Below are 67806 nucleotides of genomic sequence, written 5' to 3'. Positions count from 1 at the left end.
AATGCGATCTGTATCATATTTAGGAAAAAAAAAATCCTAATTATTTCAACCATTGTTTTGCGATTTTAACCTTGAGTAGGATAAGATGTGCGTGTGCGTGTGGTGTGTGTGTGTGTGTGTGTGTGTGTGTGTGTGTAATTCACCGGGTCGGTCAGGATCACTTGATGGTCGTGATCGTCAGCTTTTACCCTCCTGGAAGGGAGCTGAGAGCTCATATAGTCCGATCTAAGGGCAAGGCTGTGACCTTCACACACGCACACACTCGTCCCCTTGCTCCAAGGGGACAGTAACCACCCACTTCGTCAGTGAAACTTTTCGCAACCTGAGCGAGGCGCGAACTCCCATCCACCAGTTGGCAAACGAGAACGTTACCACTGCACCAGCGAGCGGTGTTGCACCAGCGAGCGGTGTGTGTGTGTGTGTGTGTGTGTGTGTGAAGGTGACAATGATCTTTCTGAAGCAACAGTTTCATAAGTGCATTTTAACGGTACCCTTTACTACTCCTACAAACCTTCTTATTGAATCTATACTCTTATATTGACTTTCATAGCTTTAACGATGCTGAAAATGTTTAGCATAATAATATTTCATAGTTTTATAACTCTGGTTCTGCGTGACACTTACTTCTGGCATAATAACACTGTACAATTGGAAATTTTTCCTTTGTCGCACCCCAATCCGTCAGTTATTTCAATGTGTTCTATGGCATTATATCCCTGAATAAGTGGGTTTTCTCTACGGCATTTACGTCCCAACTGAGTCTTTATGGGGGTTTCTATACCGTCCCGTAAGTAATTTCTCCAATCAAGACACACGACCTTAAGCCCTGTGATATTTCCAATCGCAATGGTGTCAAGGCAGCAGAAGATGCCTAAACTACACCTTCTTCCTAAGGTAAGCTGCTTTTAGTTGAATTTTTCTTATTTTCAATTTTTATTTTTAAAATAAAGATTTTTTAACTTAATTTCATTAATTATGAAAATTAATCTTGTTGCAAATGACTCTTACCCCCACATGAAGTTAGATACGGAATAAAATCCAAGTTGATCAAAGTATACTAAAATCCCACTCGATTCTAACTTAACCTTCCATAAACAAGCTAAACCTAACCTTGTTTTAATTGGGGGGCAAAGTCCCCCCAGACACACCGAGAATCATTATTCATTCCAAACTTAACCCAAAAAGCCACTGAAATCTTGAAAAGCAGGTTACCTTAGGGAGAAGGTGTGGTTTAGGCCTCCTTAGCTGCCTTGGCACCACTGGGAATGGGAGCTATCCCAGGCTGAAGATTGCTCGTCACGATTGGAGAAATTACTTACGGGACAATATTGAAACCCCACATAAGACACACTTACGGAGTAAATTTTTAGGGAAGACCTCCCTTATCTGGGGATGTAATGTCATACAGTAGGGCACACTGAAATAACGGACGGAGGTGGGTGCAACCAAGGAAAGCTAAACTTCACAGTCTCATATCTCTGGCTTTGCATGGCATTTACCGCGGACATAAACAATTATTATTTCACAGTCTTTTAACTCTGGCTATACGTGACACTTACCCCAGGCAAAATAACATTTATTGTTTTTTGCTTGTGACTCTGCATGGCACTCACCTCAGGCATTGTTGTGGCACAATCTTCAATGAATGAGATGCAGTTTTCCTCGCAGGTCTGGGAGGCGTCAAGCATACAGTCTGCAAAGTAGAAGAGAGATAGACTTTGTTTTAACATTCAGGTTCTTCTGAGTCTCAATAAAAGCGTCTGATGCTAGGTGCAGAATAATACTAGAGTTGTCCCGACCATGAGAGGGTTAGTGGTAATAGTGATAATATTCTCAGTGTTGTCTGATTTATTAACGGCTGAATAAAAGGATCTGGTGTTAAGTAAAACACCAGAGCTATCCCGGCCTTGGGAGTTAATGGCATCAGCACTGCTCCAACACCCATATGACTCACCTTCGGCTGAATAAAATGGTCTGGCTTTAGCTGGAATATAATACTAGAGTTGTCCGAACCGTGAGAAGATATGTTGTCCAATATTTATGTTATCTCTCTTAATCCCTCATTTTTCTTTGTTGCAAAACTTCACCAGACAAGCCAGAAGGATCAAAAAGACACATTATGGTATTTCTAGGATGATAATCGCAAGCAGCTACGGTTAGTGTGAAACATCATGGTTGCAGAGGAATGGGTGACAATATTTGGAAGGTGGTGTGAAGTTCGTTACAGGTTGTGTATCGTCTGCACCTGTTCATATAATCCTTATGAATTCAGCTTCTTTCAAGCTGAGGCGGTGGCTGAATCGGTAGAGAGGCGGCCTGCAGTCCTAATGGACCCAGGATCGAATCCCGGCTGGGGCAGGGAACAGTTTAAGGATTTGAATTTCATAAAAAGCAGACTTTCCTGATCTGGCAGATGACCCGCCGACATGTAAAAATACCCCCGCTAATACCAATACACCAGTCCTGTATGAGACAGCCCTAGCATGTATTCAGTATGGATGGTGGGTGTTAGCGCCGAAATGGTGGCATGTGGAGATGTAGGACTACTGGGCCTTGGGATAGGCCACTGCCCCCGAGAAACAGGCCCTGAAGCCTTTGCCCAGAGTCGGACACATAAAAAAAAAAAAGCTATGTATCACTTAGCTACTTGTGCCTCTTGTGCCCCATGCGTCTAATAAACTGAGTGTGAGCAGGCTGGAGTGACCTCCCTCCTCCCCCCCCCCCCCGTTTTTTTTTTTTTTTGGTTATCGACCTTTAGGCCAGAGGCTCAGGTCATTAAGGCAATTATATATATATATATATATATATATATATATATATATATATATATATATATACACACACACACGCATTCATACAGATAAATGAACACACATTTTTAAATTAATATTTATAGTTTTTTGAATCAATGATTTTGAGAGAAAAATACACCTAATTCATGAACCTATAATTAATAAACCTCCCACACAAATCAATACCCTACACCTTAGCCTAAAAATACAAGTAGGTAAGCGTACCTAAAACATTAATACTAATAGGGAGGGTACTGTACCTCTACCAAGAGAATACCACGGACTGCAAATAGGTAATGCCTTGCTACATTACACATAAGCACCACCACCTGCTGACTGTCAGTCCAAGCACATAAACTAATATTGCTGACATAAATATACGAGATCGAGATCGAGAGAGAGAGAGAGAGAGAGAGAGTAGATTGAGCTACGATGAATGCTACGTCACCTGCTAAGGCCTGCAACCTGTTGAGGGGGGCAAACAGCAGACCACAGTCGCTGGCAGCCCTGACGAATCAGGGGGACTGTGGTTGGTGTAATGTGGGGGGGGGGGGGACGGCTTCATCAAGCGCCAGGATACTGGTGTTGATGTTTTCATGCACAACCAGGCCGTCATTAATCCTAATCCATGGCACCTCCAATGCTCCCTTGGGGATGGTGGAGTTTAGTCTTTTCGGGACTCCTAAGGGTCCTGAGGCTAGGGACATTACTGTGTCGGGAGGTGTTGGCATGCAGGATTCTGCCCATTCACAGTGATGACTTGCAGCCCGTGGCCGCCAGGCCAGGGGTCATGGAACTCCTCTTGAGATAAGCACCATCGCAGAAATGTGCATTGCGATGGAGGAGGCTTTTTGTGGGGGTGATAAGGGGGCTTTGCATGTTCTCCTCCCCAGGATCTTTTAGGAGAGTGGGCTGCCTCATCTTGTCATCCCTGAGTGCTTCCCCCACGATGTACGTTCTGCCCCTCGTCGCCGAGAACATTGGGCCCAGTAGCTGCAACCTCCCGACCACCGCACAACACAGAAGAGGATACGGCTCGAGGTTTCCCTCAATAGGACGACTTCCCAATCGATCACTGGCCCAGCTCTGGACATGGCCACAATCAAGATTGCTGCCGATGTGCACCAACCGCCATCAGTGACCAAGGAGGGGTGGGACTATTCTGATTCCGCCTCCAAGGCTGAGGATTCGTTGACCGGCTCCTAGGCTGTGGAGGGGGTTGATGAGTCCTCCCCTCCTCAGGCAGAGAAGGGCAGCCTATCTCCCCCTCCTACCATGAAAACTACAGATCGGCTAGATGTGACCATCTACTGTCACCTCCTGACACTCAACCCCCACACCTGGTCATACCAACTTCTAGCTACGACTTACTCCACCTTCTACGATCTGCCCTGGGCAGCCAACCTGAGTGAGGGGATTCCACACATTCTGATTGTCAGGGGGGAGGGGTTCTATCTAGCCAATCTACGAGCATTTAATATTATGCTACCTCCACGCCTGGTCCCCAAGCTGACTGTCTTGTGCCCAACGAGTGAGTTGCTGCTGTGTTTAGCTTTTAGTAATCTTTGTCCAAATACCCCTCATTGTGGGCGATTTCCACAAAGCCATAATATATATATATATATATATATATATATATATATATATATATCATCATCATCATTATCCGGACCTCCTTTCCAACCCAAGGGCAGGGTGAGGAGTAGCAATGTCCAGACAGCACAAACTTACATAATCCAAATAGGCCACGCTTCCATTCACTCATCATTCAACCCCCTGGAATCCTGGCTCTACTGGATATGCCAAAAAACATTCACCACATTCTGCAGCTTCACACAAACGTATCCGATTGAGTCAATCCGGATGCTGCCATGCTCACAAGGGGTGCCAAAATCCCTGATCATGTACTTCTCCTCACAACATTCATCCAACCAGCTCGATCTCTTGTCAGTTCCCTAGCCTCACTGACTTCCAAACCTCTCATCCTCAAACTCTCATCCACCATATCTCTCCACCTTTTCCTTGGCCTACCTCACCTCCTTCCTCCATCAAATTTGCTTAGGTATACCTTTTTCACGACTCTTTTGTTATCCATTCTTTCCACATGACCATACAATCACAGGACACTCTTCGATTCTGGTGTCCACCGACTTCCCCACTCCACACCTTTCGCGAATCACACTATTTAGTATCCTATCCACCCTCTGTACTCCATATATATACCTCAACAGTCCCATCTACACTGCTCTTACTCATGACTTTTCATTTTCATGCTACACCAGTCTCACATCCATATGTTAGAGTTGGCACTAACACTCCCTCATGTAAGCCTCGTGCAGCTGTAACACTCAAGCCTCTGTTTCTTATCAAGGCCTTCATTGCACCAGCTACTTTTCTTCCTTGTGTCACTCTACGTTCAACTTCTGCACATTTTCCTTTCTTTTCTATCACTGTACCCAAGTATTTGAACTCTCACACCAATTCCAGCCTCTTTCCATTCACTGTGACATCACACTGGGAGTCACCGTCTCTCTCAATAACCATCACTTTACTCCTGTCTACATTTACTCTCAAGGCACGATGCAAACAGACATCAGCAAAACTCTTCACTAGTCTACCAAGTTCCTGTCCGGTACTTGCAAGCAGTACTGTATCATCAGCATACAACAAATTTGAGATATTCCATCCATCACCATTCATTACCAACGCCATCCCTCTCTCCATTACTCGTGTTTTCACTTCTCTCATCACCCCATCCATATACTGTATACATTGAACAACCATGGGGACATTACACTACCTTGTCGCACACCCACACCAATCGTGAACCATTCATTTAGATGCCCATTAACCCTTACACAAGTTTCACTACCATGATAAAAACTCTTGACAGCACCTAGCAGCTTGCCATCTACACCACACATGCTCAAAACTTTCCACAATCCCTCTCTGTCTACTTTGTTGTATGCTTTTTTCAGATCCATGAATGCCATAAACACCTTATGGTCCTTCTCACAAGCCTTCTCTGCTATCTGTCTCACTGCAAATACTTGATCCACACATCCTCTGCTACTTCTAAAGCCACCCTGTTCACCAGTCACTAGGACTTCTGATATCTCTCTTACTTTATAGTAATTCTTCCATATACCTTCCCTACCACACTCAATAAACTTAAGCCATGATAATTCTTGCACTCACTTCGCTCACCTACATTTTTGTAGAGGGGTACAATCACAACCTTTTTCCACTATGTAGGCATAGTTTCACTCATCCATGCCTTCTTACATGTCTCCAACATGCACTTCATTCCACTCTGTCCACTACATTTAAGCATCTCTGCATACACCACATCAACCCCAGCTGCTTTCCCATTTTCAGCCGTTTCACAGCGCTCTTCACCTGTGCGAGTGTCACGTCTCTTGGCACTGCATTCCTTCTCTGCACACCCCCAAAATCAATCATGTTTACAGCCGCTCTGCTATCTCTATTCCCATTCATCAAGCTTTCAAAATATTCTTTCCATCTGGTCCTTACTTCGTCTCCATGGGTTGGTAACTTACCACCTGCTTCCTTCACAGTATCACATTTCTTTCCGCTTTCACTTCTACAGTTCCGCACGTCTTTCCAGAATAACTTCCTATTTTCAGAGTAGGTCACATTCATTTTTCTTCCCAGATCATCATTTACCTCCTTCTTTTTCCTGTTCACTAGTCTCTTTACGTGCTTCTTGCTCTAAATATACTCAGTTCTTATTTCAACTGAACCCCTATCCTATAACCACTTTAGCCACTTCTTCCTCTTTTCCTCCACAGCTCTCTTGACTTCCTCATCCCACCATGCTGTACCCTTCTTTTTTGTTGATTCTCTTGCCACACCACACACATCTGTAGCATTCCTAACGAAGCAATCCCTATATGCATTCCACAAGCTTTCCACATCCAATTCTTCTTCTCACCTACCTTTCAGACTCCTGGTCATCCTCCTTTCGGGACTTTGGCGAAAGCTTTGCCATTGCACTTGACATCTCAAAGGCTTTCGATCGAATCTGGCACAAATCTTTAATTTCCAAACTGCCCTCTTACGGTTTCTATCCTTCTATCTGTGCCTTCATCTCTAGCTTCCTTTCTGGTCGTTCTATAGCCGCTGTTGTAGACGGCTATCGTTCTTCTCCTAGATCTATTAACAGTGGCGTTCCTCAGGGCTCTGTCCTATCACCAACTCTCTTCCTTTTATTCATCAATGACCTTCTAAGCTGTACATCTAACCCTATCCACTCATACGCTGATGACTCCACCCTTCACCTTTCCATTCGATTCCCACAACGTCCATCTCAGCAGTTACTTCAACAGGCAAGGGATGAGGCTATGGCACACCTAATGTCTGACTTGGCTCGTATCTCTGACTGGGGTAAAAATAATCTGGTTGTTTTTAATGCATCAAAGACTCAGTGTTTGCACTTATCAACCCGACAAAATCTTCCACAGGTATACCCACTAATGTTTAATAATATTCAGCTTAATCCTGCATCATCCTTGAACATGCTTGGGGTTTCATTTACTTGGGACTTATCTTGGAAAGATCATATTATATCTCTTGTAAAATCTGCTCCCAAACGATTGGGTGTGCTAAGCCGACTCCGCTCTTTCTTTACCCTTGCACAATTGTTGACTCTATACAGGGGTTTTATCTGCCCCTGTGTGGAGTACAACTCTCATGTACGGGGGGGCTCCCCACATACAGCTCTTCTCAATAGGGTGGAGTCAAAGGCTTTTCGTCTCATTTACTCTCCCCCTCTTACTGACTCCCTTCAACCTCTGTCTCTTCGCCGGAGTGTTGCATCTTTATCTCTTTTCTATCGCTACTTCAATGGTCACTGTTCCTCTGAACTGTCTGCATGCATTCCTCCACTTCTATGACGGGCGCGTAGCATCCGTCTAGCAGCAAACTCTCACCCCTTTTCTGTCCAACTTTCTAATACAAGAGTCAACCGTTACTACCAGTCCTTCATTTATGCAACAGGTCAACTCTGGAACTGTCTCCCTCTGTCTGTATTTCCTGCTTCCTATGATCTCCAGTCTTTCAAACGCAGTGTGTACAGGCATCTCGAATGAATGGATCTTGAATTTGGCTCTCTCTTGTATTTTGTTTTTCTTTTTCTCTTGGAGGGAACAGTATTGCGGGCTCATTGCCTTTGGTTCCTTCTTCCTCACATAAAAAAAAAAAAAAATCTTTCCAGTTCGCTGAATCTAACTCGTCCTCTCTCTCGCTCTCTATTTTTGTGTGTCCAACTCTGGGCAAAGGCTTCATGGCCTATTTCTCGGGGGCAGTTACCTATCCCAAGGCCCAGTAATCCTCCTACATCTCCACATGCCACCACTTCGGTGCTAACACCCACCATCCATATTGAATACATGCTAAGGCTGTCTCATACAGGACTGGTGTATTGGTATTAGAGGAGGGTATTTATATGACTTGTCGGCGGGTCATCTGGTAGATCATGAAAATCTCCTTTTTATTAAATTCACATCCTTAAACTGTTCCCTGCCCCAGCCGGGATTGGATCCTGGGTCCATTAGGACCACAGGCCGCCTTCCTACCGATTCAGCCACCAGAGGAGTCAGAAACTATTCCTTATACGTCAGCTGTCGACCCTAATTAAGAGAACTTACGAAAAAGGATGGAAAGCATTTACATATAAACAAAAAGTGAGACACTTCGCCCGACAGAACACTACCAACCAGAAATACCCCAAACTTCTCTATGGAACACATTCATTTATCATCTGGGCATTGTCAGGCGAGGCACATGGTTTAATATAGGGGACATCAGTGTAAAAAGCAGAACTGTTAGACGCAGGAACTATTCCAAATACGTCAACTGTCAATGCTATTTAATTTATACAATATATACCAATATACAGTGAATAAAAATCCTAATCAAACAATAAAGAAAGTCACATCATTCTGATCAATCTGGTCTCCCTAAAGAAAGCTACCAATTTACTAGTCATAAATACATCCCCATCACCCAGGATGGAGGAAAGGGTGAAGAGAACGCCTTTTGCACTTCAGTAGTTTGTAACTGAAACACGTTCACAAATAAATCACCGATAGCGCAGGATGATATAATCGATAGATAACACCGCACTACAGATGTCACAGTGTGGTGGAAATGGTGTCAGTATATGGCAACTTATAGGTGAGGTGTGTACAGTTTATCCTCGCTCTCGCCAACACTTATTTCAAGCGACTGGGTCGTTTGGCAGAATTCCAGCCGACCTGGTATGGCTTGCAAGTTGGATTATTAAGCCTGGTCCACCTACCTTGCCAAAGAAGACATATTTGATTTTATTTTCGAGGGAGAGACTGGACTGTAAATTACGAGGGACGTTCCAAGTCTCCTCGAGTTCTGCAGCCGATTTTGCAAGTAAGTCAGCCTGCACATTGCCATAAATACGACAATGACCAGGGACTCACTTTAGTTTGAAGGACTTGTTGAACGAATGCAGTGTATTACAGATGCCGCCCTGGATATCCTTAGAGTCAGTAATGAAAGAAGCAATTGCATGAAGGGCTGACTTGGTACAGTATGATCTTTGCCCTGCAGCTGTTTACATACTCTAAATTGGTTCATCACCTCTTTTCAAGCTGTATATCACTTAGCTTTTTGTGCCTAAACTTCCCCGTGCATCTAATACACTGAGTGTGCGTAGGGTGGCGTGATGTCTGCCTGAATGGCTAAAGCTGTGGTTGGGCTAAGCCACTGGTTATCAAACTGGGAACTATGGCACGATGCAGGCCATGGCAAGATGTTAGGGGACCCATAACGGGCTAGTATAAGTAGCAAATCAGTGTGTCTGTGAAATCGCACTTAACATCCACTTGCCATTTTCCACAACATATGTATGTGAATCTGTTTTTTCTTCCCTTCTGCACATAAAATGTAAAATCCAATACCGATTGGATGTGGCCCCAGATATGAAATGTGCATTGTCAGTGGCTCAACCTCGAATCAGTCTACTTACTAAAAGCAAACGGTGTCACCCATCCCATCGATATTTAACAAATATGCATTCTGACTGAGAGTTGTAAGCATTAAAATAAATGGAGAGGACCAAAACACTTTTTTTTTTTCATAATCATTTGTGAGGGGCCTGAGACAAAATTGAAGGAGGGATGTTAAGATCCTCACAAGTGGGTAGTGAAATGAAAAGTTTGAGAAACACAGGGCCAAAAGATGGAAGTAATACACAAAGTATTTTGGCTAAAGAAGCCTGTGAAATGAGCAAAGTGAGCAATTGTGTACCAAAGCATCATCAAGTTGAATTTCAGAATGAGGCACATTAGGATGGAAATGTGGATATCACAAAGCTGTCTGGTCTTACATGCAAAAATATCAGAATGACACACAGTTGGATAGAAATGTGGATATCACAAACTGGTCTGGTCTTATGAGCAAAAATTCCAGAATAAAGCATAGCAGGATAAAGCTGTTTGGTTGCTCAGCTAATTACAAACAGTTCGACTTCAGTGCACAGTTTTAATAGTTATGTTTTACCGCAAAGTCAATATTTAGCTCACTAAATTCAGGTGACTCTTTTTTAAAACTCTCCCAACCTTGAAATAAATTTATTATACTTAGGAAAGGCCTCTCGTCCTGAATGTCTGCACTGATGCTGTTTCTAACCCCTGCAATGTAAAGAGTCCATCCTGAGCTGACTAAAATAGTCAGGAGTTGGTCAAAATAGAATGAAAAAAGACGTCCAGTGACTGAATGGGAAAAATATAGATAAGAAAAACATATCTGAATCTGAAAATATTTTGAAAATATATTTGCAAATAATTGAAGGTAAGAAAGCTAAACTGACAAAACAATTCCATTATCTGCAAAAAAAAAAAAAAAAAATGCATTTTCATACTTTACTCCTATGTTGTTACCATGTTCCTCTGGCCATAGATGATTCTCGTTCATAGAATATGTCAGAGAAGAAAGTGAAAAACATGCCTTGAGTGTAAAGCTAATGGAGTGAATCCACAAGGCTGAATCTCTAAACTCCGATGACGTATTTTCACTAGGTAAATTACAAATTAGTATTTTTAAAATGGAGAATAGGGATCGCTAAAGACAGTAAACAAACATGGAAGGATCGCTGGAGAGCATGCAAAACCAGCAAGGATTCAAGTAATGTTGACAATGTAAACGCACAAATTCCTTTTGACTGTGGTTTTAACAGATTGTAAAGAGTCAAAAGGGATTTGTGGGTTTACATTGTCAACGTTAATTGAATCCCTGCTGGTTTTGCATTCTCTCCAGCGATCCTTCCTTGTTTGTTTACTATTTTTAGCGTTCCCAATTCCCCATTTTTAAAATACCATTTTTTTTACTTACCTAGTTTGCTTACTTATTTTATAATCCGTTTATGAATTAAACAATCAAAATTCTTGCGTTTCAGTTACCAATAAAGCTTTTATGTTATAGCACTAAACATTTGGCATTTTCTACTAATTTTCATTGTTGTGGTGCTGTGACTTGGCACACAATGATTGTTGGTTGTTATTTCAAATTCTGGTCTTCATTTTGTTTACTATAGTTGTGAGGCCTCTTCGAGTGGACATTGATTGTTTCAGAATCTTATATTTTGCAAAATGATAAAACAAAAATGATTTTTAAGAAGTTGCATTGGGTAAAATCTGGAATGCCATATATTCAAACTGACTACAAGACAAAATCAAAACCCGCTGTTGTGTGCCTTGCACAACTATTTTGCATAATAGTGGGTATTTTTTGTTTTTTTTTGGTCAAATTGAACATGCAACATCACTATATTAGATACCGTAATAATTGATGTAAGGAACGCTTCTTTTGCCTCCCCCACGCTCTCTTCGTCCCTTTTCTCTGTCTCTTCCTCTTCCCCCTCCTCCATCTCTTCCTCTTCCCCCTCCTCTGTGCCCCCCTTCAGTTGATTCGTGAGATGGTTACTGTCACGATGAATTCCAATAACGTTGAAAAAACTGATCCAAGTTTGGTGTTAGTCTGCTTTAAGGAATGGTCACGATATCACAACGTAATCACTTCCAGTTAGAATGCAAAACACAAACCCGAGCTTTTCAGTTGTCTCACGTGACGTCTAAACACAAGCCTGCTGGGACTTCAGGGATGAACTAAAAAATAAAAATAAAGCCTTGAGTCAAAAATTAATGTAATTGTGTAAAAGCGCACCGGTGAGTGTTAAATATGCAAAGACCCTTTCCCACAATTATGCTTCATTGCCCGCGAAAGTAATCTACTAGCTAGAGTTTTTCACTTAGTAATAACGTTGTACAATATAAAATTTAATATAGTAACGCTGCTTGTGATGCACTATTGATACTTGACGGAAATTCCGTACTTGAATGGCTTCTCACGTGATTGAAATGGCGTAGAGAAATCTATGTATCCGGAAGGTGGCTGATCATCTTTCCATTAGGTGTTTTAAAATATGTCTTGTACACGTGCAGTGACCCATTAAGTACGACTGGCTAGTTTTTATCCAGAAACACCAAACAGATTTTCTTGTAGCCCTGTGAAATAATATGATTAATAATAATATGAAGAAACTGGGAAATTTTGAATGTACGGAACTTTCTTATAACACTTTTTTTCCACATTATCAATGCTTGGCTGGCCTAAACTATTGAAAAGGAACCCTCTGGATGTTGTTTCAAGAATAGTTTTGCTTTCTAAGTTGGATTTTAAGTGACTGTTCTATTAGGGTTTTCAGCAGATTCCTGGGCGATGCCTATTATGAACCACTGCCATGGTTCATGATATATTCTTGATACTTTCACACGATGTACTCAGTTTAGGAGAGGCTTTTCGAACAGGACAGAATTAGATGTAGCGTTCATTGACCCTTTTGGTACAAGAGGGATCCATATTTTTATGTGTTCAGCTCTGGGCATAGGTTTAAAAGCCCATTTCCTAAGTCCCGGCAGTCCTCTTACGTCTCATGCATCACTGCCTGTCACCGCATCAGCGCTAACACTCACCGTCCATATTTAATACATACTAGGGCTGTCTCAGACATATCTGGTGAACTAGTATTAATGGGGATGTTTTCCTGACATGTCGGCGAATTTTATGGTAGGATAGTAAAGTATGATTTAACGAAATTCGGATCCGTAAACTGTTCCCAGCCTCAGCCGGGACTAGAACTCTCGTCCGTTGGGGCAGCAGACCCTCCTCTACCGACTCGGCCACCACCTCCCCTCAGGAATAAAATTAGATACGTCATGGAACCGCAAGGCTGAACCGCGTGCATGCTGGGAGAAATAACAGGGTTCTTACACTATCGAAAGTAAAGGTGGTTCCACTCTTACGGCAATGCCATTCCTATACTCCTTTTACTCTAACCTGGCCTAAAATTACCACTCATCCATCTTGAATATTGAGTTATGTTATACTAATGCTAGAAACTGGAAAGTCATAAAGAAGTGCTGTGAAATGAATGCAGAACCATAATATTGCCTTTTCCTACCTCTGAGCTACCTGAAATGGGCTTAAAAATAAATTTAAAGTTAAAATAGCATTATAAACATTGCTACTTGGGTAATATTGGTCTCCTCTGTTCCAATTGCCCTTCCATCTATAGGCAATGATAGAATGATGGATGGCATGAGATGCGGGAAGAGGAGAATTGAGAAAGATGATGAGAGGAAGCAAAATCAATAGGGAAGGAGCAATGGACATAACCTGCAATATCAATACTTCATTATATATCAATAGGGAAGGAGCAATGGACATAACCTGCAATATCAATACTTCATTATATATCAATAGGGAAGGAGCAATGGACATAACCTGCAATATCAATACTTCATTATAAATCAATAGGGAAGGAGCAATGGACATAACCTGCAATATCAATACTTCATTATAAATCAATAGGGAAGGAGCAATGGACATAACCTGCAATATCAATACTTCATTATAAATCAATAGGGAAGGAGCAATGGACATAACCTGCAATATCAATACTTCATTATAAATCAATAGGGAAGGAGCAATGGACATAACCTGCAATATCAATACTTCATTATAAATCAATAGGGAAGGAGCAATGGACATAACCTGCAATATCAATACTTCATTATATATCAATAGGGAAGGAGCAATGGACATAACCTGCAATATCAATACATCATTATAAATCAATAGGGAAGGAGCAATGGACATAACCTGCAATATCAATACTTCATTATAAATCAATAGGGAAAGAGCAATGGACATAACCTGCAATATCAATACTTTATTATACTCGGTCCACTTTGTCTTAGCTTTAACTTACCATCTCCTAACCATTAATGTCGAGCTGTAAAGATAAATTAACACTAGAATATGGTGCTTGTCACAAAGAGGTGTTGTGGATAATGTGTTAGGTCTCGGCACTGTCATATCCTGCCATTCAGCTGCGTTAAGTATGCTATAATTATAAGGAAAATCTGCAGGCAGTTACGTTGGGTAAAGTACAATGTATCGAAGGGTGCGACTGTCTTACCTCTCAGTGCAGTATTGTTTGTGAAGTATAGTGCAGTCAGGTCCATGACACATATCTCACATTCCCGCGTCTCGCATATATTTGCTGTAACAAGAAAATGTATTATTTAATATTACTTAATACGTACTGTTTTCATCTGGCGGAACTAAGCAACTCTCGTACAGATAACTTAGAGTCGTGGTTACATTAAGTGTTATGAGTATTAGTTATGAGGCTGGTGTGGGTTTCTTAGTTTTTTGTCAATTCAGCCCTCCATTCCAACTATGTTTGGTCACAGATTGAATTAAATGGGTCAATGATCTTGTAAGGCCAGAATGAACGTGTTGTGGTCAGCTTACGAATAATAAGTTACTCAAGCGAAAAATATAAATTATTTGTTAAATACATTATTGTTATATCCCCGTCCCACACTGCCACAGGCTCCAACAGAAGTAGTACAGTATAGGTAGGACGTTGCCCAATGAGTTGTTCTTCCTAGAGGCAACCTTTCAGTGTGCAACAAGACCAGCTGAGGCGTTGTAAATAAGCACTGGGTTCTTCAGTTCACTGCCTTTATTTTCCAAATAATTACACTTAATGCTTTCCTACTTCACTATTTTCAAAAGCACCAAACATACACAAACTGTAATAACACATCACTGTTTGCTAACAAGACTTCACTGCTTTCACAAGTACCGAAAATATACAAACTGCACTGCACTGCACTGACACTGAACTATACTCAACCAGAACTGAAACTGAATGAGCCTGCTCTAGTCTCTTCCCCATCCATATATAAGCTTCCTATATTCTAGAGTGTTCTACACTTCTCCACAGTTCTTGTGTATTCTCGACAGAGCAACGGGTACGACAGTTACCGACTCGGAGACATCCAAAACATGCCAGAGTTTTCTTACATTGCCTAGAACTTTAAATTATTTAGCAAACAAACTTAAACTACATAATTTAACAAACAACCATGTAAATAAAACATTACTGAGAAAAAGAACATAAAAATTAATGTACAACTTGCAAATTATCTACAAGTACACTCACAAACAGCAGGCTAACTAGCAACTATGACTTGCAACAAAACTACGAGAAACAGTAAGCAGCTTCTAGAAAATCCTGCTTCTCCCCCCTCCCCCCTCCCTAGTTCTTTTGTCGTCCCAACAAAACTACACAATGGATACAAACAATCTTTGATTCAAAGTAAACAATTAATTACACACAGAATAATCCTTCAACTTATTAGGTCTTCTCCTATGCCACTTCTGATGACATCCCTGTTCCTCCACAGTCACTCCTGGAAGGTCTTGGTCCCCTTCCTGATGCATTTCTTCCCTGAGGAAACTGTCTCCATCTTCTTGTACTTCAGCTAATTGGTCCTTCTCAACATCTTCAGCTATGGGTAAGCATAATTCCTCAGAGACTTCCCAGCTACTCTGTCCTGGCCCATGGTACTGCCACAGACGATTCTCGTGTACCACATTTGGGCGAGATTTTCTCCCTACCTGAAACCAGTACATTATGTCTGACAGGCGACCTAACACAGTGAAAGGCCCGTCCCATTGGTTTTGCAGCGTCAGTGACTGTCCCTTCTTATGCTGACAATTGTATATCGAAACTTGGTCACCATCCTTCAAGCTCACCTCTTTTGCCTTGGCATTATACTTCCACTTCATCGCCTCTCCTGAAAACTTAAGGGCTCCTCACACTACGTGATATACCTCAGCCAGCCTTTCCTGTACATGATTCGCAGAGCTGCAGGTGTCTGTAGGCAGCTCCTCACCAGGAGATCTTCCCATTAACAAGTCAATGGGTAAGCGTAACTCATGGCCCAACATCAGTTTTGCATGTGTGTAGCCAGTAGATTCATGGGATACAGACCGATATGCCATTTGCAGCGCAGGTAATTTCTGGTCCCATTCTGTTTGTCCCTCTACACAGTGCTTGGCCAGTTCTTGTTGCAGGGTCCAGTTGAATTTCTCCACCATCCCATCTGACTGTGGTCTTAGTGGGGTTATCCTGGTCTTTTTGATTCCCAGTAACTTGCAGCACTCACGAAACACAGCAGACTCGAATTTTCTACCCTGGTCTGAATGTAGCTCTTGTGGCATCACAAAATAATAGAAGTGGTCAACCAACAACTGAGCAACAGTTGCCGCCTCATGGTCAGGGATGGCATAGGCTTTTGGCCACTTTGTGAAGTAGCTCATGGCGACACATATATATCAGTTTCCTCTTTCAGTGAGAGGCAGAGGTCCACCAGTGTTCCCAGTTACTCATTTCATCGATGCACCCATTTGGAACAGCTGGAGAGGGGTATAACCACATTTCATGGGTCACTTCATGGCACAAGATACATCACAGGCCCAACACCACTCTTCAACATCCTGACCCATTCCAGTCCAGTAGAACCTCTGTCGTAGCCGACTTAAGAGTTTCCTTCACTCCTGGTTGCCCATTAGTGATCTGGTTATTCACTCAAGATCCCAGACCTCAGTTTCATTAGAACCACCAGTTGCCAGTTCTTGCTGAGGCCATCGGGTGACTCCCACTGACGCTCCAGTAGTTCATTCTTCAGACGATGAAGGTCCCACTGACTCCAGTAGCTCTTGGTCACAGGGCTGAATCTAGAAATCTCTTTTCAAGATGGTTGCACTGTACTCTGCTGCAGCCACTCTACCGCTACTTGTAAATCTGCATCCTCCATCTGCATCCTATTCAGGACTTCTACTTCTGACGCTGGCCTTGTCACTGTGGTACGGGTGCATTTCTTCCAGTGATCTTTTTTACTACACTGCCGGTACTCTGGGTCACAAGGCTGATGACTCAGGCTGTCAGCATTGCCATGTATCCTCCCAAGACTGTGCTGCAATTCACAATTGTGCTGGTCCAGCATCCCGAGCCAGCATGCCAGTTGTCCTGGATTTTTTAACGTCTTCTGCCACTTGAGTGCCGCATGGCCTGTCCTGATGATGAAGTAGGACCCATACAAGTAGAGATGGAAGAAATCAAGGCTCTTCATCACTGCAGTGAGCTCCTTATGGGTCACACAGTAGTTCCACTCTGGTGGGCTGAGCTTCTTGCTGTAATATGCCACCACATTATGCCTTCTCATTCTTCTTGTGTGACAGGACTCCACCAATACCATCGTCTCGTGTCACAGTCCAAGATAAATGGCGGACTCTGATCAGGGTACGGCAGTACTGAAGAGCTTACCAAATATTGCTTGAGTTTGTCGAAGGCTTTCTGAGTCATTGCAGTCCATATAAACTTCTGCCTCTTTCCCAGCTGTTTGTGCAAAGGTGCAGCTATTGTTGCAAAGTCCTTGACAAAATGCTGATAGTAAGTTCACTAGCCCAGGAAATTTCGTATCTAGTTCACACAAGTTGGAACTGGCAAGTTTTTTACAGCTGCCACCTTCTCTGGATCAATACAGATGCTGCCCTCGCCTACAATGTGTCCCAGATACTTCACTTCCTTCTGGAACAAGTGGCACTTCTTGGGGCTCAGCTTGAGGTGCAGTGCTCGGATCCTGTTGAACACCTCTGACAACCTCTCCAATTCCTGGTCGAAAGTCCGTCCGTACACAATTACATCGTCCAGATGGATGAGGGCCGTCTGACAGTGCAGGTGTTCCAGTACGCAATCCATTAGACGGTCAAAAGTAGCTGGGGTATTGCATAGGCCTAAAGGCATTACCCTAAACTGCATAAACCCAGCCCGTATGAAAAGGCTGTTTTGTACTTGTACGTCTCTGCAACCTTGACCTGATGATATCCTGCCTTCATGTCTAGGATGGAGAACCACTTGACACCTGACAGAGTATCCTAGGTGTAATCAGTTCTTGGCAACTGGTATGCGTCCTTCACTGTCACATCATTCAGGGCTCGATAGTCTACACAGCACCTTACTGAGTCATCCTTTTCCCTTACCAGAATCACTGCTGATACCCAAGGACTGCTGGACTTTTCAATCACTCCTTGACTTTGGAAATTCTCCATCACCTTCTCCCTTTCTTGCTGTTGGGCTGGCGCCATCCTCCATGCTGGTTGTTTAATCAGGTCGTGATGCCTGGTGTCTATATTATGCTCCACCAGATCAGTGCAACCCAGGTCTAGGTCTCTGCTGGAGAAGACATTAGCAAACTTCGTCAGCAGCTGCCTCAACTTCAGCATTTGTGAGCCATCCAGGCATTGGCAACTCCTTGAAAATAGGTCTTGTAAGTGGTCTGGCAGATACTCATCTTCTTTGACAACACTTCTCTTACAGGCCATCCTCTGATGCCATTCAGGGACAACCGCTTGGCACAGTCCCAGATTTTCTTCCTCCTTGATCTTCTGTGGCTCACGGAAGAAATTGGCCACCACAACCAGCACTTCACCTGCACCTGTTTCCACCAAAGTTTTCCCCACCATCACTCGGCCTTTGTCTTGCACTGTATATCAGGCTCCGCTTCCTCAGGACAGCTGTCAAAAGAGCCACTCACCTTACACTGAAGCGGTAGTTCTGACCTTGGAGGTATGACTATGATGTGGAGTGCCCTCACCTCACCACCAGAACTGTTATGTCTTACTGCAGTGACAGGAACCAACATTCCTCGGACTTTCAGCTTCATGAAACAGAAGTCAGCTCACATCCAACGGACACAAGATAGTCCAGACCAAGAAGGCAAGGATCCTCCATCTCGGCTACATAGCCTGGAAGCATGGCCTCTTGCCCAGCCACTTTAATCAGGACGTCCAGGGTTCCCCTCAGTTCAGCACGGTGCCCAGTTATGCCACCCAGTTGTTCTGATGACTCAGACAGATATTGATGATGTAACACATAAGGCCTCACAAAAATCTTCTCTGAGGCCAAAGCAATCACCAGGGAACGCTTCTTTCTGTCTATTCTTCCGTCTATTCGCACACTGTCGATTGCGGTTCTTTTGCATTTTCTCGGCGGTGGGGCTACTTGGAAAAAAACAGCTGGTGGTTGCCCCATAACACCAGCCTCCACTAGTTTTCCACTTTTTTCTGGTCTTCTCCAGCCTTTTTCTTATCCTCCTTTTTCTTCGTCGGACACTCAGAACTGGTGTCCCACCTTACTGCATATCCAACATACTTTTTTTACACTTGTAGATTTCTTTGCACTACTCTGTTCTTGCACCTTTTTCCATTTGTAACAATCGTCCTTTCTGTGTCCTGGCTTCCTCCAGAACCAGCAACCTCCTCTGGTCTTCCGTTCCCTCTTCCACTTGTAGCAGTCCTCTGCTTTTTACAGCACCAGCAACTCCCTTCAAAATTTTCCGCTTCTCGTACCTGCCCCTAAAGCCTTGAATCATGCACTACGACTGGCCTGAAAAGTGGATGTACTGGACCTGACATAGGACTCAAATTCTAGTCCCGTGGCTAGTGCTTCTTACGTGCTTCTGGGGTGTGCCTGCGTCACTTGCACTTCCAACTCTGCATAATCAAGAATAGCCAACAGGTTAGGTGCTGCCCCAGGGTACACCTTGCATGCCATACTCTCCAGGTCATGAGCCAGCTGCTAGAGGGATTCGCCTCGAGCCCGTACACGTCTCCGGAATCATGCTCTGTAAATCCTCTCTCTCTCTCTCTCTCTCTCTATACATTTCGAGATGCCTGGAAACACTGCGTTTGAAAGACTGGAGATCATAGGAAGTAGGAAATACAGACAGAGGGAGACAGCTCCAGAGTTGACCTGTTGCATAAATGAAGGACTGAGGGTAACGGTTAACGCTTGCATTAGAGAGCTGGACAGCAAAGAGATGAGAGTTTGTTTCTCTCTCTCTCTCTGCATTCTTTGTATGTTTGTTTTTATGTTCGTTTGCCCTTCAGTCACGCCCAAACCAAGGGCCAGAGACCCCCAGACCCATATGCATTCTGAATCAGGGTGACCCAAAGATGGTATTAGGGGAGTCAAAATTCAGATCTGGGTAATTTAAGGTCACCGGTAGAGTATTCGCCTTAAGGTCTGGGCAACGCCGGGTACCCCTGTGGCCCAATTTTGGGTATGGAAACTCACGTGGCCTCCATTTCTGCCATAGGCTATGTGAGGTTGACCTCTGAGGTCATCTGAGGTCTCTGGTAATTCACGCTAGAACAACTGGACCCAGCAGCCCAATATTTGACATGAAGACTTACATTACCTGCAGTTCGGACATAGGTTATGTGAGGTTGATCTCCGAGGTCATTTGAGGTCACCAGTCGAGGGTCTTATGAGGTCACTGTTAAAACATGCTCGAACGACTTGACCCAGCAATCCAGTTTTTGTCAAGGAGACTCACATGACCACTAGTTCAGACATAATCTATGTGAGGTTTGACTTCCGAGGTCATTTGAGGTCACTGGTAATAATAAACAAGTGCACACAATTACTGTGCATTTGTCTGCGAAGGCTGAAATAGAAAGTTCCAGGACCACTTACAGTCCCTCTTCCAAAGCATATCAGGTACATGGTCTTTCTGGAGTAGAAAGAAAGATTGAACCAGAACCAACAGGATTAGAGTGTTCGCCTGTTTTGCCCGGCAACGTTGGTTACCCTTGCTAGTATATATATAAATATATATATATATATATATATATATATATATATATATATATATATATATATATATATATATATATATATATATATATATATATATATGTATATATATATATATATATATATATATATATATATATATATATATATATATATAAATATATATATATATATATATATATATATATATAATATCTTTTTTTTTTTTATGTGACCGACTCTGGGCATAGGCTTCACAGCCTGCTTTCAAGGCCCAGTAGTCCTCCTACGTACCGCACACCTCTACATGTCACCACTTCGGCGCTAACACCCACCGTCCATATTGAATACATGCTAGGGCTGTCTCATACAGGACTGGTGTATTGGTATTAGCGGGGGTATTTTTACGACATGTCTATCTCTGTCTATCTGTCTATCTATCTATCTATCTGCCTATCTATCTATATCAGTCTATCTGTCTATCAATACAAACAGATGGATAGATAGATAGATAGATAAACAGATAGATGGATAAGTACACAGATACATTTTGACATATGTCGAGAGACATAGATATTCAGACAGATAACATCATCATCAGCCATTACAAGATCATGGCTGAACAAAAGCCTCCCTCAACCTTCTCCACTACTTCGCTGACTGAGCCAGTCTCTGGCAGGTTTTGCCTGCACACTTCTCTGTCTTATCTCGTCACCTTCTGTCCGTCCTTTTTCTGCTACGCTCGCAGTCTCTTGGAGTCCATCCAGTCACCGTATTGCTCCATCTATTATCCCTTATTCTTGCCCATGACCTGCCCACCTCCATTCTGTTATTTTGACTTCAGTAATGTCTTTGGCTTTGGTTGGCTCTCTCGCCCAAGGTGATCTCTTCATGTTGCCCAAAGATGTTTCCACCATTCACCTTTTTATTGCTCTTTGAGAAAGGATTAATTGTTTTTTACTGACTTTGGCACTTTCCAGGCCTTACAACCATACGTCATAACTGAAATTATACATTCGTAATGTCATTCTTGTTCCGTCCTTACTGGCAAACTGTTTCATGATGTCTCTGTGTTTACCGAAAACTTTCCATGCACTTGTAATGCGTCATTATCTTTTCATCATCTTTCATTAGTTTTAGTATTTGCCCCAAATAATTGTACTCCTTAACTTCTTCGTGAGTTTCAGTACTTAATTTGATAACGCTTTAATCTTTGGCCCTACATTCTGACTTTCTCTGTTTATATCACTTAACATTACTTGCAATGTACTCGTATCTGCTGTTTCTGAGATTATGACAATGTAATTTGCAAATCTTAAGTGGCTTAGGTATTCTTCATCTATGTTTACTCCTTTGTTCTTCCATTCTAACTTTCTGAAAATGCTTTCCAGGCACGCTAATAATTTTGGTGAAACTGTATCTCTCTGGTGCACACCTATGTTAGTCTTATTTTTTGAGAGCTTATGTAATTTACTGAAGCAGTTCTCTCTTTGTATTTTGTTTCCAGGAACTTTTACAATGTTGTCATTTACTCCTTCTTCCAACAATGAATTTACAAATCATTTGTGCTACACTGAACCGACGGTCTTCTCGTACTCAACAAAACCTAAGCAAAGAGGTTTACTACATTCTGTAGTTTTCTCATTTACCAAATTCATTATTTATCAATAGTCAGTAATAGAATACTCATTTCGGAATCCTGGCTTCTCACGAGGTTATTTGTTTTTTCTCCCAAATTTGATGTTATTCTGTTCGTAAAGACTTTTGTGAACAGTTTGTAAATAGGTGATAATAAGCTAATATGTCGATAGTTGCTAAGATAGTTTGAGTTCCCTTTCTTGTAAGGCAACGTAACTTGCATTTCACCATTTGGGGGGAATTTTCTTCTTTTTACACTGAGTAAACAACTAAGCGCGCCGATTTTGTGCTTCTGCTCCTGCATCCGACGTTTAAAAATCTGCTGCTGTTCCATCTTCTCCTCGAGCCTTCCCTCTTTTCATACTTTTAAGAGACATGTTTACTTCGTCTGGTGTTAACTCTGGTATTTCCACTTGTGTCAACTGATAAATTATCTATTGGTACCATCGTATTTGATGCATACAATTCTTTGTAAAATTCGTCGTCTCATTTTCACCATCTTCTCCTTGTATTAAATAACTTTGCCACTTCTGTCGTTTAGTGATATAATTTTTTGCTTTCCTAGTGCAATTTTGCTTTGAACCTGTTTCAGAATTTTTCTGTTTTTGATGGTTTCTTTGATCTGATCCATGTTTTTTTTTTCCCCTTTGCCTCTTGTTCATAAGCTTATTTAATTCTGCTGTTTCTGTTTCATCTTTTTTTTTTTTTTAGTTTCACCTCCTTTCTTCTTTTCATTAGCTTGAGGGTATTTTTTTTTTTTTTTAATGCGAGGAAGAAGGAACCAAAGGCCACGAACCTGCAGTTATTGTACCTTCCAAGAGAGAGAGAGAGAAAAAAAAAAAAGAGACCCAAATTCAAGTTCCGATCATTTTGAGATGCCTGGACACACTGCGTTTGAAAGAATGGAGATCACAGGAAGCAGGAAATACAGACAGAGGGAGAGAGTTCCAGAGCACATAAATGAAGGACTGGGAATAACGGTTAACTCTTGCATTAGAGAATTGGACAGAAAAGGGATGAGAGTTTGCTGCTAGATGGGTGCTACGCACCCGTCGTAAAGGTGGAGGAATGCATGCAGACGGTTCAGAGGAGCAGTGACCATTGAAGTAGCGATAGAAAAGCGATAAAGATGCAACAGTGCGGCGTAGAGGCAGAGGTTGAAGGGAGTCAGTAAGAGGAGGAGAGTTAATGAGACGAAAAGCCTTTGACTCCACCCTATTGAGAAGAGCTGTAGGTGGAGAGCCTCTCCACACATGAGAGATGTACTCCACACAGGGGCAGATAAAACCCGTATATATAGTCAACAGTTGTGCAGGGGTACAGAAGGAATGGGGTCGGCTTAGCACACCCAATCTCTTGGAAGCAGATATTACAAGAGATGTCATATGATCTATCCAAAATAAGTCCTGAGTAAATGAAATCCCAAGCATGTTCAAGGATGATGCGGGATTAAGCTGAATATTATTAAACATTCGTGGGTATACCTGTGGAAGATTTTGTCGGGTTGATAGATGTAAGAACTGAGTCTCTGATGCATTAAAAACAGATTATTTTTACCCCAGTCAGAGATACGAGCCAAGTCAGACATTAGGTGTGCCATAGTCTCATCCCTTGTTTGTTGAAGTAACTGCTGAGATGGGCGTTGCGGGAATCGATTGGAAAGGGGAAGAGTGAAGTCATCAGTGTATGAGTGGATAGGGTTAGATGTATAGTTTAGAAGGTCATTGATGAATAAAAGGAAGAGAGTTGGTGATAGGAAAGAGCCATGAGGAACACCACTTTTGATAGATCTAGGAGAAGAACGATGGCCTTCTGCAACAGCGGCTATAGAACGACCAGAAAGAAAGCTAGCGATGAAGGCACAGATAGAAGGATACAAACCGTAAGAGTACAGTTTAGAAATTAAAGATTTATGCCAGACTCGATCGAAAGCCTTTGAGAGTTCAAGTGAAATAGCAAAGCTTTCTCCAAAGTCCCGAAAGGAGGCTGACCAGGGGTCTGAAAAGTAAGTGAGATCATTAGAGGAGCATTCCTGACGGAACCCATACTGACGATCAGAAAGAAGGTTGTGATAGGACAGATGATTTAAAATTTTTATGTTAAGAATTGACTCGAAAACTTTTGATATACAGGATGTTAAAGAAACTGGACGATAGTTAGAGGATTGGAAATGGTCACCCTTCTTTGGGACTGGCTGAATGAGAGCAAACTTCCAGCAAGAAGGAAAGGTACAAGTTGAAAGACAAAATGTAGTGCCATAATTTTAAGTATTAGTGTTAGTATAAGCTAGTATTGTAAGTGTAATCATAAGTTTAAGTATTATATGTATAGCTCATAACTTAACCGTTAAGTTCAACATTTAATTCTAGTCTTTGTTTATATTATAATCTGAACATGATGATTCTGCTATTGATAATGCTAAGTCGAGTTTTGATGTTAATATGACTAGTGTTTATGCATAGTGAACCAGCCGATTTCAACAAAGACGTATAACCTCAGAAATTTTAGCATAGATTAAAAATCACTCATATCTTCCTTTATATTCTAATCTAGAGATTTACCTGCCGAAGTTAACTGATTTCTCCTTTTGAACTATGCAGTGATGATTAAGAGTTGACTGAATAAGAATATTGAAGATTGTCATTTGTGAAGGGCGAAATTCATGTTGAGTCGCGGTTACAGTCACGTAGGCATTTGTAACCGACATGGGTAAAAAAACTGTTCGAATTCTTAATTGATTTGGCTTCATTATGATTAAAGTTCCTATACGCTTATTACAAAAATTTCAACATCGTAAGTCATTTTTCTAGGTATGTTGAGTGCAAAAGTATCTCTTGTAATCCCTGAAGATCTAGTAGACTCAGTAGTATTAAAAAGTAATCAGTTAAAGTTTTAGCCAATTCCCGAATGCGAGAAGCTGCGCCAAGCAATTTAGATCATCACTCCATTTCCATCGTTGCAGGCTATTGCCCAAGCTCTCACCCCCCCTTTTTCTCTCCCTCGTGTATTAAGTCATCATATATGTTTGTGAGTTAAATTAGCGATATTTTCCCCTGATTCATCTTCTGCTGAGTAATGAGATCATTGTTCCTTTTCATCGTTGCAGACAAGAGCTATGGAGGGCCATTGCTCGTATCCCATGGGATTCGAGCATTCTAGCCACGGCCTAAACTCTTACACACGAAATCACCCCCTCCCCCCTCCATTTTTCCTTTTGATTATGGTCCATGTGATTACTGGGCCTTCTGATTATTGTATCTAGTCTATATAAGATTCTTCATTTATCATATATTTAGTCTTAGAGAATATTCTTTGGTGATAATCCTTAAGTGCCCTCCCGATGAGTCCGTCAGATACCACGGGACTATATCCATATATTGTATTAGTATTCTTGAAATATCAATCTAACATGTAAATATACATATTTCTGGAGTTTTACTGTATATCCTCATTATTGAATATTATTTTGGTCGTGAAGATTCATATTTCTGAAAAGTGTAACAGTATTCCTTGAATATTCAGTTTGAGAAGATTCATATTTCTGTTGATGTAGATCCCATAATACTATATTTTGTTTGTATCATCCCCAGTTTGAAGAGTAATCTGTGTCTCAGTTCTTAATATTTAGTAAATCTTAGGTTAAGTCATTTTGAATTTGAATTTTGCTATCCTCCAAGGAGTGGTACAGACGAGGTTGAGTGGCCCGCAAGGTGTGCTAATATCTAACTACTCACGCCCTGTCTAATAAGATCATGCTACCTCATTTCTCATAAAGCCATATATTCTCAAATAAGATCATTCTACCCTATTTCTCTATAATCTCTAAAATTCTCGACGTTACACTGGAGGTATCTAAATTCTGTTCATTACACTGGTGACTTATCCTCAGCATTCATATTGGTGGTATATCAAAATTTTCGTAATTATTTTGGTTGACAGCGTGTTCAGCAAAAATGTCATGACACTGGTGGGAGCGGTGGGATAAGGTATTATTGTGGGAAAAGATATTGTTGTGGTACAAGATATTGTGTGACAGAATCCCTCAGTAACAGTATACTGGAGGCCCACTTAATCTTGCAATATTTCTAAAACTGGTAATTCTTAAAGCTCCTGGAGAAACAGCAAAATTATACTTCACCGAAAATAGAATGAATACTGAGATGGAGACACAACTTATGTATTTTGCGGCTTTTGTCTAGTGGAAGGAATGAGGTGGAAGATGAGTCGTTGATGGAACTTAGGGGTCAAATGTTAAGAAGAACGAGTGTAGCTCAGTGGACCATGATAGCCGATTCGGTAGGTTCTTCCCCCTCAAATCAAAACAATCCACACACATCATGCCATCGTGTAGTGGAAGTGTTGATGAACGGAGGTGTGTACGTGGTAGAGGATGTGTTCACAGGGAAGAGGATGCAGGGAGCCGCGGAACAGGTGAAGCCACGTTGCAGAGAAGAGTGGCCCTTGGAACCCCTGGAGGGGGTCTTCGAGCCTGATCCCGTGGATGAATAGTTGGTGCCCCCTTGAAAGATGCCCTCCCCAGAGACTTAATGAGAAGTGTTGAGTGTTAAGCTGGTTATGGCAGTATTAAGTAAAGAGATGGATAAGGAAATGTGTGCGGGTCGGACTGTCTGACTATTGACCGTGAATTCATAAGAGTTTGGGTTATGGGCACAGCCAAGTCCAGTGGAAATATCAGATTGCTTTAATTCGAGGGCCAGTGCACACCTACCTCTCAACTTACAGTCAGCATGGTCTCGGGTGAAACAGTGACTTCAGGACCTGATAGGCACTCGTCAGTTACTAGGTGGAGAGCTGGAAGCGTAAGGACGAATGGATAGTTGTATGAATGGGAACTGCCCCCAGGACAGTCCTGGCAACAAGAATACTGGTCTGTCCAGGTGAGACGACCATGTTGCCACCCAGGCAGGAGGTTGGCTGGGGCACATCTATCCACTGAATTTCGAGTGTTTATCGTGACAGAGAAGTGGCTCCCTGGGCTACATGATTTTACTTGTGGACCGACAGGTACCACTTACTGGAGTCATGTTCACAGTCAAATTTGGTAAGTCTGTCCCACCCACACACACGTCCCTAGGAAATGTAGATGAATGATTTGAATGTTGACTTCCGATGTTAATTTCTTTTTTTCCAGAGGAAGGACCCGTGTAGTGCCATAATTTTAAGTATTAGTGAAGGTTAGTACTAGTATTGTAAGTGTAATCTTAAGTTTAAGTATTATAAGTATAGCTCATAATTTAACCGTTAAGTTCTACATTTAAGTCTAATCTTAGTTGATATTCATAATCTGAACAAGTGTTTATGCATAGTGAACCAGCCAATTTCAACAAAGACATATAACCGCAGAACTTTTAGCATAGATTAAAAATTGCAAATATCTTCATTTATATTCTAATCTAGAGATTTACCTGCCGAAGTTAATTGATTTCCCCTTTTGAACTATGCAGTGATGATTAAGAGTTAACTGAAGTAAGAATATTGAAGATTGTCATTTGTGAAGGGCGAAATTCATGTTGAATCGGGATTACAGTCACGTAGGTATTTGTAACCGACATGCGTGATGAAACTGTTCGAATTCTTAATTGATTTAGCTTCATTATGATTAAAGTTACTATACGCTTATTACAAAAATTTCAAAATCGTGAGTCATTTTACTACGTATATTGAGTGCAAACGTCTCTCTCGTATTCCTTGAAGATTTAGTAGAGTCATTAGTATTACAAAGTAATCTAATAACGTTTTAGCCAATTCCCGAATACTGTCTTCATGCTTATAAAAGGCGAGAAGTTGTACCAAACAATTCAGAGCATCATTCCTTTTCATCATTGCAGATTAGTGCCTGAGCTCCCCCCCCCTCCCCCCTGGTTTTCTCTCCCTCGTGTATTGAGTCATCATATATGTTCGTGGGTTAAATTAGTGAAATTTCCCCTCATCCTTCTTGTGCTGAATAATGAGATCATCACTCCTTTTCATCGTTGCAGACGAGAGCTATGGAGGGCCGCGGGTCGCATCCCAAGGGATTTGAGCGTTGTAGCCATGGCCTATCCGGTAACACACTAAATCACCCCCTCCCCCCTTTTAGTTCATGGAATCAAAGTGATAACGGCAGTCCATTTGTCCATTTGATTAAAGTCCATGTGATTACTGGTCCTTTTGATTATTGTGTCTATTTTATATAAGATTCTTCATTTATCGTGTATTTAGTCTTAGAGAATGTTCTTTGGTGATAATCTTTAAGTTCCTTCACGATGAGTCCGTCAGGGACCACGGGACTATATCCATAAATTCGTGGAGATTCACATTTCTGAATAGTGTAACAATATTCCTTGAATATTCAGTTTGAGAAGATTCATATTTCTGTTGCTGTAGATCCTCATTATATTTTGTATGGTATCATCCCCAGTTTGAAGAGTAATTTGTGTCTCAGTTCTTAATATTTAGTAAACCTTAGGTTAAGTCATATCGAGTTTTGAAATTTTGCCGTGCTCCAAGGAGTGGTTCAGACGAGGTTGAGTGGCCCACAAGTGTGCTAATGTCTAACTACTCACGCCCTCTCTAATAAGATCACACTACCACATTTCCCATAAATTCTCAAATAAGTTCGCGCGACCTCATTTCTCATGAAGTCATATATTCACAGATAAGATCACGCTACTCTATTTCCCTATAGTCTCTAAAATTTTCGTTATTACACTGGTGAGCAGCGGTAGCCATAAAAATTTCCGGTGATACAATAGGCGAAAGAGCTTGCCTAGGCAGGGTGTAAGCACAGAAGTACAGTTCTTGAGAACAACAGGAGGGACTCCATCATGCCCATATGCCTTATTAGTATTGAGGCCTTTGATGGCAGAAAATACATCAGCTGAAGAAATTTTAATGCCAGCCATGAGGAAGTCAGAGGCAGGAAGTGATGGAGGAACAGCACCGGAATCGTCTAAGGTGGAATTGGAGGAGAAAGTCTGAGCAAAGAGATCTGCTTCATCAGTAAAAGAAATAGCTACAGAGCCATCAGAGTAGAAAAGAGGGGGGAAGGATGATGAGGTTAAGTTGTTACGAAAGGTTTTTGGCAAGATGGCAGAAGGAGTGGGAAGAATTCGAGTTGGAAAGTTGAGAGCATTTGGAACGGATGAAATTATTATTAGGAGAGCAAAGAATAGACTTAGCACAATTCCAGGCAGAAACGTATAAAATATGTGATTAAGGGGGGGGTTGGCCCCGGTATCTTTTATAGGCCTTTCCTTGCTGCAGACAGCATTAGAACAACATGATTAAACCAAGGCTTTCTTGCATTAGTCAAAGGATATGAGAAAGGAATGTATGCTTCCATGCTCGAGAGAATAACATCCGTAATGTGCAAGGCATACCCAAATAGCTCCTGGGCATGGAAGCAATTATCATTCCACGGAAAATAAAAGACGTACTGCCTGAAGGCCTCTCAATCCGCAACTCCAAAGTGCCACAGACGACGTTTGTTTGGAGGGTCCACAGGCCATTCTGGAGCGATAGGACGGGTTAAGGTGATAAGGTTGTGATCAGAGGAGCCCAACAGAGAGAAAAGATTAACAGTGTAAGCAGAAGGATTAGTTGTAAGGAAGAGGTCAAGTATGCTGGAGCTCTCTCCAAGGAGTTCAGGGATATGGGCAGGGTGCTGTACAAGCTGCTCTAGGTCATTAAGGATAGAAAGGTGTAGGCCTGTTCAGCAGGTGGATCAGTGAAAGGAGAGGAGAGCCAAAGGTGGTGGTGAACATTGAAATCTCCTAGAATGGAGATTTCAGAGAAAGAAGAAATGGATAGAATGTGTTCCATATCGTAGAAGTAAGATAGTCAAAGAATTTTTGATAGTCAGTAGAATTAGGAGATAAGTAAACAGCACAGATATATTTAGTCAGAGAATGACAGGAAAGCTGAAGCCAGAATGTAGAGATTTCAGAAGAATCGAGTTCAGAAACATGAGAGTAAGATAAGTCGTTGCGTATATATACACAAGAGCCACCTATGGCTTTTAAATGAGTATAGAGAAGTAGGAGGATACAGAAAAGGGTTTGGTGTCAGTTGCCTCAGACAGCCGAGTCTCAGTTAAGAAAAGAGGGTGAGGTTTAGAGGAAGCAAGGTGATGCTCAACAGAGCGAAAGTTGGAGGAAAGACCACGAATGTTGCAGAAATGAAGAAGAAGTCAGACAGTGGTTCCAGGCACCTCGAGTCATCACCAGGAGAGGGGCGGAAGATGGGGGCATTTATGGTCCTCCCCCCCCGGGGACTCCGAGGCTATGTATTTTGTCATCATGATTACTATTTTGAATTTTGGAAAAGGAAGTTTAGTGTGTACTGTGCACGTAGTTTTGTGTTGATAGAGAAACTTGTATTGGAGAGCATGCTGGCCTACTGTCTGTGTTACTGAGACACTAAAAAAGTTTAGCACAGGTGGATGGTCGGGAACTAGTCCTGAGGGCTGATGAAACGGGAGCTCCAGCTCTCCCTGTCATCAGCTTTTTATCCACCTTGGGAGTACTGCCCTGCTCGAGTGGTGCTACAGTCTACTCCTGTTTGTTAGCATTGGTTGTATAAGTCTTCTCTGCTACCTTCTTTGATTCCCATAACACTCCTGTTAGTCTAGTATTCAGTTATTCAATGTGACACTTATCATAGAGCCTGAAATTTGTTATTTTTTTTTTAATGAAAGGCATCTATGTTTTGGCTTACTATTATTGGGCGTATCTTTTTCTTTATAATCGGCTTCTTTCTTCCATTCCGGAAATTGAATCTGACTGTGCAACCTACCATTCTACGGTCACTTCCTCTATTTACTTTGTTGATAACTCTGACATTCGTGATCGTGTTGTTCTTATCCACTACGATGAGGTCAGTTTCGTTCTTTGTTTGTCCATTTGGGCTTCTCCAGGTCCATTTTCTTCCTCTTCTTTTATGGAGGAATGTATTCATTATTCTCATGTTAGACAATGCAGCAAAATTTACCGCCATTTGACTTTTGTCATTCCTCTCTCCTACTCCAAATTTTCTCATGTATGCATCTCCTTTTTTCCATTTTCCAACGTCGGTCTCGAAGTTTCCCGTCAGTACAGTATATCGGGTCTTTTCTTCCATAGTCTGGGAGATTTCGTCATACAAAGGCCTTGATTCTTCATCTGTGCTTTGATGGCCGGATACATACGAGTATACTTCTATTATTTTCAGAGTACATTTTGCTTCGTACATTTCGCTTAGTTTAATTCCAATCCGTGCTATTATGTCAGTCTCATCACTGATTTTAACAATATTCTCAGCATGAGTTCTGTTAGAAGTGCTACACTAGTAACTCCTTCATTCTGCCTTCCTCTGTAGTAAAATAAGTTGTTGCTGTCTTGGAGCGGAATTAAATTTTCTTTTCTTTGGTTCTCTCTCGACCTACAATATGCCAACCAAGGTTTTACAGCTCTGTCCTTTGGGTTTCTTGATTGTAATATTATGCGAGGCTTCTTATACTGACTGTGTGGATTTTCATGTATTTCTGTTTGGTTTATTGCCTGGGCTTTGATTTGCCGAGAGAGTGCCAACTTACTTTCGGTGGTATACTGCTCACAGTGAGATGTAATTCTTGTAACACCTAATGCAGTATAATGGGTGGAGCCCCATATATCTATAGGGGGTGCCGTGGTCTGCGCCGTCTAAGACTGAACCTTGTATATCTATGAGGCATTACCCAAAGCCACCCAGGGATGCGCCTTGTATCAACTGAGTCCTGCCCCTGGTATATATATATATATATATATATATATAACACTGAACATATGTCTGTCGAATACACGGCTGTGAATATGTTCTCAGTAATAAGCCTGCAATAATAATTTAAGCAGTATAATTTCTAGATATGTTTGGCATTGAAGATAAACATTCTGTTCTAAAGTAACTGATAAATGAAAGCACATGAATTAAATAATTTCCATGATGATGATGAAGTATGAGTAGAAGGATCTGTGAGTCAGTGATTCAGTATCAGTGCAGAAATGAGATAGGGTGTGTGGTGTCCCTATAACTGTTCAACTTATACATGGATGGGGTTATCGCTTTCATGAAAACTAGTGCTAAGAAGAGGCGGAAAGAACTAGATGGCTACAAGTGGCAGATAGAGTGTTCCAGATCTGATGTTCACAGAAGAAAATGTATCACTTACTACACTTGTGGATAGAGTGTTCCAGATCTACGTTCACAGAAAAGAATGTGCTCCTTGCTACACTTGTGGATAGAGTGTTCCAGATCTGATGTTCACAGAAAAGAATGTGTTACTTGCTACACTTGTGGATAGAGTGTTCCAGATCTGATGTTCACAGAAAAAAATGTGTTACCTGCTAACAGCAGCGTCATTGCAGTTTGGCTCAGAGATTTTTTTATTGTCTGTATTCGGTGTAGTTTGAAAGTAAATGTAAGTAAAAGTAGAGTGATGGGTATTATTGAGAGAAAAGGTACTTCTCAGTGTCATGTGCTAGTGACTGGGTAGAAATCTGAACAGGTTGAAGGATTTAAGTATCTGTACCTCACTACAGCACAAAACGAAAGATAAAGGTATAAGAAATATATGGAGAGTAGCTCAAGGTACAAAGGCGGCCGATGTTATGGAGTCCTTGATAAGCAACAGAGGACTGAACATGGAGACTACACGATTATTGCATGAAGCTGTGGCAGTGCCCACATTAACGCATGATTGTGTGGTTTTGGTATGGCGTGAGTATGAGAAAATCAAGAGCGAGAGCAGTGCAACTGGTTCTGTAAAGAAATATGTGTGAGTTACTAGAAATGATAGGGTAAGAAACAAAGTTTCATGAAAGATGTGGAGTAATGAAGACTGTTGATGTGGACGTTAACTGGGTGGTGAAAATGTTATAGGCCTATGTGTGTGACTTTGGTGGAAGGAGGAGGCGAGGTGTGCCTATGAGATGCATAACTATGGTAAATGAGCGTGTTAGAAAACTAGCAATCGAAGTGTAGGAGGCCCGAGAATGGACAAGGGTTTGCACAGGACGAATGACGTCGATCTACAGGTGCGCATGACACTGAGTTCCAACTTTTTTCTTTTAACCACTTCAGTCCAGTTGTAATGCTGACTCAATTGTATCACCGGTATTCACCAGTGTAATACCTGAATGTATTTTCTTACCTGTTGTGGGTACTGATCAACTCACCCATGGATATACAATTGGTACTCGACTTAGTATAGTGGATGGTAAATATTTATGAAAAAAATGAATTGTGGTAGCGTTTGTAGTTTTTTGGCCGAGTTTAGATTTAGTCGGTACCTCAGGTGGTTGTCGTTCCCTCAGCGAAGGAATCTTGAATTGGAAGGGGAGTGAATTTGGCTTGAGGACATAATTTCCTTGATTAGGTATACTAATAAAGAAAAGAAAATGCTATATACTTTACTCTACTTTAATAATTCTGTTAATTTCCACAAAAATATCATTTCTTTATTACATGACCCTTTTTAGTATGGGAGAAAATTGTAAAGGTTACTAAGGCTTTTGGGTGATCATTCCACTAACATTATTACCAGACGAAAAAACAAATTTGATAAACTCGAGATATGGAGTCGTTGTACTTTACTTTCTTTTTTGGCCGTTACTCTTGGGCTCAACATTGGCCTCAAGACAGGGACACTTTTACGGATATGATTTGTCTGTTCGGGCTGGCATAGCCTCGTATCAATAAGAATGATTATTTGTATTCATCTTTCACCCATATAAGGTATTCTCCTCATATAATTTTCTCGGTTCTCACATCAAATCAGTATTGTTTTACACGTTTCACCATCGATAATGTTATATATTCACTAGAAATACATAATCTCTCGGGCCTGTCTAGCCTCGAGGAATAATTTAAAAAAAAGAAATACAATCACTGGGAACACCTCAATCACTCGGGCTTATTTAGCCTCGAGGTACAACTTAAATATCACATTATTGTTCACAATCAGTAAGTTCCCTTCCACGCTCCTGATTATAATTTTTTTCTAATAAACTAATTTTAAAGAAAGAGAACAGTTGATGAATTTGAATTTTCCTTTCCGTTACAGAACATAACACTTCTATACTTCTATTCCTTATCTACAAAAAGAAGAATTCACTTGATAGAATCATTAATAACACATCAAATACCTTCGGTTTGTAATAATAACTCGTGAGTGCTGTAAGTGTAAGTGTAAAAGTCTATGGGCAATACTTGGGAATAATGGCGTGCTCCCACGGACGTCGCCGCCGGTGTCTGGGGACTAAACGAACGTCTATTACACACGATGTCTGGGCAGCAAGTCACTACGTTAAACTCTCAACAATATTACTTCTCATAGTTCATAATAAGTAAGGATTAAACAAAGAAAAAGAGGGGGAGGAAGAAGAAATGTGGACGACTCACCTAAACGAACGTCTATTACACACGATGTCTGGGCAGCAAGTGAGGCATGTCGGGCACTAAAAGACGCCACCGCTAGCTCAAATGAGATTATGTTTTTGAAATATGGTGGGTTTCAATTCTCTTTACAATTTATTTAGCAGTGTACCCATGACGCCAGGACTTTTGATTGAATTGGGGAAAATTTGGGATCTATCCTTATTTAAATTAGATACTGATTCTATCACTATCTCAATTTGAATCTGAGAGCAGCTCATGCCATCTAGTGACGGCCAAGATAAACGGGACTTTAAATCCTCACCAACGACATTATTTAGGCCTTTTGGACTGTTAATCTTACATACTTGTGTTCTAACAGCTTCATTAGCAAACATTTCACAACTCGGTTACGGAAAGAATTGTATATTCATCATTACTCTGTTTAAGGTTTAAACTCGGCGCCCAACAACGACGCACAAAGGGAGGGGATAAGCTGCTCGCATGTGTCTTTCATTACTCGGCTTGACTAAGGAATTCCCATAGCTCAACATCCACAATTACATCACCCACTGCATAGATACAGAGGTACATACATATAAAAAATAGAGTTAGCCCTACAGTAATTATTAATATATGAATTACTACTTAGGGTAGGAACTTATAAACTAATATTCAGGTTACACCATATCTAACTTAAAATTACAGTACTACTAAACACATATATGAATATCAAATGTGTGGCACTACACAGTGACATCTTTTTACAGCTTGCTCTTGCTCCGTGCAGTCAATTATATTAAATTTATGGCAGATTCCTTATGGAGAAGGGGTATATGAAAACTGTATCAGACCTCTACAACTAAAAAATTTGTCCTAAACTAACTATAATAACCCTGTGAAGTAAGAACACAATAACGTCTCATGAGGTTGAAACCGTTATGTTGATAGTCATCGGAAGGACTCTGTCCCACAGATGTATGTGATGTGCATGAGAAAGTAGAAGGTATTTTTTTATTGCGAAAAGAATCAGAGCAAAGACTAGGATAATGCATGAACCATTTCAGTGGGCACGCTGTGTCATTGTTCTGTTATTAATATGGTTGTGTTTCTCTGTACTGTATTTGTATCCTGCCTCACTACATCTATACTCTGCTCACGTTAACTGGTCGTAAAACTGGCACTACTTCATCCTGAATGCTGAGCTACAACAAGAGATTAACACCAGAATATGTGATGCTTGTCACGAAAAAGTGCTATGAAAAAAATGCAGTAAGGTCATAGCACTGTCTTGTTCTGCCATTTGGTTTCAAGAAATAGACACACACAAAAATAAAGAACGAATATCTCAGCCTAGCTAAAGTGAATGAACTATAATAGATGGGAATTAGGTTTAGGATAATAATGATGATGATGATGATAATGATGATAAGTATGATGATGATGATGATGATGATGATAATTATGATGATGATGATGATGATGATGATAATTATGATGATGATAATGACGAAAGGTGTCAGAAAAATATTACTTTATATGTCCTTGTCGTCGCAGCCATGTCAATTAAAAAAAAAAATACATTTCCCCGGTGCTGTGCAGTTGGGGACAAAAGTTCTCTTACAATTTCGCTCCATCAGCTTCACACTCAAGGCATGTTTTTTACTTTCCTCTGACGTATTATATGTAAGGGAATCATCTATGGCTAGAGGAACATGCTAAGCCACTCTCAGCTTAATAAGAGTGTTAGCCACGAGAGCAGAGCCCGATGTACAAGAGGAAAAATGGGTTAGGCGAATTTTTGTCCACGACCATAAGTGTAGTAGAAACGAGTCATGATAAGTGGAGCTGTGACACGTAAGAGGATTCTGGGGCCTCAGGGAACAGACGGTTGAATATGTTGTACAGGACAAGACATATCAGGGACAAAAAGGCAATATGAAGTTGAGCGATACTTACCAAATGTAGGTTTGAGAATTGCGCCATGCAGAATAGACAACTTGGCCATAATTGGGCCACTGTCACAGCAGGTACTATTCAACTCCCCTTCTCCCTCAGCCTGGGCCATGAGGGCGATCACCACTACCGCCACCCCTGCCAACACTCGCATCATGGACTCCGAGTGGCACCTGCACAGGGAACATCATCATCATCATCATCATCATCATCGTGATTATTACTATATTCAATGTTATTATTATTAGCAATATTATAAGATGATCAAATAGGGGATATCATTACCTATACCATTAATGTATTAATTGAAACCCACCCAATTTCTCCTTAGTGGCGGTGTTTAGAGAGAGAGAGAGAGAGAGAGAGAGAGAGAGACATACATATACTGTATATATATATATATATATATATGTATATATATATATATATATATATATATATATATATATATATATATATATATATTTATACAAATGAATCTGTCAATCTATCTATCTACTGTATCTATAGATAGATAGATAGAATGATAGATGGATAGATATTGATACAGTAGATAGATAGATAGACTGAGAGATACATTTGTATATATATATATATATAAATATATATATGTATATATACATATACATACCTGTAAAATGTTTTTCTCAGCGAGGTACAAGTGAAGGCATTTAAATCCGAAAGCACTGAAATATCGCCTTACACCCCGTGGATGCCTAGAGTATATTGATGGCTATCTACCTACCAAGTTTCATGCCCTCACAACAAATGGGAGCTCCCACAAACGGGAAAAAGATGCCACCTCTCGCCAGATAACTTAACCCGCGCCGTCCCGAGGACGTACTTCCACGTCCTCACGTTTTGTCACAGCTAATCCCGAGGACGTACTTCAACGTCCTGCAATTGCAAGGTTCATAATTTCCACAATTTTCAATTTTCGCGAGTCATTTTTGGTACGTATACACGGGACATCTGCCTCAACAAGATGCCAGGCAGAGACAATGCCTTACCCAGCATGACCTCCTCCCCCCCCCTGCATGCCCTTTTCTCAGCAATTCACCTGTTATCAGTGACCTGGCCAGTATAGCCATGTCATGCCACGGTACGAAATTCAGGGCCAGAGTGATTCCCCAATCAATGACAATGTGGAGGACAAACTTTACATAGCATTAGAGGAAGAAACAGTTAGAAATGATGATCAGGTAATGTGGCAAAAAAAGGTCAGGTATTAGTGAGTGAAACAATGCTTATAATGCCTATATTACTGCTTGAAAACCAATATACTCTTGTACTACATATAAATTCGTAACAGTAAATAAATAAATACCGTTTATGAGTGGTGTGAAATAGTTATCCTCCCATAGAACTCGTTTTCTTTGGTGCCAGCCTGATAGAAAACCCAGTAAGGTAAGGAGGCTCTCCTACCTGTAATGAGTATTCTAAACCTCAGGTGAGCGATTTCTCTATGAATTTTCGATGTTTCTCACCAAAAGCGAAAGTTTTAGCAAAAAAAAAAAAAAGGGTCGAAAAATGGTCGGGATTGGGGGGTACCAGTGGTCAAAAAGTGGTCGGGACGGGGCGGGTTAATGTAAAGTGCAAAAGTGGGGTCAACTTGAATTACCCACTGTTACACAATTTTTGTGTTAATTTACCGAAAATAGGATTTTTACTGATTTATCTACATACAATACTGGAGAAAAAATGGCTTCTTTATCAAAATATAAAAGAAACGGAAGGTTGCGTCCATCTCAGTTTAGGGACAGCCTACATGCGAGTATGTTGTTGCCTGAGTATTGATCAATGTCGTGTTTTTAAGTGATGAATGTAAATTTGTAAGGAAAAATGGTAAATGAGTATAACGATATTGTATCTTACATAACAAATGAAGGAAATATGGTACTTAAACAATCGAAGATCGTATGAACTCACTGAGCTCATAATTATGGAAGTGATTTCTCATGGGCAACGTGGTTTATTTAGTGTGCCTGCCGCCAGGGGCCCAGGGCAGCGCTGATGAAGTGTATACACCACTCCTGACGCTCGCGCCCTTTGAAATCAACCGATAAATCCGGAAAATATTGTGCTGTAGTCGACTGCACAGCTAAAACATGCGTGGAAAAATAGATTGTAGGAGAAATGAGTCATTTTCTCAAAGCAAGAGTAATACCACGCCTTTAAAAATTCGGGTTGCTGATATCGGCCACGTAACATTTCGGCCGTACAATTCTTACTACGTGTATAATGGGTAGAATTATGTCAGGATTTGCCAAATGAAAGATTACGATCTTTGGAAACTGATAAATTTTTCCAACAGCTGAGATTAATAACACTTGATAAAAATGTACTGAATGCAAAAACACACAATAAGCTTCAATGGCTATTAGTAAACTCTATGGAGAACTTTTCAGAGTCAATCTCGTTTCGAGCATCAGTAAGATATCTAAGATGAAAATAATACTGGTATAATGTTTTATGCATGAGTAATAATCCCGATAGGAATTTTTTTAATGGAAGGTACACCACCTCCGAGCAGGTAATGACCCCATGCTGTTTAGTGATCCGACGAACACTGGCAACTTTCAGGAGTTTGAGGGGGCTCCTATTGTCTAGCCTGTGGGCCTCTTTTGAAGATATTCGACATACTGCTCTTGGCGCGTGTCACATGTCGCATGCACCACCGGGGTGCGATGAAACCCATTAAAATCAAATGTTAAAGAATGGGGCTACCATTTGGTGCAAACCACGCCGTGATAGGCCCTGAGGTTGCTGAGATATAAACTTCTCAAAAGCGTTACGGTTTGGCTGGGTCGGGCCAGGTCTGGTTGGGCCGCTCGTGTGTGAGAAAAGGTAACTACTTAACAAGAGACTCACGAGGGCTTCGCCCTCGTTCGTAGTAAATAAATGAATAAATAAGTAAATAACAATAACTATATATATATATATATATATATATATATATATATATATATATATATATATATATATATATATATATATATATATATATATATATATATATATATATAGTGTGTGTGTGTGTGTGTGTGTGTTTTATGTAGTGCTGCCTTCCGCTATGTAACACTTCAGCTTATATACATTGCACTATGTTATCAGTTGTCCAGAAGATATTTTATTCCTTTTAGAGCTAACACTGCACCATAATTATAAACTCTGAAGAACCTGGTGCTGGTTGAGACTGTAATATACCTTCTGTAAAATGAAAGGAGTTAAATTAGACATGAGGAAAGAAGAACTGACAACTAAGAATGAGTCTTCCAGAGCGGATGGTCAATTTCTATGGACGGAAAGCAATATAGATAACACAGCAAATGTGACGTACACAACAGGTGGAGGCATCACCTGGTTGAGAGCTGAGGACTTGAAGAGAGAAGTGCAGTGGAGGTGAGTACTTGGCTTGAGGGAACCAGACTGTGGATGATCCAGTGACTGACTGAGTTGGCCACTGCTGCTTACATGCCACACCAACCACTTCCCTCCAACCTCACACCATCTTCACTCCCCTCCTCGCCTTCCTATCTTCACCCTCAACCCCCCGTCCCTTTTCTCCATCGTAGTAGCATCTACCCCCACTCTCCCTTCCTCCAGTTATGTTTCACTTCCTTCCACCCAATGTGGCAGCTTCTCTCCCCTCCCTACGTTCCTCCAATTTTGCCACATCTCCTCCCTTCCATCCTGCATTACAGCTTCTCTCCTTTCCCTATCCTTTTTCAATTTTGCCTAACCTTCTTCCCACAGCAGCATCTCCCTCTCTTCACCTTCCTACAGTTCTGTCTAACTTTTTCCCCACAGCAGCATCTCCCCCTTCTCACCTTCCCACAGTTTTATCTCACTTCCTCCCTGCCATCCAAACATCCATCCTTCCCGTCTACGTTTTTTGTTGCCTTACCCCCTTCCCTTCCCTCCACGTGCGTCTCCCCATCCCTTCCTTCAAACGTTGCGTCCCTTCCGTCCTTCCTTTTCCTCCTCCACTGCACAATTACCTCCTCTCTCTCTCTCTCTCTCTCTCTCTCTCTCTCTCTCTCATATATACTATATATATATATATATATATATATATATATATATATATATATATATATATATATATATATTACATACATAATTACATACATAATTACATACATATCCTCTCCGTCCCTCCCCTCCTACGCTGCCTCATGTCCTCCACTCCCATCCGTCGTGACCTTTCAAAGTAAGTAGTACTTACCATCAACTCCACACTTGCATCAGACACAGATGTGAAGAGTATACATTAACCTTAAGCACAAGTGTGTGTGTGTGTGTGTGTGTGTGTGTGTGTGTGTGTGTGTGTGTGTGTGTGTGTGTGTGTGTGTGAATAATTTAATCAGTTAGTTTCTGTGCGTGGGTCTGTGTGAGAGAAAATAATCTAAAACAGCTCTGACTTAATTTAGATCAAACTTGGTGGAAGGGTTGATGATAAGTTAAGGGGTTGACCTATTTTGTTGCAAACAATAGGTAAAAGATCAAGGTCACACGGCAAGAACAGATTAAGAATTTACTTTAGAACAAATTTTGTGAAGGGATTAATGATTTAAGCAAGGATGATGGAGTTTGATTTCGAGAACAGACCTTCAAAAGTCAAGGTAAGGTCAAATACTAGACCTTATAACTCAAATAGTTCTCCTTAGATTTGTAACAATCTTTATGCAAAGACTTAAGGGAAGCCAAGGATGAAGATATTCGATTTTAAGAGGAATAGGTCAAAGGTCAAAGTCACAGGGCAAGATTAACTCAAAACTTTTTATCCGATTTTAGTCAAAGTTGGTGGAAGGATCAAGGGTAGTGCAAGAAGAAATAATTCCATATGAACTTAAGGATTATTTAAAATACGATGGCTGCATAACAGTGCCCCTCCCCTAAGAACAGAGCTTGGCCTCACATGACCCTCCCCCCAAATTATATAGACCTGGCTACGCTACTGGATCGAAAGTCAAGGTCGTGAGTGAAGTCGAATTTTCAGCCTTTGGACCAGTTGGTGGTTTGGGTGTTGCACTCTTTTAGTTCTCCTATTATTATTATTATTGTTATTATTATTATTATTATTATTATCTCGATTTCTTGGCAGTTACTTTTTGAGCTTAAGATGAACTTTTCTAACTGGAGGAGGGAATAATTACACCGTTGAAGGATCCATTCACTGCCAGGGGACTCTTCTAACCTGAAAAATGCGCCTCGTTGCATCAGAAAGAAAATAAATATGATGTGGGTTGAAACTATTTTATTTTTTTAAGGGTGAAGGAGAAAGGTGACAAGGGAAGGAGAATAAAAGACATTCAGCCACACACACCACTATAATCTCTGTCCGTCTCTCAACACTTGTGGCTGTGGAAAGATGAAACAGATAAATTTTCTGAGAGAGAGAGAGAGAGAGAGAGAGAGAGAGAGAGAGAGAGAGAGAGAGAGAGAGAGAGATTGCTTGTTGGTAGTACTAGGAAGCAGTGTTGCGTTTTCTGAAGGGGATACATATTTTTTCTTGTTCTTGTTAGTGTTGGTGTTCTCACCAGCGCTCGTTGTCACGACCAAACACTTGTATTTCTGGGCCGATTGATGATAAAATTGTTGTATATGTATAGTCAAAGAAACAAATACGAGTATCTTCCCAGTTATGTCTGAGGAAAATTTACATCTGGTGAAATACAATGAAAACCATATCTATAACTAGTGCGTGTTGTAGATGGTTCCGTTTTTCTGCTGTATATTCGTCAAACTTTGGGAAGACACTTATTTCTCTGTCTGTACGGTTGGGTCACACGAGATGGGGGGCATCGAGTCTGTCCTATCATTACTGGACTGCGAGTCACTATCTCGACTACTTGCTACAATAAACTATACTCGTTTTACTCAAACCTGACCTACAGTTGCCATGTAGCAGTGCTGAATGCTGAGTTGCTATGATACATTAACACGAGACAGTGAGGCTAGCCACAAAGAATTCCTCTGAAAAGGTTGTAGAATCATAGTATTGTCTTTTTCTGCCTTTAAGCTATGAGAAATAAGCTACAAGATGACGAAAATTAGGGCCAGGTTAGAGTAAAACGAGTATAAGGTCGATGTGTTTTATGGCAGAAACTGGTTTGATAGCAGCTTAAACAATATATAGTTGCATTTATGTCAGGGTATAAATTCACTGGTTTACAGCAAAAAGCAAGGGATATCGCGACCCCACAATTGCAGCATTTCGTCCCTGTGATTCTGTGGTTCGGGTAAATGTTGACAACTCTATATAACGGCAGTGACCACACGTCACTTAATTATGTTTTCGTGTGACTTCACATTCGCTAGTCCCTCAAACACTGTGTTGTTCGTGAGCTCCCCGGTCTGTCTGGCCCAAGTAGACCCATCAACTGCAGGCAAGGAACTTCCACCGCAGTCCCGTCCTGTTCAGTGAGCCGATGTTTCCTTGCAGCGCCTCGACACAGTGAGGTGCGGGAAAGAGTTTGAATGTTTGCTTCCCTGATGAGAGCACATATGCAACTCCCCACCCAGTTAGCAAAGGGGACCATAGTGGGCTCCACATCAACCCATTATTTGTTTATATTGTTACCACCCAGCATTGTGACTGGTTTCCTTTGTTTCAGAAAATCACAAGGCTTCTCAATAAGTGTAGAATAACTTGAAGGGGAAAGAATAATAATAAAAATTGACAGGAAGTGTGAGGGATATACGAGGACAGCAGGGCAAACACAGAAGAAATATTAGAGGTGAAGGAAGAAGTTGGCAGCACTACATTTAGTGAGTGGTTGAAGGACTCCACCACCTACCAAAAATCAGACATTGTCAATGAAATTTCCGTTCATCTGCGCACACACACACACACACACACACACACACACACACACACACACACACATACACGTTTGTGTGTACATGTGTGAAGGTCGTGGTGTGGCTGTTGGATTGGGTGTTGAGCTGTGTGGAGGAACAGAGCTGTGAGAATGGAAATAATTTTTAAATAGTATTCATACCCTTGTCGTGTTCCTGTAGCAATGGTGTGTAATTACTGTCACGGGTTTTTTTAAAATAAACACAATATTAAAGGATAATTCTCAATAATACTGAAGAGCAGGGACAATGAATTGTCTTGCTAAAATCAAGCAATGATTACTTTATGCTGGCTTGCTTCGCCGATTCTCTCAGAAGGAGAATTTATAAACTTTCTCAACAGTACACAGCAGAGACTAATTACTCACAATTGCTGTTTATTAGTACTGTTAGCCTCTGGAGAAAGTGACTTCACCCCTGACAATAAATAACTAATACTATTAATGATATCAGGTTCTTGCTGATGCGTTAACTCCTAGAAGGCACAACGGATTTTAAGCTTAATACAAGACTGGCCTAAGTACCAGTTATGAAGAGCAAAACGTTTATGCAAGCTAGGAGCCATAAGGGAAATAAGCTTAATTATGGAGAAGTGAAACACGAGTTTACATTACATTAAGCTCAAAGAAAAAGAACTGTTAAATTTATTGATTACAAAGGAATAAATTTAACGTTACATTTCAAAGTGAATTCAAATAAAGAGATCGCACTCACTCACTCACTCATAAGCTAAATTCTTACGCCTAGGAAAACAACATGCAGCACAGCCGGCCGGCATGTGAGGGAACATCACACTTAACTAAACTCTTAAGTCTAGGAAAACGAAAAGATAATACTGGTCAATGTAGCGTATCACCAAGGAAGGGTGGGAGCCTGGAGAACTGTAGTCTAGTGAAGTCTGGGTGCTAGAAGACCTCTCTCACTCTCACTACTGGAGCACAGAACCACATCTCGTTGCGACAGACAAAAGACTGATTCAAATACGATGTTTGGGGTAGGATGCCCAGGCCAGCCGGAAGAAGGCATGGCCAACGGTTGAGGCAAGCAGGGGCGAACAATATAGAAACAATCATATCACTCAGTAGAGCACTTAATGATGTGCATTAGAACGGTCACTTTTGAAATAGTGACGAATGTTTTGAAAAAAGTATACCATCGAAATGGAGAGAGAAACGGTTAACTGAACGATACACAGTGAGTTTTCCACTAATAGCTCGTGGTTTCTCACAAAAGGAAAATGTTGCGAGTTTGATTCGTGACATTACACCCCTTCAAAATGAAATTTTTTCCTTATGGGAAAAAATTTGTGGATATATATATATATGTACACATCCTAACTCAGTCACACAAGATTCACACTGTGGTGTGTGTGCTATCCTGCTACAGGAGAAAATCACTATCGCCAATGAGCGTAAAAACCTCGTATTTACGTTAATAGAGGCAAGCTTGAGGGAAAAAACTCCGTGACGATGGTGAAAATCCTGTACTCAGGTCAAACTGAGCGAAAGTTCGCTACATTTACACTGACAACTAATTGTTGTGTAGCGTGGTGTATGTGATACACGGTGTAGGTGTGACAGTTGTAGTGTAACTGTACCTACGTGTAAAATAATACAGTAGTTATTAATAATATGGCGACGACAAAGGCAGAGGAGAAGAGGCGGCAGTGTGCGGCAGACAATCAGCTGGCCTGCACAGCAAAACTGCTACACCCATCATTGTACCTGCAAAAATCAATTAAGGTGGAGCATCAAAAGTGTCAATAAGACAAAAATTCTTATTACATTACAATTACTCTCTCTGCCTAGCAATCAGTACATGCTATGAAAGGTACGCTCTAGCTGAAAAATACGAGTGACAGCCTAAGCTTCGTACATTCGAGGTCGCCATTAATTTATTAGGTACATTATTAACCAGGAAACGTAGTCCCTGGACGCCGTTGGTCTCGAGGACTCGTGTAGTTTACTGGTTAAACCTAACTCTGCACTTAAGATTAGTGTCGGCAAGTTGAGAATCCTTATGCAAACTCAGGCTCGTGTGTCCGCAGACACAGCCTCGGACTGCACACGGGTCCTCAACCTCTGCCTTAATCTAGTGCCTATATTAATATCGGGAAGCTGAGAATCCCTGTGCAAACTCGGGCTCGTGTGTCCGCAGACACAGCCTCGGGTCGCCTCTGCGGGGTTCTCTCGAACTTCCCCCTTAACCTACACTACTTATATTAATATCGGGGAGCTGAGAATCCTTGTGCAAACTCGGGCTCGTGTGTCCGCAGACACAGCCTCGGACTGCACACGGGTCCCCAAACTTCTGCCTTAACCTAGAGTACACATGTATATACAATATCGGGGCAGCTGAGAATCCTTATGCAAACTCGGGTTCGTGTGTCCACAGACACAGCCTCGGGTCTCCTCTGCGGGTTCTCGAACTTTCCTCTCTTAACTTACGGTACATATGTATGTACAGGCCCTGGACATGATGTGTCCTGTGGGGCCAACGGGCGAGACGTCAGGTCTGCACCCACTTCACCACTACCCTGTCTCTCAACTGACTCAGAGATTACAGGTGTGGTTACAAACGGCACAGGAAGGACATGTCCCTGATTGGTGTTACATGGACACGCATTGCAGGAACGCACAAAACTATCTATGTCTCGTCCCATCCCTGGCCAGAAAAAGTCAGCTCGGATATGGCCCTGGGTCTTCCTTTTGCCTATGTGACCTCCTGAGGCTGAACAATGACCCCATTCTAACACTGCTTGGCGGTACTTGGCAGGAACGACAAACTGCAGTCGAACCTCGCCCTCGGGTGTTCGTGACTCACGGTAAAGCCGTCCTTGTTTGCGAAGGAACTTGGCTCGACCTCCCCGTGAATACTTAATGACTCGACCCTTTTGTTTCTTTCGCACGGCAGCAAGTGTCGGGTCAGAATGTTGTTCTTGAACAACAATTTGGCTACACATCAGATCTTGTGGTGATTCAATGGTCACTGGGGTGACACAATCTGGAGCCTCAGTCATGGCTCATGTTACTGTAGCCGAAGTCTGAGTAGCGTCATCTTCGGTGCAACTATCCTTGACACCGGGAATATTGCCTACGATTAGGTCAAATAAAGGTTCTGGCATGACAACTGCGAGTGTCGTACTAGTATAAAATGGAGATGCCACCTGGATACATGCCTCAGGGAACAATCTCACTGATCCATCAATAAGGTTTGCATGGATCTGTCGACCTGTGTACTGCTCAGGCCGAACTAGACTCTGCTTGACAGAGCAACCTGAGGATCCATTATCTCTCAGGACCTTCACAGGAATGCCTCCCACAAACCCTGGCTGAACAAGGAAGGTACTGTCACCTGTGGGAGGGCCTGTGGAGGAAGCAGCTAGCCACTCATGAGGCTGCTGAATAAATGATGCGGCAAACATGGTGCCTTGTGAATTAGATACTTGAGGGGTCGTACTCACTGCCTGTGGAGATGGAACATTGGCCATCTGTGGAGGGGGGTTCACTGTCACTGTGGGACTAGTGAACTGTGGGGGAGTACCCGTACTGGTAGGGACGTGACCACCGTGCTGCTGCTGAGGAATGAAGGCTGCGTTTGCTTCCTGCCTCCTATTCACTTGAGCTGGTGGTGAAAAGGACAGTCCCGACGGTCGGTTGCGTGGCTGATACTGCTGCTGGTTAGGGTACTTGTTGTACTGCTTCCACTCAGGTTTCTGAGTGTTTTGCCCCTGGTCCTTCCACTGCTGTTTTGGACCTTGACCATTATTCTGAAAATGGCCTTTTTGCTGGGGTTCAATCTGAGACGGTTTCCCAGATTTATCAGGTTTTCTGTTCCAGGTATGCTGCTTGCGAGTTTGATACCCGTATACAGTGAAATATGCGTCAGCCTTTTCCACCATTTGGCTGGCATCTTTCACCTGGCAGATCTTAAGCTGTGCTATGAGCTCAGCAGGCCACGACCTCTCTAGCTGTGTACGCAGCATAAGGTCAATTATCCCCTCATGTGTGGAAGGAGTTTCATCTTTCTCCATCCACTCATTTAAGTAAGCAGTGAGACGGACGAGGAACTGAATAGCTGTCTCCTTGTCTTGGAGACGAGCTCGCATGAACTGAACTTTGGCGGTGTCTACTGTGAGACCATACGGCTTAGTGCAGCTTTCATCATCTTATAGGTGAGATTGTCTCCACGAATTCTGTGGAGAATATCGAGGTCAGGACTCTTAAATAAACTAAGAAATTGGAGCCGCTTAGCTGCCTCATCCAATTGATACATGTCTGCCATGTCCTCAAAACGAGCTACGTACGGCTCGATTCACTCACCTTCTTTGTATGAAGGAAGCTTGATGCGTGGGGTCGCCATAACATGTGCAGGGAGAACGCTCGTGGAGCTTGGACCAACTGCACCAGATGTGTCTGAAGCCAAGGAATCTCGCTTGAGCTTCAGCACTTCAAGTTCATGTTTTTCACGTGCTTCTCGCTCGGCACGTTCGTGTTCTCGTTCTCTGTCTCGTTGTTCACGCTCGTATTCGCGTTGTTCTCGCTCTTGTACTAGCTCGAGTTCGCGTTGTTTCTGCTCGTGTTCACGCTGTTCTCGCTCATATTCCTCCTTTTCGCGTTCCTCACACTGAACTCAACGCTCTTTACGAGCATCACTCTCGCGCTGCTGTTCGTTATAAAACCGAGAGAGGATGAACTCCTTGATTTCAGTTGGGTCTGTAAGACCCATATCTTTGGCTTCCTGTACATAGATGCTGGTCGACATGATGCTAACTCAATCTAAGTACTAGCGACTCAGTACTGACTGCGATTTTTTTTTGCAGAGAGATGCGAATAATCAAAAGTAAAGAATATAGGCACAGGTTAGTGGTGACCAGTTTTATCTAATTAAACTGGTAAAGAAAGAAAATTAAACAAACAACTGACTGTCTAACTATTATGCATATTAATAAAAATGAATCAATAATCACCAGTAAAGTAGTGCCTATAGACTTTAATTATAAATACCTAAGTATGAACGAGTGAGTATTATCTCGTGAATAGCTTTAGCTAGGAGTTAATATCCTGGCGAGGTCGCCAATTGTCACTGGGTTTTTTAAAATAAACACAATATTAAAGGATAATTCTCAATAATACTGAAGAGCAGGGACAATGAATTGTCTTGCTAAAATCAAGCAATGATTACTTTATGCTGGCTTGCTTCGCCGATTCTCTCAGAAGGAGAATTTATAAACTTTCTCAACAGTACACAGCAGAGACTAATTATTCACAATTGCTGTTTATTAGTACTGTTAGCCTCTGGAGAAAGTGACTTCACCCCTGACAATATATAACTAATACTATTAATGATATCAGGTTCTTGCTGATGTGTTAACTCCTAGAAGGCACAACGGATTTTAGCTTAATACAAGACTGGCCTAAGTACCAGTTATGAATAGCAAAGCGTTTATGCAAGCTAGGAGCCATAAGGGAAATAAGCTTAATTATGGAGAAATGAAACACGAGTTTCCATTACATTAAGCTCAAAGAAAAAGAACTTTTAAAATTATTGATTACAAAGGAATAAATTTAACGTTACATTTCAAAGTGAATTCAAATAAAGAGATCGCACTCACTCACCCACTCAAAAGTTAAATTCTTATGCCTAGGAAAACAACATGCAGCGCAGCCGGCCGGCATGTGAGGGAACAGCACACTTAACTAAACTCTTAAGTCTAGGAAAATGAAAAGAAAATACTGGTATATGTAGTGTATCACCAAATAGGGGTGGGAGCCTGGAGAACTGTAGTCTAGTGGAGTCTGGGTGCTAGAAGACCTCTCTCACTTTCACTACTGGAGCACAGAACCACACTCCGTCGTGACAGACGAAAGACTGATTCAAATACGATGTTTGGGGTAGGATGCCCAGGCCAGCCGGAAGAAGGCGTGGCCAACGGTTGAGGCAAGCAGGGGCGAACAATATAGAAACAATAATATCGCTCAGTAGAACACTTAATGACGTGCATTAGAACGGTCACTTTTGAAACGGTGATGAATATTTTGAAAAACGTATACCATCGAAATGGAGAGAGAAATGGTTAACTGAATGATACACAGTGAGTTTTCCACTAATAGTTCGTGGTTTCTCACAAAAGGAAAATGTCGCAAGTTTCATTCATGACAATTACATTGGTGAACATACTGTATTTATACCAGTATTTGAAACAATAATTTATAATACTGTATGTAAGGGATAACTTGCTTACTGTTATATGATGGGACAATAATAACTATCATCATCATCGAAGCCTGTCTTGCCCCATCAGGACGGTCATATTAATGAAATCCTTGTGTAATCCCTGACTTGCTCTGATTGTTTACACAACACGTCAGATGATGCCAGTCAGGCTAACCCAGAACATTTGAAGCCATCAGAAAGGCAACTTGTATCCATATATATATATATGTATATATGTTAGGAAGAATACTGCCACCGTATTCCCTGCGTGTCGTAAAAGGCGACTAAAAGGGGAGGGGTGCGGGGACTGGGGACCCCCTCCTCTGTTTTTTAGTTCCTAAAAAGAGACAGGCCAGAGAAAGGGATGGGGGATGGAGTTATCCCCGTATCCTGAAGATTGGGTCTATGAATGTGCCTGGATGTAGTACGATTGAGGCTAAAAGGGAGGAGATTGGGAGACTGTTTGTGAGAAAAAAGTTGGAGGTGTTAGCTTTGAGTGAAACGAAGATGAAAGGGAAGGGTGAGTCTATGTTTGGAAGTGTGAATGGAAGATTGTCAGGTGTTGATAGAGGAAGGGCAAGAGAAGGTGTGGCCTTGTTAGTGGGTCCAGAAGTACAGCAGTGTGTGAGTGAATGGAAGGAGGTGTCATCGAGACTGATGTGGGTGAAAGCGAAATTTGAACGTGAGTTGTGGGTGTTTGTGAGTGCATATGGGCCTGGTAGTGAAAGGGATGAAGAAGAGAGCGAGTCTTTCTGGAATGATGTTGATGAGTGTCTGCAGAGTTTTGGGGCGAATATGAATGTGGTAATGATGGGATATCTGAATGCTAGAGTGGGAAATGTAGCAGTTGAAGGTGTAGTTGGTATGCATGGTGTGTCTGGAAGAAATGAAAATGGGGAGCGAATGATAGCGATGTGTGTTGAGCGAGAGATGGTGATTGGAAATATGCTGTTTGAGAAGAAAGATATTTATAAGTATACATGGGTGAGACAAGAGGGTGGAAGGGTTGTTGATAGAGCTTTGATGGACTATATGGTTGTGTCTAGGAATGTAATTGGAAGATTGTTGGATGTGAGAGTTCTGAGAGGGGAGGGTGGAGGTATGTCTGACCACTACCTGGTGGAGGAAAAGTTAAGAGTTGGTAAGAGATGGGTGAGAGCTAGAAGAGTTAGGTGTGGCAGGGAGGTTTTGAAAGTGAGTGAGTTGGATAAAAGAGAGAAAAAGATAGAGTATCAGGAGAAATTGAAAGATGAGTGGAACGCAGTGAAAGATCGGGAAAGTGGCAGTGTGAAGGAGGAATGGCAGTTATTTAAGAGTGCTGCGGTGGGGCATGCAGAAGAGGTGTGTGGTGCGAGACGTGTGGGTGGTGGTGTAAGAAAAGGAAGTGAATGGTGGTGTGAGGAAGTAAGTATGGCTGTGGCTGAGAAGAGACGTGCATATGAAGTGTGGCTGCAGAGGAAGGATGAAATGTCATATGAGAGGTATAAGGAAAAAAGGAATAGGGCGAGAAGGGCTGTGCGTGATGCTAAAGTGGCAGCAGATGAGAGGTGGGGTAGGCGGCTAACAGAGAATTTTCAACAGAATAAGAAAATGTTTTGGAAGGAGGTGAAAAGGGTGCGAAAGGGAGAGTCTGGGAAGGAAGAACGAGTAAAAGCAGAGGATGGAAGGATGTTAACTGAGATGGATGCAGTAAGGAAGAGATGGGCAGAGTATTTTGTAAGACTGTTAAATGCAGAGGAAGAAAGGGTGGCTGAGATTATGGAGGATGGAAGGGTGCAAGGAATAAATGTGTTGGGAGAGTTGAATGATTCTTTGATCACGAAGGAGGAAGTGGAGAAGGCAGTAAAGGGGATGAAAACAGGGAAAGCTGGAGGTATGGATGGGTGTGCTGTGGAATGCCTGAAAGGTGGTGGAGTGACTATTGTTGACTGGTTAGTAAGATTGTTGAATGTGTGCTTTGTGAAAGGTATGGTGCCAGTTGACTGGGCAAGTGCTTGTGTGGTCCCGTTGTATAAAGGCAAGGGTGATAAGTATAAATGTACTAACTTTAGGGGTATAAGTCTGTTGAGTGTTGTAGGTAAGGTGTATGGTAGAGAGTTAATTATGAGAGTTAGAGAGGGTACAGAGGGAGTGATTGGTGATGAGCAGTGTGGCTTTAGGAGAGGGAGGGGATGCGTGGAACAGGTGTTTGTGGTGAGACAAGTGTGTGAAAAGTATTTAGCGAAAGGCAAGGATGTGTTTTGGGCATTTATGGATTTAGAGAAAGCGTATGATAAAATTGATAGGGAGACTTTGTGGACTGTTTTAAGATTGTATGGAGCTGATGGTAGGTTACTAAAAGGGGTGAAAAGTTTTTATGTAAATAGTAGAACGTGTGTAAGAGTGGGAAATGCTGTGAGTGATTGGTTTCCTGTGAGAGTGGGGCTGCGACAGAGATGTGTGATGTCGCCTTGGTTGTTTAATATTTACATGGATGGTGTTGTAAGAGAAGTGAATGCAAGAGTTTTAGGTGGAGGTCTGAGTCTGGTGAATGTTGATTGTGGAAAGTGGAATCTGAAGGAGCTGCTGTTTGCAGATGATACTGCACTGGTGGCTGATTCAGAGGAGAGATTGAGACAGTTGGTAGAGGAGTTTGGAAGGGTGTGTGAAAGGAGGAAATTGAAAGTAAATGAAAATAAGAATAAAGTGATAAAGTGTACGAGGTTGGTAGATGGTAGGGGGATGAATATAGTTTTGAATGGTGAGTTGCTTGAGGAGGTAGAGTGTTTTAAATATCTGGGGTCACATGTTGCTGTGGATGGAAGAATAGATGCAGAAGTGAAGTTTAGAATAAATGAAGTAGGAAAGGTGCTGGGAGGAATGAAAAAAGTGTTTAGATGTCGTTCGCTTAGAATGGATGTAAAGAGAAGGCTGTATGAGTGTGTTGTGTTATCGACTGCATTATATGGGGTTGAAATATGGAATATGGTTGTACGAAGCAGAGAGGAAAAGTTTGAATGTAATGGAGATGAGGTGTCTGAGGAGTATGTGTGGAGTGACGCGCATGGATCGGGTGTGGAATGATGAAGTGTGAAGGAGAACTGGAGTTGTTCGGGAGATGGCTGGTAGAGTTGAGAAGAGGGTGTTGCGATGATTTGGGCATATGGAGCGAATGGATAGTGAGCGATTGGTGAAAAAAAAAACTGGATCTGATGTGAGAGGTGTAAGGCTGAGAGGAAGACTACGAATAGGATGGATGGACAGTGTGAAGAGAGCGCTGGATGCGAATGGGATATCTGTTGAGCAAGGAAGAGTGGCTGTGCATGACAGAAATGAATGGAGAGAAACTGTGAATGAATAAGTGATGACGCAGCCCTGAGGGGATATTCTCCCGCATTTGGTCTGATCAGGTATTTCAGGTCAGGTGTGGGTAAGGGGATGAGTCTGTTATGATGTGGCAGGGGTAAACCAGCTGTCGGGCCCTACTTCAGATGTCACTGATTGCATTGCACAGTTGACCCTTGTGCAGTGTGGTGCGGTGAAGATCTGTCCGTTCTCCCCTTTGGGGCTAAGATGCGAATAAATGTGTTTGAATGGATGAGTAAATGGGGAGTGTGTCGTCCTGTCTTGGCTACCTCCCTTTCCTTGCGGGAAGCAGCCTCGGTATATATATATATATATATATATAATGGGGCATACATCATCCACTCACTTAGTGCTGTGGTACTATATTATGGGTAACTCGACACTGAGTGACAAGCCGAGTGACTTCCTGTAAACCAAGAAATCATTTAATACCTTGGGTGGTAACCTGATAACCAACACGTTTTCCTTACTTGTCATGAAGTGAATTGGTGGAGGGTTAGTGCCCCTCCACAGAAAACAATTGAAAATACAAACAAGAAGACAGAAAAACAAACGACGACATGGTACGAATGATGAGATGAAAGAGAGAGAACTGTCTAGGTGGATGAAGGAGCAGAAGTGGACATATTTTGATTAACTGAGACTGTTGAGGTGAAAGTGTGAGAGTGCGAGTATTGATGGGGTGTATGCGCGGGAGAAGGTGAGAATGAGATGGCAAAAGAGTTTTTTTTTTTTTTTTTATGCGAGGAAGAAGGAACCAAAGGCCATGAGCCCGCAGTAACAGTTTCCTCCAAGAGAAAAATAAAATACAATAGAGAGCCAAATTCAAGATCCGATCATTTTGAGATGCCTGGACACACTACGTTTGAAAGACTGGAGATCATAGGCAGCAGGAACAGTGTTGCCACTAAAAATTTTGGAAAATCTGACACAGGAGGCTCAAAAAATCTGTAGAAATCTGTAGACTCTCAAAATATGTAGATAAAGAATATATGAAGTAGGTCTTAAAAGAAGCATATAACTGTACCTGTAGCAATGTATTTCCATACTTGTTTAATAGCAATATGAAAATATAGTAGCAATATATACACTTGCATAATAACAATAAACACACACAAAATAGCAATATACAGACTCACATAATAGCATTATATCCACTTGCATTATACTGAATGAGAAAAAGAGTACTTACTGTGCCTTGAAAGAAGCAAGCTAACTAACATGTAGCAAAAAAAATTCACATTTATATAATAGCAATATACACTTATATACTAGTAGTAGCAATATATACACTTACATAATAGCATTAAACACAAAACAGCAATATACACTTACATAATTGCAAATGAACACAGAATTGCACTATACACACTAATATAGTAACAATATATACACATAATATATACCCATAAACACAAATAGTAGCAATTGTTTCACTTACATAATAGCAATAAACACACAAAGTTACAATATAATACACATTCACATAATAGAAAATACACACATTTACATAATACTGATTGAGAAAAAGCTTACTGAACCATGGCCCAAAGAATCAAGAGGGTTGGATTAGTCATCAGCATGAATATAGGTTACGGTGCATTGCAGTAAAAAGGATATGCAAATATGATAACAGTTCCTAAATTATTGATTGTCTTCTACCGTGAATGCATCCCAACTTAAGACAACACTACTAGTACTACACTACTAGTACTACAGCATATACAGATGCAGAGCCTCAGAGGTGACACCTTTAAAACTACATACAACTAAAGCATTTACTTGTCAGCAACAAATTAGTATTGACATGTTAGACCTCTTTCCACTGCTTAATCCTTTGAAATAAGGATTTATTTACCTTAAAGTCACTACTAGATGAACCCCTGAGGAAATGTTTTGTTTGGAGCAAGCCAATGAGTGATTCTGTTGACAGTCTGTTTCTTGATTTAGTCTTCATTCTATTTATTGATGAGAAAACTCTTTCAACAGTGGCACTAGAATGAGGTAAACATAATAGGGTTTTCATGAATTTAGATAGGTTTGGGAACATGTGGGTATCATCCATTTGTTTAATGTTACTAATCTTACTCCAAAAATCCTCAGGCTTCAACACAGCAGTGACTTCAACAAGAGATCCTACAGAATTGCTCAGCAGCCTCCATTCTGTGTCTATGGCTTGAATGTCTGTGGCAATATGACCATACACCTGTAATATATGAACCAGTGATGGAATTTCCTTATCAAAAATAACTTTGGGGCTTAAAGCCTTTAAACACTCAATATCTAATTTCTCAAAAGATAACCTCTTGTATATCTGGGAAACTGCTTCAATGAAAAACTCTAGACAATTTAGCCTAAACCTGTCTAACTCCTCCTTATCACACTGGATAGAACTTATCTCCATTCCTACTTTGATACCCAGATACATCTCTTCTATGGGTTTGAAATTACTTGGGTCCCTGTATTTGATCTGTTTCAGTGGTGTCCTTCTGAGATAACTATCTTTCATATAGCAGTCTAAAATTGTTCTTAGAGTACATGTAACTGAACTATACAATACATGAATCTGGGTACTCTCAGACTGCATCTGCTTGTTAAAATTGTTAAATAATGGCAAGATGAAATCCAAAAACAGGAGGTACAATTTTGTCAAGGGGTTACAAAGCTTTTGTAGAATATTATCACTGACAATAAGTTTATCAACCAAGACAGCATTAGTGAAATAGAGTCTTAGAGCATTGTACTGCTTTAATACTCTAGACACAACCATGTGCAGGGAAAGCCATCTAGTTTGTGAAGGATGCAGTAATTTATGAGGTTTTACATTAGTGAAATGTTGAAATTCTTCTAGCTCTCCTACTCTCTTGGGGCTACAATTAAAGTAACTATATATCTCTCTGACTAAATCTTCAGTTGACCTAGGAAGCTTTAGACATGCATAAGATGCACACAGAGCAAATGAGTGACATACACATTTCATGATAAATAAATTAGGAATATCTGCCTTCAGTAGGGATGAGAGAGAATGGCGTTCTCCTAACATAGCATTGGCACCATCTGCAGCAAATCCTATTAGGTTGTCTTTGTAAGGAATTCCATTATCATTGAAGAAGGTTAAGGTGATAAGGTTGTGATCGGAGGAGCCCAACGGAGAGAAAAGATTAACAGAGTAAGCAGAAGGATTAGTTGTGAGGAAGAGGTCAAGTATGTTGGAGCTCTCTCCAAGGTGGTCAGGGATACGGATAGGGTGCTGTACAAGCAGCTCGAGATCATTAAGGATAGAAAAGATGTAGGCTTGTTCACCAGGTGGATCAGTGAAACGAGAGGAGAGCCAAAGGTGGTGGTGAACATTGAAATCTCCTAGAATGGAGATTTCAGAGAATGGAGAAATGGATAGAATGTGTTCCATCGTAGAAGTGAGATAGTCGAAGAATTTTTGATAGTCAGTAGAATTAGGGGATAAGTAAACAGCACAGATATATTTAGTCAGAGAATGACAGGAAAGCCAAAGCCAGAGTGTAGAGAATTTAGAAGAATCGAGTTCAGGAACACGAGAGCAAGATAAGTCGTTGCGTAAATATACACAACAGCCACCTTTGGCTTTGAAATGAGTGTAGAGAAAGTAGGAGGATACAGAAAAGGGTTTGCTGTCAGTTGCCTCAGACAGCTGAGTCTCAGTTAGAAAAAGAAGGTGAGGTTTAGAGGAGGAGAGGTGGTGCTCAACAGAGCAAATGTTAGTGGAAAGGCAGCGAATGTTGCAGAAATGAAGAAGAAGTAAGTCAGATAGTGGTTCCAGGCACCTCGAGTCGTCACCGGGAGAGGGGCGGATGGTGGGGGCATTTATGTTCCCCCACCCCCCGGGGATTCCGAGGCTTGGTGATGAGACGCCATAATTTTTTGAATTTTGGAAAAGGAAGTGTAGTGTGTTCTGTGCATGTAGTTTGATGTAGATAATTAGAGAAATTTGTACTGGACAGCATGCTGGCCTACTCTCTGTATAACTGAGACACTGAAAAAGTTCAGCAAAGGGGGATGGTCAGGAACTAGTCCTGAGGGCTGATGAAACGGGAGCTCCAGCACTCCCTGTCACCAGCTTTCCATCCACCTCGGGGGTACTGCCCTGCTCGACTGGTGCTACAGTCTAGTCCTGTATTGTTGTGTGCAAGAGATGGAAACATAATATAAGAGAGTTTGAATTATTTGGTTCAAGGACTGCGTGGGTAACATTGAAAGTGGGAATACAACTGTGAACGATTGTGTGTGTGTGTGTGTGTGTGTGTGTGTGTGTGTGTGTGTGTGTGTGTGTGTGTGTGTGTGTGTGTGTGTGTTTGTGTGTGTGTGTGAAAATGCAAGATCGGGCAAGCAGAGCGAAAGAAGAGTTCTGGGCAAATGTCGATAAGTGCATGGAAAAAATTGAGGGGAATGAAAAAGTGTTTTGATTGGAGATATGAATGAAAAAGTAAGGAATGTGAAAGTGAATGGAGCAGTTGGTCAGTAGGGTGTGCCTGCAGAAATGGATGAGAATGGCAGTGTTCTAGTGGACATTGGTGCGGGGAGGGGGTTGGTGATAGCCAAAACCCTCTTTAGGCACAAAATGATCCACAGGTACTGTGTATGTGACGAATGATAAGGGGGAGTGGTGAAATGAATGAACGGAAGGCAATGATTATGTGTGTGTGGATGGTTGAAAAAGAGTGTATGTAGTGGATGTAAGAGCATTCCTCGGTTGGGGGAGTGGACTTTCTGACCACCATTTGGTGGTGGTGAAAGTAAAGGTTCAAGTGCAATGGAGGACTAGAAGCAGGGATGGACAGGGGAACATTGTCCATACAACGAGGGTAGAAAGGTTGCAAGGGAAGAAACAAAGGCAGAATATAAGAAAGAAGTGGATGAGCGATTGGGTAAATAAGATCTGGAGCAGAAGGGGGAGGAGGAAAGTGTGTGCAAGATATTCACAGAAGAAATCTGTGTAGCATGTGAAGTGGTTTGTGGGGTGATGGGAAGCCGAAAAGGAGGTGCAAGTAACAGCATGGTGGAATGAACAGGTTAGACAAGCTGTGACACAAAAACAGAAAGCATATAGAGAATGGATGGGTAGCAGAGACATGGACGAAGTTGAGAGACGAAATCTATGTATCTATATACCTAGGCTGCTTCCCCCATGGAAAGTGAGGTAGGCGAGACATTACGACACACTCCCCATTTACTCATCCATTCAAACACAGTCATTCGCATCTTAGCCCCAAAGGGGAGAAGGGACAGATCCTCACCGCACCACACCACACATGGGTCAATTGCGTAGTGCAATCAGTGACATCCGCAGCAGGGCCCGACAGCAGAGCTGGTTTACCCCTGCCACATCATAATAGACCCATCCCTTTACTCACACCTGACCTGATTAGCTAATCAGACCAAATGCAGGAGAATATCCCCTCAGGGCTGCGTCATCATTTATTCATTCACAATTTCTCTCCATTTGTTTCTGTCACGCACAGCCACTCTTCCCTGCTCAACAGACATCCCTCTCGCATCCAGCGCTCTCTTCACACTGTCCATCCATCCTATTCGTGGTCTTCCTCTCAGCCTTACACCTCTCACATCAGATCTAGTTATCTTTTTCACCAATCGCTCATTATCCATTCTCTCCATATGCCCAAACCATCGCAACACTCTCTGCTCAACTCTACCAGCCATCTCCCGAACAACTCCAGTTCTCCTTCGCACTTCATCATTTCCCACTCGATCCATACGTGTCACTCCACATGTACTCCTCAGACACCTCATCTCCATTACATTCAAACTTTTCCTCTCTGCTTCACCCATACTCCATGTTTCAGCCCCATATAACGCAGTCACTACCACAACACCCTCATACAGCCTTCTCTTTCCATCCATTCTAAGTGAACGACATCTAAACACTTTTTTCATTCCTCCCAGCACCTTTCCTACTTCATTTATTCTGAACTTCACTTCTGCATCTATTCTTCCATCCATAGCAACATGCGACCCTAAATATTTAAAACACTCCACCTCCTCAAGCAACTCACCATTCAAAACTATATTCATCCCCCTACCATCTACCAATCTCATACACTTCATTACTTTACTCTTATTCTCATTTACTTTCAATTTCCTCCTTTCACACACCCTTCCAAACTCCTCTACCAACTGTCTCAATCTCTCCTCTGAATCAGCCACTAGTGCAGAATCATCTGCAAATAGCATCTGCTTAAGATTCCACTCTCCACCATCAACATTCACCAGACTCAGACCTCCACCTAAAACACTTGCAGTCACCTCTCTTACAACACCATCCAAATAAATATTAAACAACCAAGGCGACATCACACATCCCTGTTGCAGCCCCACTCTCACGGGAAACCAATCACTCACAGCATTTCCCACTCTTACACACGCTCTACTATTTACATAATAACTTTTCACCCCTTTTAGTTACCTACCATCAAGTCATACAATCTTAAAACAGTCCACAAAGCCTCCCTATCAATTCTGTCATACGCATTCTCTAAATCCATGAATGCCCAAAACACATCCTTGCCTTTCGCTAAATACTTTTCACACACTTGTCTCACAGCAAACACCTGATCCACGCATCCCCTCCCTCTCCTAAAGCCACACTCCTCATCACCAATTACTCCCTCTGTACCCTCTCTAACTCTCATAATTAACACTCTACCATACACCTTTCCTACAACACTCAACAGACTTATACCCCTAAACCTAGTACATTGATACTTATCACCCTTGCCTTTATACAACGGGACCACACAAGCACTTGCCCAGTCAATTGTCATCATACCTTTCACAAAGCACACATTCAACAATCTTACTAACCAGTCAACAATAGTCACTCCACCACCCTTCAGGCATTCCACAGCACACCCATCCATACCTCCAGCTTTCCCTGTTTTCATCTCCTTTACTGCCCTCTCCACTTCCTCCTTCGTGATCAAAGAATCATTCAGCTCTCCCAACACATTTATTCCTTGCACCCTTCCATCTGCCACAATCTCAGCCACCCTTTCCTCCTCTACATTTAACAATCTTTCAAAATACTCTGCCTATCTCTTCCTTACTGCATCAATCTCAATAAACATCCTTCCATCCTCTGCTTTTATTCGCTCTTCCTTCCCCGACTCTCCCTTTCGCACCCTTTTCACATCCTTCCAAAACATTTTCTTATTCTGTTGAAAATTCTCAGTCAGCTGCCTACCCCACCTCTCATCCGCTGCCACTTTAGCATCACGCACAGCCCTTCTCGCCCTATTCCTCCTTTCCTTATACCTCTCATATGACACCTCATCCTTCCTCTGCAGCCACACTTCATATGCACGTCTCTTATCTGCCACAGCCATACTTACTTCCTCGCACCACCATTCACTTCCTTTTCTTACACCACCACCCACACGTCTCACACCACACACCTCTTCTGCATGCCCCACCACAGCACTCTTAAACAACTGCCATTCCTCCTCCACACTGCCATTTTCCCGATCTTTCACTGCGTTCCACTCATCTTTCAATTTCTCCTGATACTCTATCTTTTTCTCTCTTTTATCTAACTCACTTACTTTCAAAACCTCCCTGCCACACCTAACCCTCCTAGTTCTCACCCATCTCATACCTACTCTTAACTTTCCCTCCACCAGATAGTGGTCAGACATACCTCCACCCTCCCCTCTCAGAACTTTCACATCCAACAATCTTCCTATTACACTCCTAGACACAACCACGTAGTCCATCAAAGCGCTATCAACAACCCTTCCACCCTCCTGTCTCACCCATGTATACTTATAAATATCTTTCTTCTCAAACAGCGTATTTCCAATCACCGTCTCTCGCTCAACACACATCCCTATCATTCGTTCCCCATTTTCATTTCTTCCAGGCACACCATCCATACCAACTACGCCTTCAACTGCTACATTTCCCACTCTAGCATTCAGATCTCCCATCATTACCACATTCACATTAGCTCCAAAACTCTGCAGACACTCATCAACATCATTCCAAAAAGACTCGCTCTCTTCTTCATCCCTTTCACTACCAGGCCCATATGCACTCACAAACACCCACAACTCACGTTCAAATTTCGCTTTCACCCACATCAGTCTCGATGACACCTCCTTCCATTCAATCACACACTGCTGTACTTCCGGACTCACTAACAAGGCCACACCTTCTCTTGCCCTTCCTCTATCAACACCAGACGATCTTCCAGTCATACCTCCAAACATAGACTCACCCTTCCCTTTCATCTTCGTTTCACTCAAAGCTAACACATCCAACTTTCTGCTCACAAACATTCTCCCAATCTCCTCCCTTTTAGCCTCAGTCATACTACATCCACGCACATTCATAGACCCAATCTTCAGGATACGGGGATAACTCCATCCCCCATCCCTTTCTCTGGCCTGTCTCTTTTTAGGAACTACAAATCAGAGGAGGGGGTCCCTAGTCCCCTCACCCCGCCCCTTTTAGTCGCCTTTTACGACACGCAGGGAATACGATGGTAGTATTCTTCCTAACACAACCTGGCCGCAGAATAGTAGTACCACTCCATAGTGAGGCCAGATTGTGTCCCTCCTGCCACAGAGAGTTAAATTTAGAGAGGAAAAGAGAGGTGAAAAGCTTAGTAAGAGATAGTAAGAAGAGAGAGGATGAGGAACTTGGAAGGAATTTTAGTGTAAAGTGGAGCGAATGTAAGAAAATGTTTTGGAAAGATTTAATTAGAGTTAGACTGACTGATAAAGAAGTTAGCAGTAGGGAAGTAAAAGATAAAAATGGTAGATTGCCTGAGGAGAAGGGAGAAAACGTGAGCAGATGGAAAGAACACTTGAAGGAACTATTAAACACTGAGAATGAAATTAATGCGAATGTAAGTGGCTTGGGAATGGCTGGGGGAAGAAGGAAGGTGAGAAGGGAGGAAGGGATCAGTAGGATAAAAGTAGTGGGAGCAATGAAGAAAGTCAAAAAGAAGGAAAGCCCCAGGAACTGACGGAGTGTGTGATGATATGATGAAGCATGGGGGAAAGATAGTAGTAGAATGGATATGGAAGATGTGTAACTGGCACGGGGGTAAGGTAGAGTTCTGGAGGATTGGAAGTCAGGTACAATTGTTCCCCTGTACTGTACAAAGGAAAGAGGGGAAAAGAAGTGTGTTGTAATCTTAGGATTATTTGTCTCCCTAGCATAATGGGCAAAACTGTATGGTACCATCCTTGCTGACAGAATTAGTGAAATATCAGAGGAATTAGTTCGAAAGGAGGTTTTAGGAAGGGAAGACGTTGTGTAAATCAGATATTCATCCTTAGGTCTTTAGTGGAAAAGTTCCTAGAGAAGAGAAAGAAATTGTATGCGGCCTTCATGGATTTGGAGAAAGCTTATGACAGAGTGGATAGACAAGGAGTGTGAAAAATATTAAGAATAGAAGAAGTAAATGTGAGGCTGAATACCGTGAAGAGTATGTATGAGGACTCTAAGGCTACAGTGCATGTGGATGGTGAATTGAGTGATTTTTTTTCTTTTTGAATGTGTCATTGAAACAAGGATTGTTCATGTTTCCATGGTTATCTAATCTGTAAATGGATGGGGTTGCAAAAGAGATACAAGGTAGGGCAGTGGATGTTGGCACGACCCTAATGACAGAGAGCAGCGTTTGGAAACTTCCTCTTCTTCTGTTTGCAGATGATACTGTATTGTTAAATGAAGACGAAGGGGAACTGCAAGGCTTGGTGAATTAGTTTCGGAGAAAGTGTAAGAGACGGAATCTAAGGGTGAAAGTAGAGAAGAGTAAAGTTGTGAGCTTCGAGTGAAAAAAAAAAAAAAAAAAGTCATTGAATGCACAGTGAGGTTCGATGATTAGGAAATTTACAGTGAGAGTGCATTTAAGTACTTGCGTAATGTGATGAGTAAGGAATGGAAGTTCAGAGGATGAAGTGCTTGAAAGGGTACAACAGAGAAGAAAGGTTGCTGGTTCTTTGAAAGCAGTGAAAAGAAATGGTGCGCCTTAGCCAAGTAGACCACCAGGCGCAAAATTGTTGTATGGTTGCCACCTTACATAGTAAGTGTATTCCTGGGTAACAGTCACGTATGGTATATTGGTCACAGCGTCCCATTTCCTCATCGTTTATTGTCATATAAATGAAACCCTTGCTCTGATTATTTAGGCAACCCGTCAGATGATGCCAGACGGGCTAATTTGTATATATATATATATATATATATATATATATATATATATATATATATATATATATATATATATATATATATGCATGTATGTATATTACATACATCTCTTTTCCTTCCTTCCTTCCTCTCCCCTCCTACTCTGCTTCCTGCCCTTCTGTCTCTCTCGTCCCTCGTGTCCTTTCAGCGAAATAGTTACCATCGACTCCACACTTGCATCAGACACAGGTGTGAAGAGTATACATTAGCAGCAAGCACGTGTGTATGTTTTAACCTAATTATAGTTACCTAATTGTGATATACAGGAAATGAGCTACGCTCGTGGGGTCCTGTCTCTGTTTCTCAATAAGTCAAAATTAGCTTTAAACTCGTTTAAGTTTATAGGCTGGACGATCTCTTTCTCCAGGCTATTCCACAGGCCTATACATCTATAAGGAAAACTATATTTCTTGATATCCTTCAGGCAGCTTGGTTTCTTCAATTTCATTCCGTGTCCTCTTGTTACTCTCTTATCCCATAAAAATAGACCTTCTTTGTCAATTTTATCTACTCCCATCATGGTCCTGAACACTGCAATCATGTCTCCTCTCTTTCTCCTTTCTTCTAAGGAAGGCAAATCCAGCTTTTCCAGCCTCTCTCTGTACGACAGATCTGCCTGACTGGGGGCCATTTTGGTTGCTGTTCTTTGTATTCCCTCAATCTTGTTTACATCTTTCTTTTTGTGTGGGAACCACATTACTGCTGCATATTCTAACCTAGGGCGAATCATGGCCACTATCAATTTTTTCATCATCTCCTCATCCATAAAATAAAGGCTACTCTTATATTAGTCAGGAGTTTATACGTCTCCCTAACTGCTTTGCTAATGTGTTTTTCAGGTGACAAACTGTCCTGGACCAGCACTCCCAAATCTTTCTCTTCTCTCACTTTTGTGATTGGTTCATTACCCATCAAATAATTCAATGATGGCCTCTTGGTACTTTACCCATTTCCAATATTTTACATTTCTTTGCATTAAATTTCATTTCCCACATCCGGCTCCAATCGTGTATCCTATCCACATCCTCCTGCAGCATTTTACAATCCTCTACCTTCCTCAAGATCTTTGCATCATCAGTAAACAGATTTGCATAACTATTCACTCCATCTACCATATCATTTACATAAATCAGGAACATTACTGGCTCCAACACAGAGCCCTGTGGGACTCCACTTGTTACTTTACTCCATCCAGACATCCTATCCTTTATTACTGTCCTCCTTTGTCTGTCTCTCAAAAAGTCTCTCATCCATTCCTGAAGGTTCCCCTTCAGTCCTCCTATATGCTCTAGTTTCCACATTAGTCTTCTATGAGGTACCTTGCCGAAGGCCTTCTCCAAATCAAAATACACACAATCCACCCAACCATCTCTCTCCTGTAGCACGTCAATCGCTCTTGAGTAAAAACTCAACAAGTTGGAAACAAGACCTTCCACTTCTAAATCCAAACTGACTATCAGCCAAAATATTCATCTCTTGCAGATATTTCATCCATCTATCTTTCAGAATTCTTTCGCACAATTTTGCGATCATGCTGGTTAGGGACACTGGTCTATAATTCAGGGGTTCTTCCCTGTTTCCTCCCTTATAAATTGGTACCACATTTGCCCTCTTCCATTCTTGAGACACTTTCCTCTCTTCCAGAGAACACACAATTAAACTGTGAATCTTATCCGCCAGTTGTTTTCTGCATTCCTTCAGTACCCAGTTAGAGATTCCATCTGGTCCTGGGGCTTTCCTTAGATCTTGAGTTTCCAGTAATTTATACACTTCCTGTACTTCCACTTTTATATCTTTTATCACAACATTTCTAGTCACTCCCGCCCCTTCCTCAAACTCCTTTTCATTTGTGAAAACTGATTGGAAACATTTGTTCATTATTTCTGCTTGCATTGCTGCATCTTTATAGACCTCTCCTTCTACATTCAGTTTGGTGATTCCTTCCATTTGTTTCAATTTGCCATTTACAAATCTATAAAACAGTTTGGGTTCATCCTTATATTTGTCTATTATACCTTTTTCAAAATTCCTTTCTTCCTCTCTACGTATCTTTGTGTATTCATTTCTAGTTCTTTTATATTCCTCCTTTGTTCTGTTGTTACGTCTCTTTCTCCAATTGTTCCACGTCATATCCTTCTCTTCTTTTACTATCATACACCCTCTATTTAACCACTCCTTTTTCCTGTTTTCTTTCCCCCTTACTCTTGGCACAAATTTTTCCACTCCTGAATTATAGAAGCCTAGAAAAATATCCCACTTCTGTATCTCTCTTGATTCTCTGAATTTTCTCCAATCTGCATTTTCGAAAAATTTTCTAAAACCTGTAAAGTCTGTTTTCCCAAAGTTGTATCTTCCCTGCCTATAAAGCTCGTCTCTTGGCACCACATTCCCTATTATCATCTGGAACTCAATGACAACATGATCACTTTTTCCAATAGGACACAGATATTCCAATGATTGTATTACATCAGGTTCTTTGGTAAACAATAAGTCTAGTCTTGCTGGTGTGTCCTCACCTCGGAACCGTGTCTCTTCTTTGACCCATTGCGTCATCACATTGTTCATTGTTATATTTAATAATGTAGTGCCCCATGAATCTTCCCTGCCTTCTGAGTCCCATTCCTCCCAGTTCACCTCTTTACAACTGAAGTCACCCATTAAAATTATGTTGTTGCTTTTCTCAATCATTTTCTGTACAAAACTAGCCATGTCTGACAACATTTCCTGGTATTCATCATCACTCCATGCTCTTGTCTTAGAGGGAACAAACACTACTGCCATATCTCACTTGCTATTCTCTCCAGTTTCTAATTTCATATTCATCACTTCGGCCCTGCCTTCTCCCGTTTCCGCGATATCTACATTCATGTTGTTCTTCACTGCTATCATCACTCCTCCTGCCGTTTTTTTCTTTTCTGTCTATTCTCCACAGTTTGTATTTACCATCTTCCATATGAACATCAGTATCTTCTCTTAGTTTGGTCTCTACAAAGCACATAACATCAGGTTCATGTACTCTCAAAAAATCGTTGATTTTTAGCCTTGCCGATATTAAACCATCAACATTAGTATATGCCACCCTCCAATTATTTTTGTTTTTTATACCCTCTTTTCTCTTCTCTCTGCCAGTACCATTTCCTTAATTTCTGATTCATGACTCTCCAATAAAACACTGTCTTCTCTTCCTCCGTTCTTTGCTCGTTTTTTACCTTTGCCATCTTTACTAACTCCTTTATTTTATCTCTTTCTTCCTCATTTGCATCTCTCCTTATCCAAACATTTTCTAACCCTTCCTTGTCTGATAATTTCCATGTTCTGCTGATAATTTCGTTTACTGTTGCCTGAGACAAACTTTACCTTCAATGGCCTTGCCCCTCCTTCCTCGTACTTTCCTAACCTAAACACCTCTTCAATCTCTTCTTGAGCTTCGTTGTTTTCCTCCATGACTACTGATATTATTTCTTTAACCTTACTCAGTTCTTCTCTTTCTCTTTCTGATCTTATTGTCATACGTTTTTCTTTAACTCCTGAAATTATTACACACTTTTTCTTATCTGCTACATCCCTAACTAAAGATTCTCTACTCAGCACCCTAAACACTTCCCTCTCCACTTTTTCCTTGCTTTGTTGTTCTATAATCTCTTTCAAATTTACATTTCCCTCTTCCTGAATTTTCTTCCACCCCTTATGTTGCTTCTTGATTTCTTTAATGTGCTCGTCCTGAATTCTTGATTTGGATTCACACATGTAGTTTGCTTTTCATCCTGTCTCTTTCTACTTCCAACCTCTTTTTCTCCCTCATAAGCTGTTTAATTTCATTTGAGGCTGATTCATTGCTCACTTTTAATTCAGTAACTTCTCTTTCTTGTTCGTCACTACGTGTACAAATTTTTTCCAGTTTATTTCGCAGATTTTTGATCTCGTTATCCTGCTCTATGGTCCGTTTCTGTAACTCTTTCATTACTGCCCATACCTCTTTTATCTCCTGGACATTCCTCTCCGCTGTTTTCTCTACACCTGCTATTCTTGTTTGGTTCAACTTAATACTTCCATTTCCCACGTCCTCTTCAGAGAAGTCCTCGAACTCTCTCTCGCCACTTGTAAACATTGCACCGTCCCTTTCCGCCATGAATCAACCATATGGAGACTTTCTATTTTCAATGTATCTTCTTGTTTTTATGAAGGAAACCGCGATTTTTAAACTACTATCCGACGGGACCACCACTCACGCACTCATTAACATAATCACAAATAGGCTGGACTTTATATCGTCGCTGATTCAGCAATTATTTCCCCACGATC

The 67806-nt window shown here is 41.5% G+C and overlaps 1 protein-coding gene across 1 annotated transcript; it reads right to left on the bottom strand.

Annotated features, from left to right (window-relative positions):
- Nucleotides 1-9482: 9482 nt before the first annotated feature.
- On the bottom strand, nt 9483-40268 carry LOC145395787 (uncharacterized). Its single transcript, XM_080269324.1, has 4 exons — nt 40189-40268; nt 36832-37001; nt 14329-14412; nt 9483-9622 (listed from the first exon to the last, which is right to left on the bottom strand). The coding sequence occupies exons 2-4, from the start codon at nt 36983-36985 to the stop codon at nt 9483-9485; spliced, it is 378 nt and encodes a 125-aa protein (XP_080125450.1). The 5' UTR covers nt 36986-37001; nt 40189-40268.
- Nucleotides 40269-67806: the final 27538 nt, after the last annotated feature.

This window comes from Coenobita brevimanus, chromosome 33, assembly GCF_032717465.1.
Source record: "Coenobita brevimanus isolate Jiangsu-jjx chromosome 33, ASM3271746v2, whole genome shotgun sequence".
Taxonomy (NCBI): domain Eukaryota; kingdom Metazoa; phylum Arthropoda; class Malacostraca; order Decapoda; family Coenobitidae; genus Coenobita; species Coenobita brevimanus.
Note: the sequence above shows the minus strand (reverse complement) of the source record. Positions and strands in the feature narration are given on the sequence as shown.

Excerpts from the sequence above, each read along its gene's own strand:
- LOC145395787 (XM_080269324.1), bottom strand. The coding sequence starts at position 36,985 with ATGATGCGAGTGTTGGCAGGGGTGGCGGTAGTGGTGATCGCCCTCATG. Across the intron at positions 14,413-36,831 it reads AATTCTCAAACCTACATTTG|CAAATATATGCGAGACGCGG; the intron begins GTAAGTATCGCT and ends TTCTTGTTACAG. Across the intron at positions 9,623-14,328 it reads AAACAATACTGCACTGAGAG|CCCGTTATGGGTCCCCTAAC; the intron begins GTAAGACAGTCG and ends TACTTATACTAG.